At 37.7% G+C, this 72,089-nt stretch overlaps 1 long non-coding RNA gene and 1 pseudogene across 2 annotated transcripts; both read left to right on the top strand.

Moving 5' to 3' along the window:
• The first annotated feature begins 15,534 nt into the window (after window positions 1–15,534).
• Window positions 15,535–20,132, top strand: LOC111916717 (uncharacterized). 2 transcript variants are annotated; one of them, XR_006186662.1, is made up of 5 exons: window positions 15,535–16,324; window positions 18,531–18,592; window positions 18,701–18,985; window positions 19,076–19,231; window positions 19,319–20,132. It is a non-coding gene; the product is annotated as an uncharacterized LOC111916717 (long non-coding RNA). The 2 variants fall into 2 exon arrangements; XR_008228791.1 differs by having other exon boundaries at window positions 18,531–18,985.
• Window positions 20,133–39,216: 19,084 nt separating this feature from the next.
• Window positions 39,217–42,685, top strand: LOC111916693 (probable arabinosyltransferase ARAD1; annotated as a pseudogene).
• The last annotated feature ends 29,404 nt before the right edge of the window (window positions 42,686–72,089 follow it).

Below are 72,089 nucleotides of genomic sequence, written 5' to 3'. Positions count from 1 at the left end.
TTATTCTTTTTAATTAACCTCTTGTTTGATAGTCATCTTACAAGCTTGCACATGAATTTACTCAATTTTCTTATTAATTCTAGTTTCATATTCATTAATCCTAGACATATAGCATAGTGATCACATAGCATATGAGGTCAATAATCAATAGATGTTCATGCTAATCAATTATCTTCCTATTAACAGAAATTAATTATTATTCACACACAAGGTTCTTTAGCAAGCTAAAATAACAAAAATTCACCAACTTGGAATTAATCCTACCAATCAATCAAACCATATTGTCAACTTTGTATCCCCAAACAGAAGTCTAAAGGTTTTAGCTCATAATTAAAGTAAATAACAGCAAACAAACAAAGTCAAGTTGCTTAATCATAATGAATAAACAAAAGAATAAGTGGAATGATGAAATTTTGCCTTAATTACTCTCCGGAATTGAATTCTAGCTTCCTTCGTCGTCTTCTAGGGTTTTTCTGGCTTCTCAATCGTAGCAAAGCACTTCTGAATCGTCCCAGAACTCCTCTCAATCGATCTGTGGAATTATCTTTAAATATACGAATCGACTCGTCGAGTCAAGTGGTGACTCGTCGAGTCCCTCTCACATTCCCCGTATTGCGATAACTCTCTGGGATCCCGAGTCATCATCTTCTCGATTCTTCGATTGGACTCGCCGAGTAGTCGATTTGACTCGCCGAGTAGGTGCCTTTTTTAGTGTTTTTCTTCTTTATTTCATTCTCGATCTTCTAACTGTTTCTCCCGCTTCCTTTTGCTTCCGAGCTTCATCTTTGGACTGAAAAACATAATTTAACACTTTTAAGTACCTTTTGTCCATAATATGCGATAATTAAGCTAATAAATGAATAAAAATGTATACTTAATATGAACTAATTATGCACATATCACTCACCTTGTGAGTTTAGTCAAATTAGGGTTTCTGACAGCGACGTCTTCGGAAGGCCATGACTTGTGCATACGAACTCCGTTTTTGACGTTCTTTATATCCACGCTTAGATTTTTTAGGAGAACTACAACTCTCTTTCAGACTCAAATAGCTAATTCTAAGCGTATTTTAAATTCCTTATGTTATAGAGATTTTATAGTGTTCGGTTTATCATAACTTCTTCATGCAAAGTCAGATTTAGATGTTCTCTATATTTTTGGAATCGTATAGATGTACACTTTGATTTATGCCATAAAGGATGTATGAAAGTTCATATTTATATTAGAATTATCATGAAATACATAGTGAGTTTACTACATTACTAATATAACAAAATCACATTACATGATTGGTATAATCACATGTGATTGTTATTGACTTACTTTTGACTAGTGTTACAGAGGTGCAGTTTTTGGGGCATATCATTAACCAGGAGGGTATTTCGGGTCATCCAGCCAAGGTTGAGGCAGTGATATAATGGTAAGTACCAAAGAATGCATCTAAGATCCGTAGCTTGTTGGGTCTAGCGGGTTATTATCAGAGATTTATCCAGGATTTCTTCAAGATCATTGTTCCATTGACCCATGTGACCAAGAAGAATGTGACTTTCCAGTGGGGCCGGACCAGCAGTCAGCTTTCGAGACCTTGAGGCAGAGGGTATGCGAGGCCCCGATTCTAGTACTACCTGAGGGGCTGGATGATTTGGTAGTGTATTGAGATGCATCAATCTCAGGGTTAGGGGCGGTACTGATGCAGAAGGGGAATGTTATTGTGTACGCCTTGATGCAGTTGAAGCCTAATAAGGGTAATTACCCCACTCATGACTTGGAATTAGAGGCAGTGGTGTTTGCTCTCAAAATATGGAGGCATTACTTGTACGAAGTTCGGTGCACCATCTTTACTGACCATAAAAGCTTGAAGTATTTGATGGATCAGCAAAACCTCAACATGCGACATAGGAGGTGGTTGGATGTACTAAAATACTATGATTGTGAGATCTTATACCATCCAGGGAAGACCAACGTGGTGGTCGATGCTTTGAACCGCAAGACGGCGGGTTCCCCGATTGGGAACGCTTGTTTGAGGTTGATGAAGATCTCTCCATTGTTGGATATGATCAAGGAGGCTCAAGTCGAGGGTTTGAAGAGAGAAAATTGGAAGTTAGAGCAGATTCGGGGTCAAATTCGCTTGTTTGTTCGGGATGGTCCGGGTATTTTGACACAGTGTGGTTGGGTTTGGGTTCTGGAATCTGAAGGAGTGAGACAAAAGATATTGGAAGAGGCACACAAGTCTAAGTTCTCTATACATCCAGGGGCTACAAAAATGTATAGAGACCTGAGACTGAGTTACTGGTGGCCCTGCATGAAGTGCGAGATTGCCTGGTCCGTTTAGCGGTGCTTTAACTACAGGAATGTCACGGCCGAACATTAGTGGCCTCATGGAAAGGTTCAGCCATTACCCATTCCCATATGGAAATGGGAAGAGATCACCATAGACTTCATTACAAAGTTACCGAGGACAACGAGGGTTGTGGATGCCATATGGGTCATCGTGGACAGTTTGACGAAGAGCGTCTATTTTATTACGATCTCCGAGAGTATCTCTGCTGAAAAATTAGCAGACATTTATGTGCGGGAGGTGGTGGTCATGGGGTGCCGATATGAGTGGTCTCTGATCGGGATGTCTAGTTCAAGTGGGGGATATTTGTAATGCTCGTTTCAGGTATTTATCACTTTTCAGGATTTTTGGGTTTTAGAATGGAACTCGATGAGTTGGGAGCTCCAAATCGTCGAGTAGAGATCATTTTAGACGCTACATTTAGGATCTACTCGACGATTTGGAAGGCCCAACTCGATGAGTAGACACTGTAAAGCGAAACCCTAATTTTCAGGGGTTTGTACACTATTTACGGAAATTATGGCTCATTTGTGGCCTCTCACATTGTCCCTATTGTCCAGAGAGAAACCTTAACCGTGCCTTAGTGCTTCGTTGAGTGTGTGTGAGCTTTGGAGAGTGAATCTTGTGCTCTTTGGAAGGAAACTCGAAGTTTGAAGGGATTGAAGTGAGAAGAAGTCTATAGATTCGACATCTATCTTGTGTTAGCATCCATTTGGAGGTAAAAAGCCTCTACCTTGACCTCTTGTTTCTTGGATCTCCTACCATGGGAATTTAGTGCATTTTTAACCCATTTTAGGAGCCACTTTCAGAGTTGAGCATGATTTGAAGTTGTGACTTTAGATCTGGACACCTTAGGCCTTCTTGGGCCTAGAGATTCAAGCATTTTAAAGCTTTGGCTTTTCCTCATGCCATAAACCCCTTCATAAGCTTAGTTTTGAGTGTTTTAGCCTCTTAAGGCCTTACATGCACGTAAAGTTCACAACTTTACATGGTATATACACCCTAGGGGACTAGATTTGTAGTTTGGAGCTTTAGATTCAACAGGAAATGACTAAACATGAAGAAGGCTGAAGGAACTCAATGAGTTACATAGCCAACTTGACGAGTTGGGCTGGGTTTACCCGCCTTTGTAGATTCTGAGTGAACTCGATGAGTAGGTGAGACGACGATTTGATTGGAGTTTTTAGTCTCCTGTACACTAAAGAACTCGACGAGTTAATCGGGTAACTCGGCGAGTTGACTGGAGTTTTCAGTTTTTTGGACTCGGAAGGAACTCAACGATTTGCTAGATACACTTGACGAGTTGGGCTCAACATGGACTGTTGACCATGACTTTGACTATGGTTGACCAATTTTGACCTTAACGGCATTTCTGGTATTTCAATAGTTTGACAAAGTTGGTCACATGATGATTGTAGGCAGTTAAGTTGGAGCTGCAAGTTGGGATTGACTTTAACAGTTCAACATTTCTTGAGAGGTGAGTCTCCTCACTATACCAATGGGTCGAAGGCACCAAGGCCGACCCATTTAGTTAGTAGTAGTGTTTATTGTGGATTCACTACTGATATGTCTGGTATACATGTATACGAGAATGTGCTAGTACTTACTGATGTATACGAGAATGTGCTAGTACTTACTGACTGGATATGTGAAGACCACGGGGGGAGCCTGTAACGCCCGGATTTCAGGGCTAAGCATTTTTAGACAATGTAATAGTCTAGGTCAACTATTGTAACTCTTTTTAAGTAATAAAGATGAAATATTAGAATTATATGTGAATTATGTGTATTTTTGTGTTTATTACTTAATTATAAAGATATAATTAATAAAGGATAAAAATAAGTGTTAAAATTAAAGTGTGACATAAGCCCAATATCTTTACATAAAGTTGTAGTGGTTGAAACAAGGATTTCAGGGATATAAAGAACGCCGAAATCCGAGTTATAACGAAGAAGTTATGACCAGTCGATGTTTCGCGACGGAACCGGCACGATACCGGGAAGCGTAAATACTGAATTTATGATAGAGCGGGATTTAGCCTTATCAATCTAAACGAAAGTCATAGAATACGTTAAACCGAGAGCGTCCATAAAAAGAACGCCCAAATCTGAGTTCGTATGAGGAAGTTATGATTTTTCGAAGTTTCGGATTAGCAGTGTATAGCCCGAAATTCGAATAATAGATCGAGCGATTTTTAGCCAATGCGACCTAAATGAGAATCGAAGATCTCATTAAGAGTAGCGTAACAAGAAAAAGATGGGGGAAAACAGACGTCGGATGAAGAAGTTATGAATTTTTAACGGACCAATCCTATCCCGGCCTGTTAATAATATAACTTTTAAAATAAAGTCAAAGTTAGCCGACGGAGTCTAAACGAAAGTTGTAGAGTACGTTCCCAACTTCATGTGGATATAAAGAATGTCGAAAACAAAGCTCGCACGCAAAATTTACGAATTTTTAAAGTTTGTAGACGAATTTGCGAGACTTGATGCTAAAGTGCTGACGTGGCGCTTTCCCAGCCGTCTGATGATGATCGCTGAAGTCACACCGGATGAAGACATGTCACCTCGCCTTCGCTATTACGTCCAGCGTACCTTCGGTCCTATCCGTCTGAGTCCGAGTGTGAGACAGCTGGAGTCCACCTGTTGACCTTATCCGAAGCTACGTGGCGCGTAGCTGCTGACGCCCAGCGTAATAATAGTCAGACTATTAATTTGTGAGTTATATTAAGTGTTATTTAACACTTATATAATAGTAATAATAGTCAGACTATTAATTTGTCGAGGTTATCGTTAGACTAAACCCTAGTGGCATTGATACTAGGTTTTATCGAAGGAAAATTGTTTTGAGAGTATCGAAGCGCTGTCCGAGTACTGAGTCACCACCTTTCAGGTGAGTGCATAGTTACTTTCGGCTTACACATAGATATGAAGTATTTATATAAATTACATGCCGTGTGTGCATATTATCTGTATACTAGCTATCTATGTTAGATGAACGATTTTATACACATTTTAAATAATTTAAACTGTATATGTATTTTATATCTACAAAATGTGTTGGGTAGAACATGGGTAGATGTAATAGTTGTTGTGTGATAAAATAAAATAATGAGAGGCCTCGTTATAGATGCTATTGATGATCCATTCATCTAGCGGAGTATAGATGACGACCACGGACTATTCTAGACAGTCCAGTGGAACACTAGCAGGCTCACAACCTGTAGGTGTTTATTTGAATTGTATGCTCACCAGATGTACTCCATCCCCCACATGGTTGCCTTAAGTACATTTATTGCTGAGGAACCCCCTTAGCAGTAATGTCCATCCCGATGATAGTCCTTAGACTAGGTCCCTTGTGTTAGATGTTTTAGGGACGTAAAGTGAGGATAACGGGAACGGGTAATCGGGTTTGTTTGGTTTGATAAAGCTAATAAACTTATTTATTGTGGGTTGAAAACCCTATGTGCTCACCAGGCTCCCAAGCCTGACCCAATCAGTTTCTTGTATTACAGGTAGTGGCGTATGTGCATAGATGTGATGTCTTGGGATGAGAGATTAAAGGATTTTCGGCCTGTAAATACGGAATAATGTAGTAAGACCTATGATGTATTGTTTATGCTTATGATCTGTATCGAACATGACATCCCGAGTCTTTTTAATGAAATACATTTCTATGGAAATGTTTTTGATAAATCTTTATCATATTTTGTTTTGGGACAAACTCCACACATTTTTATTTAAAATGTTACTCTGATTTTTAAACAAAGCATAAACAAAATCGGTATTTTCTGGCCGTGAAAATGGGAATGTCACAGAGCCCATGGCAGTTGGATATAAGATCATGAGGGGGAGCCCATGACATTCCTAGGTAAAGACCATGCGGGGAGCCCATGACGAGTAGTTCAGACAGTGTGAAGGAGAAAATGACACATAGGAGTAAGACCCTGGAGGGAGTCCACGACATCCCTATATACTTGTGTAAGAGTTATGTAGTATGATAGATATTTTTTTATATATGATATGCTAAAGGATTATTATGTTATTTGCAGGGAAGACCCCGGGGGAGCCTGTGATAGTTGGACATACAACCATGACGGGGAGCCCATGGCATTTCTATGTAAAGACCAAGTGGGGGAGCCCATGACAAGTAGGTATAAGACCCTGGGAGGAGCCCACGACATCATTATATGTTTATATGCATGACTTATGTGGTTATGTAGCTTATAGAGCTAATATGGATTATGTGATTATGTGGATTGTGTGTGGGGTATGCTCTGGGGAACTCACTAAGCATTAGCTTATAGTTTGTTGATTATTTTAGGTACTTGAGAGCCTAAGGGCAGGGGCAAGGCTTGATGGCACGATGTGCACTCTCCGACATTTTGTATGGGGACACTCTGATATTTGAAATAAAATGTTGATGTTATGGATCTTGAAAACAGTTGTCATGGATACTTCATATTTATGGGAATGTTTTGTTTAATTAAAAATGAAAATTTATTTGGAAATTTGGGTCGTTACATTTTGTTTGAAACCTCTAATTTAACTTGACATCGTATCCATTTCCACCTTTGATTTATCTGATGGGTTTTGAGCATTGTAACATTCCTATGGTATGCATGCAACCCTAGAAACCTTGGATCTATGTTTTCTCTAATATACATGAAAATTTAATTTTCCAAGGTTTACATCCTAAATAACATGTTATGGGGAACTTGTAATACACAATCAATTAGAATAACATACCTTTTAGTAGCTTGGATTCCTTGATGACTTTGGGAGCCTAGCACCCCAAATGTGATGCCTCAAATGCTTCACACAACACACAACACTTGGAATAACTTGAGAGAAGTTCACTATGGCACAAAAGCGGCTTGCCCTCTTCTTCTTATTCTTACTTCTGATTTTGGAAGCGTATGGGGTCCTTTTATAGTCATGTCACAAGTAGGGTTACTACATGCAAACCCTAATTGACATGGCTTTTCATTTCCCATGATCCATGGGTTTATAACCCCCACGGACTATCCATGGAGCACCTTATGGTTTTTAGCCCAACTCCATAAACCATGGATCATTAGCCCACTACATAAGAATGGATGATTTACACAATCAACCCCATATATTTAATTAGTCTCCTTTTGATCACCAAATTAATTCTAAATTAATTCTTGACCAATACTAATTAAATAATATTATTAATACATTAGAACTTATAATATATTAATAAACCTTAAGTGTCCTTTATCTCATTTTGTCTATCCAAGTGTTGTAATGCCATGCAACCTAAATGGACCATGCCGGTCCGGTTAAGTATATACGAAATATAGTTATGGACTCAGACACTATATCCAACAGTCTCCCACTTGGACAAGTCTAATAACTATAGCTGCAAATATGACTTCAGGATCCGACTAGAAATCGTAGCTCTTTCAAAGTCTCTCGGAACTAAGATGATGATGATGATGATACACCATTTAAGATAAGTGATCATCTAATCCTCTGCTCTCAAGATATCAGCCGGAAAAATACATGGAACGTGGTCTTACTTATTGTCCAGCATTTGTTTCTCGATCTCTGATTTGTTTGACTTAGAAATAAATTGAACACATCAATAAGGTTCTGACCGGGCCCGGTTCATAGGTGAAAACAAAATCATCGAGGCGCCCAGATATCGCTTCTAATCCTAGAAGGAACAGATAAACTTCGACTCATATGCTTGTACTGACTACTTGTTGAATTATGCACAAAGCACGTTTTATAACATTGAGTTACCAATGCGTTTTCGTACAATCAATGTATAACCAACTCATAGTCAAGAACTCATATCTCTAGGTTTGAAGATTTATATGATATTACCGTCTCACGATCACACGAGATAAATTCCATGAAGTGATACAAGTGAGCGTGGGTTGAGTCCAATAATCAGACCTTATGAGCACTCATGAATGTTACAGCAACCATTGATATGTCTAATACACCTTAGACATGCAATCTACAAACCCAATTCATGATAGTCTTAATTCAATACCTACTTCCAAAGTATGACTGACTGATGAGAGTTTGAATTATATAATAAAACATGCAAAATTGAAACAATAGTAAACGATTAACATAAGATAGTAACACTTTACTCATAAATAAACAACTACTTTTATTTAATCATAAAATGTCAATTACATTTTATAAGTTTCAAAACATATCTAATTATTAAAACTAATATCATCCTTCAGCCCGATGCGCCTTGCATGCTGTAAATGCTTAACCCTACTCAGTCCCTTCGTGAGGGGAACTGCTGGGTTCTCATCTGATGATACCCTCTTTGCCACAAGGAGTCCTTCTTCTATTCGATGTCTAATGAAATGGTATTTTCTCAATGTGTCTGGATCTCCTATGATCCCTTGGTTCCTTAGCTAAAGCAACCGCACTTTCGCTATCATAGAAAATTTCCATTGGTTCTTTTATAGCTGGTACAACTCCAAGGTCTCCAATGAAGTTCTTTAGCCATATCGCCTCCTTTACTACCTCACTTGCTTCTATATACTCTGATTCGCAAGTTGAATCAGCTACCGTCTCCTGCTTGGAACTTTTCTAAGTAATTTCTCCTCCATTTAGGATAAAGACCCAGCCAGAATGAGAGTGGAAATTATCCCTATCATCCTAAGAGCTAGCATCGATATACCCTACCACTCTCAAGTCATCACTGCCACCAAGGGTAAGGACCTAGTCCTTAGTCCTTTGCAGATATTTGAGAATGTTCTTTACCGCAGTCTAGTGAGCCTTGACAGGGTTCCCTTGATATCTACTGACCATGCTCAAGGAAAAGGCCACATCAGGGCTAGTACAAGTCATAGCATACATGATTGAGCCCACAGCGGAAGCATATGGTACATGACTCATCTCAGCTATCTCAGCCTCTGTACTCAGACTCTAAGTCTTACGCAGTTTGGCGTTACTCTGGATCGGTAATTCCCCTTTCTTGGAATCCTTCATACTGAACCTTTTCAGCACCTTATCCAAGTAAATACTCTGACTAAGTCAAATTAGTCTCTTACTCCTATCTATCAATATCCTTATCCCTAGGATATAAGTAACTTCCCCAGGGTCCTTCATAGCGAAACACTTCCCAAGCCAGGACTTAACGTCCTGCAGGGTTGGAATGTCATTTCCTATGAGTAGTATGTCATCCACACACAACACTAAAAAGCTAACTATACTCCCACTAGACCTAACATATACACATGACTCATCCTCGCTCCTTGAAAAGCCAAACTCTTTGACTTTCTCATCGAAACAAATATTCCATCTGCGAGATGCTTGTTTCACCCCATAAATAGATTTCTCAAGCTTACACACCCTATTAGGGTACTTTGCATCGACAAAACCCTCTGGATGAGCCATGTAAACATCCTCAGCCAACTTTCCATTAAGGAAAGTGGTTTTGACATCCATTTGCCATATCTCATAATCATGAAATGTAGCTATGGCTAGCATAACCCTAATAGACTTAATCTTTGCTACGGGTGAGAAGGTCTCATCATAGTCAACTCCTGGAGTTTGAGTAAAGCCCTTCGCAACCATTTGCGCTTGGTATGTGTGTACCTTCCCATCTATGTCGGTCTTCTTCTTGAAGATCCATTTGCACCCAACTGTCTTACGACCCGATACATTTTCAACCAAGTTCCAAACTTGATTGTCATACATGGACTGAATCTCACTGTCCATAGCCTCCTCCCATTTGGCAGACTCAGGGGCCTGCCATGGCTTCCCTGTAATTATTAATGTTCATCCAAATTTATCAGTGTACTATCACCGATAAATGTATCACCTTCAGTAGTGATGTGATAACCATAATAAAAATCAGGTGTGTTCCTAACTCTAGCGTAACGCCCCAGAGGAACAGAATCATATATCGGCTCAATAGGAGTTTCCTCCTCAGGTTGGTCGCTAGTGTTTGAGGTTCCTTCACTACTTGAATGTTGAGGCTCTTCAAGGTCAATTTGCCTCCCACTGTTTCCTTGGCTTATGAACTCTCTCTCTCTCTCTCTCTCTCTCACACGAAAGACTCCTCTTCTAGCTACAAAGACCACATTCTCACTATGTCTGTAGAAGACGTAACCAAATGATCTTTGTGGGTTGCCGATGAAAATACACCTCTTACTTCGATGTTCAAGCTTATCATGAGACTCACGCCTCACAAAGGCCTCGCAACCCCAAATCTTGATGTGGTCCAAATTGGGAACTTTCCCAGTCCACATCTCATGAGGTGTTTTGGTAACCTTTTTAGTAGGGACTAGATTCAGGATATGGGCGACAGTCTCTAAGGCATACCCCCAGAATGATATTGGTAATGAAGCTCGACTCATCATGGAACAAACCATATCTAACAAGGTTCGATTCTGCCTCTCAGCCACACCATTAAGCTATGGTGTCCTGGGAGGTGTCAATTGTGAGACTATCCCACATTCCTTAAGATAGTCAAGGAACTTGATACTAAGATACTCTCCTCCCCGATCGGATCGGAGCATCTTGATGTTCCTACCCATTTGATTCTCCACTTCATGCTTAAACTCTTTGAACTTTTCAAAGCTTTATGACTTATGCTTGATTAAGTAGATATATCCATATCTACTATAATCATCAGTAAAAGTCACATAATAGCGATTAGCATCCTTTGTGGCAGTTTTGAAGGGTCCACACACATCAGTGTGTATGAGGTCCAACAAACCCTCACCCCTTTCACAAGTACCAGTGAATGGTGACTTTGTCATTTTTCCAAGTAAACAAGACTCGCAACTATCATCTGACTTTAGGTCAAATGATTCCAAAAATCCAGCCTTTTGGAGTTGGCCTATGCGCTTCTTGTTAACATGTCCAAGACGGCAATGCCATAAGTATGCTTTGTCTAAACTATTTGAAGAATCAATACACAACACATTATTTCCTAGATTATCTACAACGTTCACAGCTTCATATACGCCATTACAAGGTAATGATTTAAAGTAAAATACATTATTGTAATAAACATTAATATCACCATTATCATTATCAAATGAAAAAGTAAACCCTTGTTTGTACAATCCATGAAAGGAAATAATATTTCTTGCCATTTCCGACGAGTAACAACATTTATTCAAATCTAACATTAACCCATTATTAAGAAATAAAGAATAAACTCCTATCTTGGTAATAGGTGATGCTTTCCAAATCCCCATGATTAAGTTTATCTTCCCGTCCTCCACTTTCTCACTTATTCTTAGGCCCTACAAATAAGTACAAATGTGAATACCACAACATGTATCAAGCACTCAAGAGTTAGTATGCAATGAGTTATTAGACAATATACTATAAATACCTACATGGGTGGGTTTAACTTTCCCATCCTTTACATCCTGCAAGTATTTAGGGCAGCTTCGCTTCCAGTGCCCTTTTTCCTGGCAGTAGAAGCATTGTGCTTCCGTTGGGTTTGAAGAAGGAGGAATGGAACCTTTCTTGGTTCCACTTGAAGAGGAGCCATCAAGAGACTTTCCCTTGGTACCCTTCTAAGGGGTCTTCCTCTTCTTCCCCTTTCCTTGCCCAATTTCCAGAACAAGAGCAGTAGTAGGAGTAGGAGTAACAGTTGATTCACTTTTAAGGCCACTTTTAGCAGTCCTTAAAAGTTGTTGAAGCTTACTTAGTGTGACTTCCTCCATCTTCATATGATGAGTCATACAAAACTGATCATAACTTGGAGGTAAGGAATGAAGAATGATGTCAATCCCCATGTCCTCAAGGAAGTCCACATCAAGTTTCAATAATCGGTCCATGAACCTTTGCATTTTCTGCAAGTGACCGGTGAGGGACTCTCCCTCCTTCATCCTAGCTGTTATCATGGAGGAAATGATTTCATACATCTCCTGACGAGCACTCTAATGGTACCTATCCATCATATCCTGGTGCATCTCAAAAGGGTAGAAATCTTCATAGGATTTCTTGAGTTCTGTTGTCATTGTGGCCAACATGATGCAAGACACCTTAGTGGCATCTTTCTCATGGGTAGTGTACTCAGCAATGTCCTCAGGAGTAGCAATCGACTCATCGATAACCTTTAGCTCCTTATCGAGGACATACTCTTTGCCCTCAAAACGAGTAATCATTCTGATGTTCCTAATCCATTCATTAAAAATTGGAACCATCAAAAGTGACTTTCCTACACAAGTTCATTAGGGAAAAAGAGCCTGTAGGGTTTGAGCCAGTAGCAATGTTGGAAGACATCTGAAAGAAAGAAAGACAAGTTATATTAGATAAAGAGTCCTTAATAAGTCACCCAAATGAAATATTAAGGCTAGGACCCAACAAACTATTTATAGTTGGAAGAGGGATGCCGTAATCCAAGATATAAAATATTTGAAGGTAGGTAAATGACAATTTACCAATTTCCACCACAAAAATGAAATAGATTATTAAGTTTTATTGGATTTGAAATTCCTAGATCTTTTGAGATACATTGAACTTTTAATGGCATGTTTGAATCTCGATTGTGCCCTCTCAAGTTTGTGACTAGGATGCCGAGGATCACAAACAAGGTGTGAATATCCATGCAAATTGACTTGGTACCCTTAACTTTTATCACCTAATCGATGTGTCGGTTAACCACACGCGCTCCCCGGATCTATGATAAAATTAAGTTACCCTTTGCCACTCTTACTAGTCCTTGTTAGTGTGCCGGTTAACCACACGCGCTCCACTAATAACTTGGTAAGGTACAAAGTGTAATTTCATGGGTTAGCACCTATTTCACATTTTCCTAAAGTAACTAAGATTGGGTATTATTAAAGTATAGTTACTTTATAATTTCATTATACTTTTAATGAGCATTAAGGTCCTATCCTACCCATTTGGCTAACGACCCTCCACCAGTCAAGGAAGCGGTGGGTGAGAGTGGACACCCATTAAACTGCCATTTTATAGGTAGTAACCTTATACCCCCCTTATAGATCGACTTCGTGAATGAGGCCTACTAACGGTAAGACTGACTTATTCTTATACATATCTATATATTTAAACTTTTAATATAATAATAGTATAAGGGTTGAATTTTAAACTTTTATAATCCTAAGGTTCAATTTGGAATTAAAGTATTAGGTTGTAAGGCTTTACAAATTCCAAAACTTGAGGGCAAGTATTGAAACTATTCAAAACTTTTCATTTCATAACTTATGAGTTTAATGGTCCATTAAAATGAAGATTCTTCATTTTATATAACCTCTTATTCTTTAATAACACTTTTTAGAGAAGTGAATTTTGGTTATCCATAAATTGAGGACAAGTTATGGACTCCATCATTAGGCATTAAAATCAAGAATCATACTAACAAGCAAGTTACACATAATTCCTATGATCTTCTAAAACTCATAAGTATAAACATTCATATCAAACAATTTCAAGAATCATATTAACATATATAAAACTTGAAATTTGATAATAACCATTGAATATGGATTAGCATAATCATTACCACTTCAAAAAAAACAGATTTTATAAGTCCAAAACAGTTTAGGGTAATGATTCTAGTCCATTTCCAGCACCAAAACTCGAAAATCTGCTCACAGGGCCTTCTACCCATCGAGTGCATGATCCTACTCGACGAGTAGGATGAATTTACTCATGGACTCGTGAAGTCCCTCGATGGACTTGGCGAGTTCATACGAACAGTGAACAATTTTCGACTTTTTCAAGCAGTTTGCATCAAGTATACAGAAAACAAGCCTACGCTCTAATACCACTGATGGGTTTTGAGCATTCTAACACTCCTATGGTGTGCATGCAACCCTAGAAATCTTGGATCTATGTTTTCTCTAATATATATGAAAATTTTATTTTCCAAGGTTTACATCCTAAATAGCATGTTATGTGGAACTTGTAATACAAAATCAAGTAGAATAACATACCTTTTAGTAGCTTGGATTCCTTGATGACTTTGTGAGCCTAGCACCCCAAATGTGATGCCTCAAATGCTTCACACAACACCACAACACTTGGAATACCTTGAGAGAAATTCATTATGACACAAAATTGGCTTGCCTTCTTCTTCTTATTCTTAGTTCCGATTTTGGAAGCCTATGGGGTCCTATTATAGTCGTGTCACAAGTAGGGTTACCACATGCAAACCCTAATTGACATGGATTTTTATTTCCCATGATCCATGGGTTTATAACCCCCATGGACTATCCATGGAGCACCTTATGGTTTTTAGCCCAACTTCATAAACCATTGATCATTAACCCACTACATAAGAATGGATGCTTTACACAATCAACCCTATATATTTAATTAGTCTCCTTTTGATCACCAAATTAATTCTTGACCAATACTAATTAAAGAATATTATTAATACATTAGAACTTATAATATATTAATAAACCTTAAGTGTCCTTTTTCTCATTTTGTCTAATCTAAGTGTTGCAATGCCATGCAACCTAAATGTACCATGACGGGTCGGGTCAAGTACATACCAAATATAGTTATGGTCGGGTCAAGTACATACCAAATATAGTTATGAACTTATAATATATTAATAAACCTTAAGTGTCATTTTTCTCATTTTGTCTAATCCAAGTGTCCTTTTCTCATTTTGTCTAATGTCTATTCTTTTGATCTAACGAGTTAAAATAAAAATGTATTCTTTTGGAATTACATGAAAATAAATGATCTTAGTAGTAGATTTATATTGATATGTAATTATTAATATTACAAAGTAATAAATTCCATGTATTTTTGATCATATACAAGTGTTAAAAATAAAAAAAATACAATTATCAAGTTGTGAACTAAAAATGTTATGAAAAGATAAAAAACGATACAAAGTATGTTAAAATACCATTGAATTAAAAAATATATGAAAAGTAAAAAATTATTACTTTTAGAAAAACTATCAATATAACCGAAAGAAAGACTATTACATGTTATAATATTATTTTAAAAACAAAAGTTTGTTATCTTGATAATCTTTTCATAGTTTAATGACATTTTTAACACACTTTATATAGTTGGTTAATAATTATCAAATTATCATATTTTTTCAGAATAATTTTTAAATATCATATTTACTTTTATTTACCTTTCAAAATATCATATTTATCTAAACTCATTATAGAATATATTAATTCTAAAATCCCTTAGGGAACATTACTTTGTTCCTATTGGGCCAAACTTTTCTTTTTTCATTTTTTTCCTGTTTTTTTGTTATTTATCCATTTTTATTTTCTATAGTGGAGTACACGTTTCATCAATTGTGCCTCTTCCATCTACGTGTTCGTCTTTTCTGCTTCTTTTGTTCCACCACCGCCATTTTTCTAACATGATACAATACGTGTTTGTTTCTTCTGCATCTCCTTGCTTACTAACCCTTTAATCCTCCACCGCTGTTTCATTGATTTGTCTTCCCGATTATTCCACTTTTTCCAATTTCGTTTCTTCTGCTTCATCTCCCCTCCAGTGACCTTGCTTCTCTCTTCCACCACCATCGATGATCGGCCAACCCATGATCGGACCACCACATCGTCTACCTCCTGCAAAGGTTTGCAAGACAACTTCCAACAACTTGGTTCGTCTTCTCCTTCAATTTTGTAGATTAGGTTTAATTTTTGGCTGCTTTTATTGTGTTTTTGGTAAATGAAGTCGATTTATGGTCGGCAATTACGCTATTCTAAACCTCATATTCAGAAATATGACTCAACACTAAAAGGTAATTGACGATTTTAAGCCTTGAACCTCTCTCTTGATCTCTATTTTAAGCCCTAAATCCCAATCTTCCGTTTCTGTAATTATAGGAATTTGATTGGTATTGATTATTAATCTCATATAATATTATTTTGTTTTGATCATATGGATGGTAGGAGCTCTCACATCACCAAGTAAATCCTGATCCAGGTTTGTGTTCTTCGAAAATCGACATTGGTTTCCCCTGATACACTCGAGATTTGCAATCAGGCTGCTGGAATAGTTGGTCCGTGTTTCTCTATTCCTCTCCTTCTATGTGTGTTTTTTTAAAGAGTGTGTATGTGTGTTTGTTTGTAGGTGAAACCTGGTAATCAGGTGAATTGTAGCAATTATATACAAAATTATGTAGAAATAAGTTTGCAATGTGATTTGGTATTTGATTTTGCCTGTTTTAATCAGGTAAGTACGTTGATGCGTACAAATAGCTACACCTAATTTTAAATTTATAACCTAACTAACTTGACTAACTAAATTACACCTAGGCAATGTACCTAGTAAGATTGTAATGTAGTTTAAGTAAGTCGAGGTCGAACATAGGGACAATTTTAATTAATTAATCTAACTACTATTAAGTTAACCTAAGATTTTAGCAAAGTAATGGTTTTTATCTAATTTTACAAGTTCAGATGATCTTAATTTATCAACAACTATCAAATTAATAAAACACTTCTGTTAGTTTGAATGCATTTTTCCTCATGGTTTATATATTAATTATGACAATTCCTGTTGGTTACCAATTAAGATATTATTAGCAATTCAATTCTAAATTTACTAATATTCAATTAATTATGTAGAGCTATGTATGGTCACACATAATTTAACACAAAATCAATTTATTAAATAGAATTGGAGCTATGTAAGATTGAGTTGACAAATACAATTATGTTCATAATATGAGTTCTCTAGCACAACTAAATTCAATAATTCAATTACTTAACTACGATTGGTTCGATCTTAGCTCTAATAATCTAATGCTCACTAAATTACTAGGTATTCAAATTCATGCAAATTAATGGTTACTAAATACATAGAATAAGAAGTTTAAGCAATCTAGTTATGAAATCAAGCATGCTAAGTATAATCAAACAAACACAAGAGATTAATCAAAAAGAAAAGTCTAAATCTATTTAATCAAACCATGAGTTCCAGCTTCATCTAGCTAACATAAGCAACTAGATTTAGCTACTCATTCTAACAAATGAACAAAAATAAATTATAATCAAAAACATGTTTAAAATACCAAAGTAAAAATCGAATTATGAACTTCTTCTTCCTTGGTCTTCAAACCAATTCCCTAGCCTTCAAAAACTCCGATTTTCGACTTCTGGAACCTCTCTAAGTTAGCCAACCTCTAAAAACCGTAGGGATCAAGGTCTATTTATACTTTTTGAAATATCCGTACTCGCGTCGTTAGCAAAGATGTCTCACGTCGTGAGATCATTGTTATCAGTGTTTGACAAGGACACTTGATTCACGATGTTTATCTTCTGGAAAGTCCTAACTCACGTTGTGAGCCTTTAACACTCACGTTGTGAGAACGTGTTTTTCTGGAATTTTCATATTTCAAGCCTTTATCCTCCAAATCTCCATTCTTTAACGCTTTTAGTCAGTTTTCTTCAAAATGCCTTCTTTTTTGCTGCAAAATATACATTAACCTTATAAGTACCATTTATCTATGCAAATAGCCAAAATATTAATTAAAATGTAATCAAATATTGCCTAAAAGTATGTATAAATATGACAATATCATACTTGTACTACTTGTACTGTAAACTCCTTGAACTAGCTAATTGATTGGCAATATTTTCATAATCATGGAACACGACATGTTAGTATCATTCAATTCCTTATGTTCTCAAATCGGCTTGCTATCAAAAACCTCTAACTACAAGAATGAAAAGAATTTTGGAGAAATGGAAGAGTATTGTTTGGATCTGGGACCATGTGTGGGGTTTTTACGGTTGATCCATGTTGTATATGGCCAGAATTAGGGAGAAAGAACTCCTAATTTCATTAATCATTGTAAGACCTGTTAAAATTGGATTTACATTGCTAATTTCCATGAAGTAGAACCTCTGTTCGAGCCTTCGAACACGAAAACAAAAAGTACATGGTCGTAGATTTTAATGAATATCCATACTTATCTCTTAAAACTAAAAAGCAACACATCTTGCCTTTTCATTTGTTTATCATATAATCAACTGTTTAATTTTAATATTCCATTCACTTTACTCCAAATACCTTTTCTAATGTTCTAAATTCTCTTACAACTTTTGCATAAACCTCTCTCTTGATCTCTATTTTAAGCCCTAAATCCCAGTCGATATTCCATTTGACTTTAGGTAGACATGTTAAGAATCCTTTGGCCTATGGTACACACTAACTCTTTTAAGAAAATGAATTTGTTTTTTTTTTTTTTTTTTTTTTTGTAGGTCCTGTTATTACAACTTCAGATTCTCATGGTGTTGGTGAACAATTTTGTCTTACCACATTGGTCTGCTTTCTTTAATGTTGCCTTTCTTTAATTTATAATAAAATTCACTCATATCTCCATGTTTTTTTTTTTCATTTTTGGCCTTCATCTTTTATGTTGTGTTACTAGGTACAAATCTCAGAAAGAAGCATTTTCATTCTCAAACCAGTTTTATCCCCCCAAAAAATGGCTTTATCAATTGGAGTAATGTCCATTCGACCGTGGTTCAAAAAATGATAAGTTTATTCATCTTTTCATTTTTCGGAGCTTTAATTCCAGGTGATGCTCAATACAGTTGCTGCTGCAATACTAGTGCTTAAAATTTGTACAGGTGGTGATTGGCCCTCAACACTTAAAAGGTAACCATTTGATTCAACATGTGGATATTGTAAACGAAAATCAAATGTATAACAGGTTAGCAAATAATTTGTATTAACTTTTTATTCTAAACTTTTTGGATGCTTTTTGATATAATAACTTTCATTTTCGTCAACTTATTTTCAGAATGGTGAAGTTGTTGTACGACATCATGGATGCTCTAATTTTTACAAACACATATGAAGACAGTCGGATGGGATTCGATATGCTGAAGATGTTCAACATCACATTGATCATGGAACTTCCAAAAGAGTTGTTGGCTTTATAGCTGAAAGTGTTCAGGTTAGGATGAAAACTAAATATCACCAGTTTGTCTTTTATGTTATGTCAAATTTGATTACAACTATGGACTCGGAATATTGATCGAAGGGAGTTGGGAGAGCAGTGGAATCGGCCCCAGCTGGAGTTTATATTGCTGATGAAGTTTAAGTTAGATTTCGTAGAACTGGAAGCCATTGTTGGGGTTTCCAAACTCTATATATTAATCTTAATGTTTTTCTACAAATAACCATCAGACATGTCTTCAAATAGTATAAAAATATCATGCGGTTGTAAATAAATCAAAAAGACTATAGTTTAGCATCACTTCTAGACAGAAGGGCAAAATAGTCAACTTTTTCTTTTTATATAACACTTGCTTCAAAAAAATATCATATATCCATTCATAACTACTTAATAGAAAAAGTATTGGATTTTTACAAAGTTGCCTTCATGTGTGTGTAAATGAAAGCAAGATTGAATACTATAATTTCCAGATCATCTGGTCCATTACAATGAATTTTTTTATTTTTTTTTGCCTTTATTAAGTACTTAATTTCAATTTTTTTGATATTTTTTGTATGGACAAATGTTGGTGCAGAAAACCAGGTTTAATGTCACAGCTGTGTAAATTTCCTATTTTTTCCAATTGTTTGGTGTATCCAACCTGCAACGCTGGGTTATTCCCTAGTTATATTTAATTTTTAACAATTTTATATTTTCAAATCATTATAATTATAAAAAAATTACTTGACCATAATGCCCTTAGCTCTTATATGGATGGAATCTGAGTATCTCTATTCTTTCGTGCAAAATTCTGCACATCCATGGTTGCTTGTCTATAATCCTCACAGTACTCACTAAACATTCTTTATCTTCAACGCATACAAATTAGGTGCATCTCTTCATGATGGATCATGCATCCAAAGCAAAACTGTCATATGTGACATAATTTTTAAAAGTCAAACCTAATATAATCCAAATTCCAAATTCAGAATTCACTTTGATACTTTTGCCTTTTTATTTAGAATTTTCTAGCCTACAAGATTGAAGGGTAATGCATATCCATGTTTATAACTAGATTATTCTCATCAAGTTTGAAATTTAATAACTATCATATTTGAGAATTAAAAGTCAAATTTGACCTCTATATCTCTAAGGCTTTAATTTTCTATTAAGTTTATAAGACAAACGGTTAAAAATATCATCAGAATAGGTAAAGCAAAATTCATGTTGGATATGTGCTCTTTTGTGTCGCAACTCGACGAGCAAGAATGCTAATAATGACGCAATATCACATCCAAATACTTGTTAAGGTCAACAAAAGTAAAACTACAATAGAGGTTGCGCATCGAAATCATATTTTTTATCATGACATCATTCAATTTGAATCAATTCAACGATGCAAAGAAAATATGTGCAGTTGACTTGAGTCATTAAAGGATGTACCTTAAAAAGCTTTATATAAATGAATAGCATCATCGTGGGGAGTCAGCAGAAATTGGTGTCAGAGAAACTGTTAGAGTCGCCATAATCGATCAGAAAGAAACTGAGTTCGGAGAGATGGAAACGACAAAATTAAATAGAAAAATATAAGAGCAATATGCGGGTGTTTCGATACAACTACATAAGATCGCTCCAAAATGGTCAATATTAACCCCAACTACTTGTCATAACTGTCAACATTTGTACTTTGTTAGTTAAGTTAGAAAATGCTTGGTTTATAACAAAGCTCACTCAAATCATACAAAAAACTCACAAATAGTAAAGCCCAACATGAAAAATCTAAACACAAATTGATTTAATCATTTTTTATACATAACCACATTTATACATTAATAGCATTCCACATTAGAAACTATTTAGACAAACATGTTTTATACGAGTCTGAACTACATGAGAGCTTTGACCACTCATAATCCAAAAAAAAAACCATCAAAATCTCCCTAATATGAATCATTTATGGATTGTAAGTTGTATATAATGAAAAAAAGAAGTTTGTTTAGTGGGTAATGTGATGATTAAAGAGAAGTAGACATGGATTTGGCACAAAATAATGATATAGGAGGCAGGAGCATTATGGTCAAGTGTATTGGGTAAATATGATATTTTGAAATGTTAATAAGGATGAATATGATATTTAGAAATTAACCAGAAAAAATACGATATTTTAATATTTAATAAGGATATATACATAATTTTTCCTTTATTTTATATAATCTCACCATTATTAAATAATAAGCAATAAGAAAAAAAGTCATTTCTAAATTTGTTTTTGAGCGATTTTCTAGTGTCTTTCTAGTTTCTATGCACCTGATAAACATGATTTAACTACCCTTACTTTTTTATAGTAAATTACACTAAAATCTTCTAGATTATATTAATTCTTTAATCATATCCGTTTTTCATTATTGTAACTCATGAAACATTTTTAACATGTTTCATATAAATGAAAGTGCAGCAAAGAATGAAAATATTAAGAAAATAAACATAGAAAAATGATTTCATTGTTCGGGATAATTGATAAATCACCAGAAAAATGTTAATAACGATCATTTATCTTGTTTGGTTGTATTAAGGGGAAAATTCCAATAAAGTCCTAATTTTTTGGGGCAGTATACGGTTTAATCCGAACTTTAATATTTTGAATAGAAAAAGTCCTGATTATTTTATATTTTGCCAAAACTAACAATTTAATTCTTATTTTTTTTTTCAATAGAAAATGATAGATCATATAAAATTATACAATCGTGAGTTTTCTGTTTAAAAACTAAATGTTGGAATCCAACCGTAAACTGTCATAAAATATTGAGACTTTACCAGAGATTTCCCTTGTATTAAGTAATGAAATAGAAATTAATTTTTTTGCTTTATGTTTATTTCTTTTTGAAACAATATATATATATATATATATATATATATATATATATATATATATATATATATATATATATATATATATATATATATATATATATATATATATATATATATATATATATATATATATATATATAATGCCATTATGATAAATCTTAATTTGTCAAATTATGCATTTTTATGTTTATAATTTTTTCATATAACAATTAGTTTTTACCAAGTATTTTTTATAATTGTCAAACATTTCTTATACACATTTATTGCATTGAAAAATATAATCCTAATATAAAAGAGTAATTTACAAGTAGATCAATATATATATATATATATATATATATATATATATATATATATATATATATATATATATATATATATATATATATATATATATATCATACCACATACACATGCTTCCTTATTTTATAGTCTTTCTATATTTGCTTATCGTTTTGGTAAGTTTATCACAAAAGTTCTCCTAAGTCTCTTTCATCTCTTTTGTCGTTTCCTTATAATAGGTTTCCACATCACTAATTTTACTTCTTTTACATCCATTGCATTAGTTGCTCTTATGGTAGAAGTAATAACAACTTATCCATTTTAGACTATCCTTTAATATGAAGGTGATTGTGTGTCATCTATATATACACAAACAAAAAACATTTGGATATATGTTCCAAAGCTACGACAGTTGCATAATTATAAAAACAATGCCACGAATAATACAGACACCTAAGCGTAACTAATGGCTATCGATTTTCAATCTACTACCAATTTCGATGCAACACTTAAATTGTATACGTACATAAAATTCCACATTAAATTCCAAGCACTCATAGTAATGTTTATGGATTTCCAATCAACCACCAATTTCCATGCAATTTACAACCTCATAACATTGTTATATTCATAAAATAACAATGTACTTTACAATTCCAAGACCTGAATCCATATTCCAGGTCACTTTTATGTTTATAAAATATAACACAATTTCAATACTAATTCAAGCTCCAAAACAAATTTTCCTAATTTCTCAATAATCACCAAAAGTGAATATACTTCTTCTTATTTTGATCAAATACTCATAAAAATATCAATGAGTAAATAAAATTCTTGTTCTTATTTATATATACATAAAAGCTTAAAACCTTGGGCTATAGTACATTTTTTTTTTCAGTTTCATCTTTTGCCACTAAACTTCTTCTTCTCATTCAAACGCCACAATAAATCGCATTCATCTCTTCCTTCTTATCCCACTTCCCTTTCCGTTCTTTCTCGATTTCATTAGTTTATTCATTGTTTTCGACTACGTTTCCTCCTTACTCTATTGCTGATTGTCACGTTTCCCACCGCCCCTCTTCACCAATGGACTGGTCCACTGCCATCGGTTTTTATATGTTTCTCCAAACTTTGTTGCCTTCTTATTTTCCGTTCCCCACCCCTTCACAAATTGAGAGAGATTCACGGACTTCGACACATGGAGAAGAAAACCGCAAACCATTGTCGCCGCATCCGCCGGCGCTGGCCGATCTGGATTTATATCTCACCAGATGCGGCGACCGATGCTTCTCCATCCCGACCGTGCATCTTTATCTCGATTTCAATCGCTATCAGTTTCCATCTTTATACTTTTCAATTTTCTAAATTTTGCCTTCGATTTTGAAGGTAAACGAGAATGAAAAAAGGGGACACTGCCGTAATTTGCATCAACTTCATGAGTAAGTGTGTGGATTGGCTCGCTTTCTACAACTTCACTAAAATATATGACAACTTTCAGGTTCGTTGTATGAAATTATGAATTAGCAAGTAATTGGTTTTAATCTTGGAACAACCATACCTCCCTACCTTCATATCTGCACCGCTTACTTCCTCGTCCACTTTCTCTCTTCAATATTGACACCAGAGGAAAAACTCGCTTCAAAGCTTTGCCTTTTGGTTTCTCCGCTGCTCTATGCTTTGCAGACGCATCACCACCGACAATATCCTGTGTGTTCCCCACCATCTCCTATAGTCACTGCCAACTGCTGACTTCTCTGCTTGAGACTCTGACGACGTCGAAACACGTGGATATGATTCCCCAGAGAGTCGCACCTCAGGCCGAAAAAATATGGGGAAATTGGTTGTCAACGATCAGTTGAATACCTTTATAAATCCAGAAATTAGAAGTAAATTATCATTTCTTTCTACACTATTGCATCTTGTAGTCGTAGTTGAGAATTAGTTGTAAATCTATTTGAATGGTAATGATGCGAATTGAATTTAGTTTGACTGTTTTGGCGGCGAGGTTAAAGTTTATTGGTTTTGTGTAACTTAGGGCTCCTGCAATCAAGTTTGTTAGTGATAGAAGTTGAATCGTGTTTGGTGATTAGATGTGATCTGTTATCAGTTGATCATGTTGGTAGCATGATCTTTTATTATTTGTACTTGTAGTGGCCTAATTGGAAAGCTATTGATGCGTACTCATATTTATGTGAAACTCGATAAAAAATGCTTTCATAGAATTCAACTATTTTTTGTTAAAAGTTCACTTATTGTTAACGTTATTGATGTGAAATTCATGATAAAGCAATGCTTTCTTGTGGTTTTGTTTTAGAGAGAATAAATCATTGCTAATCAGTTCATGTTGCTTTACATTGAATTTAATTATTTAGAAGCCCTTGTCTTGTATCCTTAGGTTCTACCTATTTTCAATATGTTTTAGGGCTCATCAAGCGTGACCTGTACTGACAGTAGCAAGAGAAGCTCTTCTACTGATCCAGAAGATGCACAGATAGTTTACCTCAAGGATAATGTCACAGTTCATCAAACTCAATATGCCACAGAGAGGATCATTGGGCGTTTGAAGTTAATCAAACAAGGTTCTTCACTATATATGGTAATGTCCTACTCTTATTCCTCTAATGTACTATTTTAGTCTTTTATAATTCATGTTCTTTTAGATTATTTATTATAGTAGTAAGATATACTTCTTTTGACATAATAGACATAGATACCTTATAAAGGCCAAAGCTCAAATCCAAGGTTGTCTGAGAAAGGTTAGGCTCTCCTTTTGACCCTTTGTATGTACATGTATATGCAATTATGCATAGACATGTAATCTGTACTGGAACCATGGATGTGATTTTTATGTTGATTTTTGCAGACAAAAATTTTAGCGTTCTTTTGATTCTCATTTTAATTATAACTTCATTTACTAATTAATCTAAAAACCATTTATTGCAACAACACCAATTTTGTTCTTTATTTTTAGATTGTGAACAACATTGTTGATTATCTAGAAAACAAATGGTCCAGGTGGGTCTGTTGGATTTGATAGATGAAGATAGAAGGAAGACCTAACTTTAAAGACACACAACTACATCTTCCCATGCCTTTCTTTCTTGATATGTTATCAGTGATTTCAAGTAGAGGTATCTACTGATCTTTCTAGCAACAATAGTGTAAGGTTAGTCCTGCTTTCATTTTACATTGCAATACAAGTTGAAAAAAATTGAATAAATCTTGTAGAAAAAATCAGTATATATATTCATTATTTTTAAGTTCTAAAACACAATGACATTTTTAAAATTAAATTGATGCAATGTCTTATTAATATGAAAATTTTAAAATGTAATGTCGTTTTAGAAAGTTTGATGCTATAATACATAAGTAAGAGAAAGTACGCTGCTATATTTTGCATTTAGTTAGCCTATCTAAAATTCGTTAGATATGATTGATTCCTTAGTTTATATATACGATCAAACATCTATGAGCAATAGACACAAGAAATATTTCAGGATAATATATGAAAATATAGGTTTTAAAAGTTTTTAATGTCAGCAGTTTTAAGTAGGGGTGAGCATTTGGACTGGTGGACGGAACCGGACCGGACCTTTTTTTGGACCCCCGGGCCGGTTCTCGGTTCTAAGATTTCTCTCCGGTCCGGTCCGGTTTTTTCCCGGTTCGGTCTGGTTTTTACCGGGTTTAGAACCGGTTGGACATGATTAAGATTTTTGTGACATTTTTTAAACACATAACTCATTCGTTTTAAGTTGGATTGACCTGCGGTTTTTTCCAACATTTAGTTTACAGCTTGTAGATGAATTTAGACTATAATTTTGGTTATTTTGGTATTATATTCACCGTATTACAATCCTTCAAAGTAGATCTATCAAAGCTGAAAAATTCAGCTTTTCAGCAACATTTTGTAATCTGTGACGTTTTTTAAACACCCATAACTCATTCGTTTTAAGTAGGATTGACCTCCAATTTTTTCCAGCATTTAGTTTACAGTTTCTAGATGAGTTTAGACTATAATTTTGTTTATTTTGATATTATATTCACTGAGTTACAATCCTTCAAAGTAGAGCTATCAAAGCTGAAAAAATTCAGCTTTTCAGCAAGATTTTGTATCTGTGACGTTTTTTAAACACCCATAACTCATTCATTTTAAGTCGGATTGACCTACGGTTTTTTCCAACATTTAGTTTACAATTTGTAGATGAATTTAGACTATAATTTTGTTTATTTTGGTATTATATTCATTGATTTATAATCCTTCAAAGTAGAGCTATCAAAACTGAAATATTTCAGCTTTTTAGTATTATTTTATACTATATCTCCGAGTCCGCGTTTAGCACATGTGGTAGAGTTGTAAGTGAGTATCAAACTAGTTTATCGACATTGATAGTTGAAGCTTTGTTATGCACCCAAGATTGGGTGATAAAGTTTACAAATCCGATAGTTGACAACGATAATGGCATCTTGAACGATGATGATATAGCTTTGGGTAAAAAAAATTACAATCTTTATTCTTTTTTATACAATTATTACTTTTTATTAAATACTAACAACATTTTCATTTGTGTTTATGTAGAGATTGCACAAGCTTTAAATATGTTACATATGGATGACAATGATATGGGGAAGAGGCCAATGGAAGATTAGATTATGAGTTTATGAAATTTGTTAGTTTGATTGATTTTAAAGTTTAAACTATGATTTTTGTTGTTACGATAATACTTTTGTATGTTTGTCTTAAAATTGTTTAACTTTTGTTGGTGAACTTGATTTATATGTTAGTTGCTTTTATTTGGAAAATTAATTTTTGCAAATTGCAAGTTATAATATTATACATCAATGTAGATTAGTTAGGCATGAAACGGAAACATATTAATTTTGCAAGTTATAATATTATACATCGATGTAGATTACTTATTATACTTTATGCAATTAAAATTGTACCGGTCCAAAAAACCGGAAAACTCGGACCTGGACCCGGACACGAACATGGACACGGAAACGACTCATCCGGTCCGGTCCATGGTCCACAAAGTTCTCCATAACAGGTCTGGTCCAAGAGCCGGTTCGGGCCGGTCCAAATGCTCACCCCTAGTTTTAAGGACCACATCTCTTTGTTGTGGCATCATCATGATTCGGTAGATCAACAAACAAAACTTCATTATCATATATAAAAACACAATTACACAGTTTGGTTACTTTGACATATTCTTTAAAACCTATATAACCTTTGTGCATTGATTAAGGGTGCAATCTGTTTTGAATAAATTGTTGTGGTTTTAAAAATTGATTATGTTTCACATGGTACTTACAGATAAAAGTACTTTATCCATATGTAGCAACCTATTACCCACACTCTTGAAACCATTGGAACTTCCAAAATATAAATGACATCATATATATTTTTTAATACCAATCTTTATGCAGTCTCTTTTTGTTTTAAATAATGAAAGAAAACAAGGTACACAGTGCCAACGACACATCTAATTTCATCTAGTTTAGATCAAATACTAATCAAATTTTTTCCTAATTTCTTTATTCCTGAATTTTCCATAAAATACGTATTTGATACTTATGCAAGTGTAACGCATGGGAAAAAAATACTTCATGTTCTTATTTTGATTCCAGAATCAGACCAATATAAGCATTCAAAAGAAACGATGACATGTGAAAAATCGCAACAATACCCATAGCATTTAAAAGCAACGATAACAGGAAAAAATTGATTTTTGATTTTGTTTCACTTCCAAAATCGCTATAATAGATAAAAATTCAAGTGCAATCGATTCTGAAAAACAAATTACTTCCTGATCCTTATTTGGCTACCAAAATCGACGAGTAATGAAATACTAAATCTTAATCGACGAGTTTTACTAACCTTAATCAGATTGGTATGCCAAAATCGCCTGAACCAGAAATGTGCATCACATAATAATGAGATAATGACTTAAAAGGGTAATATATTTTTCGATTTGTACACATTTGGTCACTGAGTTGATTTTACATCCACATTTACCCCTTCAACTTGTTGAACTGTACACATTCAGTCCTTATGACCGGTTACTCCAAGTTAGCCGGGAAAAATGATTTAATAGGGTAATATATTTTTTAATTTTGTACACATTTAGTCCTTAATATTTTTGTACACATTTAGTGCTTAATATTTTTTTTGTTTCAAAATAAGTCATTTTTGTTTTTGTACACATTCAGTGTTTATGAATGTTTTCTTTCGGTTTTTCTCACGACATCGTACGTGGGACAATCATTGAGGAAGTGTGTGAGGTTGTTGATGTTTATGTGTAATGTCTCATTTTCACAAACAAAAAAATTCATTTTTAAATAAGGTAAAACTCCCTAATTATAAATCCATTATTAACAAAAAAAAAACGGTTATTCCAAAATACATTTATCGAAAATTAAAGTAATATAAGAAATGTGTAATCCTCAATAATGTTGATGAGTGTGTACATTCATGCATTCGCCTTCCCACAACCAACGATAGAACCTGAAAACATAAACAACTGGGTAAGCAAAAAGTTTAGTGAGTTTCTCCCAAAATACCCAATACAACAAACGTATTATCATGCATAACGGACCCACACTCATTAGATTGGTATACCTTGGCCCAATCAGTCATCGGACTGGAATGCCAACAAGCAATAGGTCCAATCAGTCATCGGATTGGAATACCCAGGGTTTGTTGGCATGACACTTTAATCCAACCGCTCTTCTTGAGTCTTCGTGCCTACAACTTATACCCGGCCTGCACCAGGTATCTTGGCCCACAATGTAACGCCCGTAGATCAGGGCTAGTCAATTTAGAGACGTTAAGCGTCAAAAATGACTTTTTGATGGAAGATTATTTTGAAAGAATAATGTTAACTAAGTTGTAGTATATGTTACAAGGATTCCGTACATATAAAGAACGTCCAAATCTGACTTCGTATGAGGAAGTTACGATTTTTCTAAGTTTCAACTTAGCGGTAGGCAGCCCGAAATACTCGATTTGAGATCGAGCGGTTTTTAGCCGAAGCAATCTAAACAAGAATCGAAGATCTCGTTGTTGGTATCGAAGCGATAAAAAGTTAGGCGAGAACGGACGTCAATCGAAGAAGTTATGAAATTATAACGAAATTTTCTGTCCCGGCCTATTAAAAATAAATAATAAAAATAAAGTCAAAATTAGCTAACGAAGTCTAAACGAAAGTTGTAGAGCGTAGTCTCACCTACGCGTGGATATAAAGAACGTAGAAAACAGAGTTCGTATGAAGGAGATATGGATTTTCGAAGTTTATTAAAGAATTAATAATTAAATTTAATTATTAAATCCGGCATTATCCGAAGAGGAGTCACCGGGCATATCCGAAGTACGCCCAGCGTACTGCTGTACGCCCCGCGTACAGCGAAGCATGACGACCTTCGCACTCGAGTTCTTCGGATGACGAACGCCATGACGATTTCGGACGAGTACGCCCCGCGTACTCCGAGGCTCCAGCCTCCTATAAATAGGATGTGAGGGTTCCGGGCTTATTTGCTCAGCGTGTAAACCCCCGAAGCCATCCCGACACCCCGGATCTCATATCCAAGTTAAGAAGGAAGTTTTACGCTCCCGAGATCCCGTGAAGTGCGATTCCCGAGCCGAAGCTCTGCCCGCAAGAAGTTCGATTTTTGTGGAGATCTTCCAGATCTACCGAAGAATACTACTTCTGTAAGTCGTAGTGCTGTCCGATCATCTTCTGATCAAGTGAGTGTGTGGTTACTTTCTTCTAACGCATAACTATGAAGTATTTTATACGAAATACGTGTTATGTGTATAATTTTGTTGTTATGTGTGTGAATGTATATTCACTTTCTTCTATCTCATAGATCGGATTTATTCTCTATGAAATACGTGTTATGTGGGTGTGCCTCATCTGTTATGTGGAATAGGTATTGAATGAGAATGTTACACAGGTTTTAAACTATGTATAAAAATATATATTTTTATCTACTAATTTGTTGGGTAGAACATGGGTAGATAGTTGATGTGTGAAAAACAGATGAGAGGCCCCGATGTTGTTGTTGTTGATCTAGTTATTCAGCGAGTATGGATTAGACCAAGAGGTTAATTTTAGATCCGGGAGTATGGATCAGGTAAAGAGATAAAAACTTGTTATTAGTCCGGGAGTATGGATTAAGACTAAGTTAATTGTCCTTAGTCTGGGAGTATGGATTGGGCACAGTTATTGATCCGGGAGTATGGATCAGATCAGGATTAGGGTATAGATAATTGTCCTTATTCCGGGAGTATGGATTGGGTACAATTATTGATCCGGGAGTATGGATCAGATCAGGAGGTCAGTTTTAGATCCGTGAGTATGGATCAGGTAGTTGTAGATCCGTGAGTATGGATCGGGTGAAGAGGATAGTTTTAGATCCATGAGTAGGGATCAGGTAAAGAGGAAAATATTAGATACGAGAGTTTAGATCGTGTCATTGTGAGGATCAATGGGGGTGGGATAAGAGTTGCCTTTATATGGTGAAATTGTGCAAGTTTGAATGTTCTATATTTATAAATATATGATATAACATTGTGGGATGAAAACCCTATATGCTCACCAGGCTCCCAAGCCTGACCCACTCAGTTTTCTTTGTATCACAGGTATTAATACGAAGACATATTTCACAGAGAGATTTAAAGGAGATATAAATCAATTGTGTAATTAAATGTAAATTATGTTTATGCTTATATGTCTGTATCGAAACATGACATCCCGAGCTTTTATTATTAAAATGAAAAAAATACATTCCCTTTGAGAAATGTTTTGATAAGTTATTATCATGTCTTGTTTTGGAAACAAATTCCGCAACCGTTATCTTTAAAAGATTTCTCTGATTTTATAAAACAAAGCATAAACAAAATCGGTCTTTTCTGGCCGTGAAAATAGGGATGTCACAGTTGGTATTAGAGCATTAGTTTAAGCGAACTAGGAATTTGTAGGAAGTTTCTAGACTTAAACTTAGAATGCTAAGTAATGATTGTGAGGAGTGTGTCTAAAATATGTTAGGTAGTACACCTAATTTGACATAAGCACTAGTTTATTTTAGGAATGATTCCTAAAATGCTTTTATGCGCTAAATGTTTGTGTGATTGCTATTTTGATGCTATTATTTGTTCGGATCTATGGTCTGTTGCCGACCAGATCTGGAAACCTTATGTGTATAGGATTCTAAGCGTACGTCTACGATATTAGAACTAGCATGTAAACGTTTCGGAGTGATAAGGATGATTTGAATATCTATCGTGAATAAGGATCTAATTTCACCTTATTGGGTGTGTAGATCAAAAATGGTGAGAACAAGAAGTGGAGTTGGAAATGCTGATGAAAACAGGAATCAACCACTAGTGATTGAGCAAATACTTGTCGTAGCAGCAGCACCTGAGCCGATAACAATGGCTGGTGTACAATTGATGATTCAAACGATGTTGGATCGTTAAATGGAGGAGACTAGGCAGTTGCTTCAACAGAATCGTGAAGAACTGTCAATTCAAGTGGAAGAGCCCGAATTAAATGAAGGGTACTCGGAAGGTGGAAACTTCAGTGGATCTGTTGGTCAAGCCAACCCACCGATAGTTAGGCAAAACAACCACGATGGAAGGAATGATGGAATGGGATGCAAGTACAAGGACTTTCTAACTTGCAAACCATCGACCTTCACTGGAAAGGAGGATCCGATCGGAGTGGTGGATTGGATCTCCGAAATGGAGTTAGCCTTCATGACTTGTGTCTGCAGAGGCCAGTTGTAGACTACCTATGCAGTGCGTCAGTTCCGAGGGGGAGCCGTTCGTTGGTGGAACACTCTAGGTAAGACTTTAAGCCCTAATGAGCCACTGCAATTGTCATGGGCAGAGTTCTTGGCGCAGTTCAAGCGCAAGTTCTGCTCGGCTCAAAATCTGTTGGAATTGGATAATAAGTTTCTGACATTGACGAAAGGCTGCATGTCAGTTGATGAATACACTAATAACTTTACAGACAAGATGGAGTTTGCTTTGTGCATCGTTCCAGATGAGCTGACAAAGGTTGACCGGTACGCAAAGGGACTCTCATGGGAGTATGCAGTGCCAGTTCGTCAGGCGCCTACTCTAGAGGCAGCTATCTGGGCTGCCAAGTCTGTTGAAGATATGATTAAGGGAAGAACCGCCAGCAAGGTTAAAGTTGGCGAGAAAAGAAAGATTGAAGGATCTTCAAGGTCCGATGAGAAGAGAAAATTTTCGAAGTCTGATTCGAAGAAGCTCGAAGAAGGAGCACAATGGTGTGAAAAGTGCAAAAGGAAGCACATTGGGGAATGATCTAAAGAAATGACCTGTTTCAAATGCGGGAAGACTGGTCATTACGCCAGCAAATGCCCAACCAAAAGAGAAGTCTGCTTTAAGTGTGGTGAAGAAGGGCACTTCAAGCAAAACTGCCTAAGAAGAGAAGAGGCTATAAGGCCAAATGCACCACCAAAGCCAAAAGCATTCCACATGATCCTTGATGAAGCAGATGGCAATGCAAGGAATCAGGAATGAGGATTTTATATCCAAAGATCAAGTTATAAAGTAACGATATGAAAAGTAACATGTGGTGTAGCCTACTAGAGGCGTAGTATAGGGTGAACTTGAACCTTTGTGTAATCATTTCAAGAAATAATATAAAACCTAGTTTTGCTATCTGATGTGTTAATTGATTATGTGATTTTCTTGTATGGTGACTTGGTCGACTGTGGGAGAATACTTGGGACGAGTATGAGTAGGTGTGAAAGGTGGTAGATGCATATACTACCGGAAGCACAGGACTCGCACTTGGATCAGGGAAAGTCACAAGGTTACCAAGAAGCTAGTGATTGATTCCATTTTATTCCGGTATGTCATTACCATTGTTTCGGTAATGACTAGTAAGATGGTTCTTGTTCTGACCCTAATGGTCATGTTTAAATTTGAGTTCGACTACGAGGAGTATGTTACGTGGTCTAGAGGACCAAGTTAGATGTAACATCTGACTTAAGTCAGAAGGTTGAAGTTAATGCGATTGATAGTGTCGCGCTCGTTGTTAAAAAAAGTTTGCAGGTAGAAGTGCTACATGCTGAAATGTGATTATATCACATTAGAAAATGAAGGAAGGTATATTCCATTCTGGAATTTAACTTTATTAAAGACCGAGTCTAAGCATCGTGTGATGAGAGGTCAATAGAACACGACCCATCGGTTTGTTACAATAGATAAAGGAAAGCATTTATCCTGAGAAGAAGAAGGAGTCCATAATAACGACTTATTTGGTAACTCTAGGGTTACGATTGAAAGTACAACATAGTACGATAAGCAGATGCAAGATTTGACATCTTCTGCGGTCAAGAAAGCCATAGAGTTAAATACTCTTTCGAGGAAACATAGAAGTTACGGTTATTACCTAGGATGAATAAATAACGTGTGGAATCATTATACAAGTTCTACTTTCGTTGATGATTCCGGGACGTAATCATCCTAAGCGGGAGATAATTGTAATGCCCATAGATCAGAGCTAGTCAATTTAGAGACGTTAAGCGTCAAAAATGACTTTTTGATGGAAGATTATTTTGAAAGAATAATATTAACTAAGTTTTAGTATATGTTACAAGGATTCCGTACATATAAAGAACGTCCAAATCTGACTTCGTATGAGGAAGTTATGATTTTTCTAAGTTTCAACTTAGCGGTAGGCAGCCCGAAATACTCGATTTGAGATCGAGCGGTTTTTAGCCGAAGCAATCTAAATGAGAATCGAAGATCTCATTGTTGGTATCGAAGCGATAAAAAGTTAGGCGAGAACGGACGTCAATCGAAGAAGTTATGAAATTATAACGAAATTTTCTGTCCCGGCCTATTAAAAATAAATAATAAAAATAAATCAAAATTAGCCGACGAAGTCTAAATGAAAGTTGTAGAGCGTAGTCTCACCTACGCGTGGATATAAAGAACGTCGAAAACGGAGTTCATATGAAGGAGATATGAATTTTCGAAGTTTATTAAAGAATTAATAATTAAATTTAATTATTAAATCCGGCATTATCCGAAGGGGAGTCACCGGGCATATCCGAAGTACGCCCAGCATACTGCTGTACGCCCCGTGTACAGCGAAGCATGACGACCTTCGCACTCGAGTTCTTCGGATGAAGAACGCGATGACGATTTCGGACGAGTACGCCCCGCGTACTCCGAGGCTCCAGCCTCCTATAAATAGGATGCGAGGGTTTCGGGCTTATTTGCTCATTTCTCCTTGTTTTTGTGCCGAAGCTCTGCGTGTAAACCCCCGAAGCCATCCCGACACCCCGGATCTCATATCCAAGTTAAGAAGGAAGTTTTACGCTCCCGAGATCCCATGAAGTGGGATTCCCGAGCCGAAGCTCTGCCCGTGAGAAGTTCGATTTTTGTGGAGATCTTCCAGATCTACCGAAGAATACTACTTCTGTAAGTCGTAGTGCTGTCCGATCATCTTCTGATCAAGTGAGTGTGTGGTTACTTTCTTCTAACGCATAACTATGAAGTATTTTATACGAAATACGTGTTATGTGTATAATTTTGTTGTTATGTGTGTGAATGTATATTCACTTTCTTCTATCTCATAGATCGGATTTATTCTCTATGAAATACGTGTTATGTGGGTGTGCCTCATCTGTTATGTGGAATAGGTATTGAATGAGAATGTTATACAGGTTTTAAACTATGTATAAAAATATATATTTTTATCTACTAATTTGTTGGGTAGAACATGGGTAGATAGTTGATGTGTGAAAAACAGATGAGAGGCCCCGATGTTGTTGTTGTTGATCTAGTTATTCAGCGAGTATGGATTAGACCAAGAGGTTAATTTTAGATCCGGGAGTATGGATCAGGTAAAGAGATAAAAACTTGTTATTAGTCTGGGAGTATGTATTAAGACTAAGTTAATTGTCCTTAGTCTTGGAGTATGGATTGGGCACAGTTATTGATCCGGGAGTATCGATCAGATCAGGATTAGGGTATAGATAATTGTCCTTATTCCGGGAGTATGGATTAGGTACAATTATTGATCCGGGAGTATGGATCAGATCAGGAGGTCAGTTTTAGATCCGTGAGTATGGATCAGGTAGTTGTAGATCCGTGAGTATGGATCGGGTGAAGAGGATAGTTTTAGATCCATGAGTAGGGATCAGGTAAAGAGGAAAATATTAGATACGAGAGTTTAGATCGTGTCATTGTGAGGATCGATGGGGTGGGATAAGAGTTGCCTTTATATGGTGAAATTGTGCAAGTTTGAATGTTTTATATTTATAAATATATGATATAACATTGTGGGATGAAAACCCTATATGCTCACCAGGCTCCCAAGCCTGACCCACTCAGTTTTCTTTGTATCACAGGTATTAATACGAAGACATATTTCACAGAGAGATTTAAAGGAGATATAAATCAATTGTGTAATTAAATGTAAGTTCTGTTTATGCTTATATGTCTGTATCGGAACATGACATCCCGAGCTTTTATTATTAAAATGAAAAAAATACATTCCCTTTGAGAAATGTTTTGATAAGTTATTATCATGTCTTGTTTTGGAAACAAATTCCGCAACCGTTATCTTTAAAAGATTTCTCTGATTTTATAAAACAAAGCATAAACAAAATCGCTCTTTTCTGGCCGTGAAAATGGAGATGTCACACACAACATATAGCAGGACCACCTGAAACTATCCTACCACCATATGGCTATCCCACATAAGATGTCGTAAGAAAAACCTAAAGAAATAATTCATAAGTACTAAATGAATAAAAAAATAAAAATGACTTATTTTGCAATAAAAAATATGAAGGACTAAATGTGTACAAAAATATTAATGACTAAATGTGTACAAAATGATAAATATATTACCTTATTAAGTCATTTTTACCGGCTAACCTGGGGTACCCGGTCATAAGGAATAAATGTGTACAGTTTAACAAGTTGAAGGGGTAAATTGTAACGCCTGTCTTTCCGGGCTTGCCATTTTTAGCAATGTAATAGTCTAGGTTAACCTTTGTAACCCGTTTTGAAATAATAAGATTGTATTATTTGAGTATTGTGTGTTTTGTGCTTAATTGCTTAATTACGTGGTTTGATTAATTAAGAATAAAAATAAGCGTCAAAATTTAAGTGTAATATAAACTTAATATCTTTGGTTAATGTTGTAGTAGTTGAAACGAGGTTTCCGAATCTATATAGAACGCCCAAATCTGACTTCGTATGAGGAAGTTATGATTTATCGAAGTTTCGGCTTAGCAGTATGCAGCCTGTTTTACTCGATTTGAGATTGAGGGGTTTTTAGCCTAAGCAATCTAAATGAGAATCGAAGATCTCATTGTTGGTATCGAAGCGATAAAAAGTTAGGCGAAAACGGACGTCAAACGAAGAAGTTATGAATTTATAACGAAAGTTTATGTCCCGGCCTATTAAAAATAAATTCAAAATTAGCCGACGAAGTCTAAACGAAAGTTGTAGAGCGTTGTCTCACCTTTCCGTGGATATAAAGAACGTCGAAAACGGAGTTTGTATGAAGAAGATATGAATTTCCGAAATTTATTAAATAAATTGTATTTATTTTTAATCATTAAATCCGGCATTAGCCGAAGGCGAGTCAGCAGTCCGATCCGAGTTACGCCCCACATACTCGAGTACGCCCCGCGTACTCCGAAGAGTGTTGACACTTCGGATGACGCATGCCATGACGACTTCAGAGCCCTGTACGCCCCGCGTACAGGCGTACACCCCGCGTACTCCGAGGCTCCAGCCTCCTATAAATAGGATGCGAGGGCAGCCGACCCAATAGCCAATTTTCTCTTTTCTCTCTCCCGTTTTGCATCGTTTTGCGTGCCAGAAATATCCCGAAGCCTCGGTATTGTTCCCGAGCCCCGAGGCAAGTCCCGAGATCCCGAAGATCCCGAGAAGTGCGGTTCCCGAGCCGAAGCTTTACCCGCGAGAAGTTCGATATTTGAAGAGATCTTCCAGATCTGCTGAGGATTACTACTTCTGCAAGCCGTAGTGCTGTCTGATCATCTTCTGATCAAGTGAGTGTTTAGTTACTTTCTTCTAACGCATAATTATGAAGTATTTTATACGGAATACGTATTATGTGTATAATTTTGTGGTTATGTGTGTGAATGTGTATTCACTTTCTTCTAACTCATAGATATGATTTATTCTCTATGAGATATGTGTTATGTGTGTGTGTGTGCCTCATCTGTTATGTGAAATATGTGTTGATTAAAGCATGCTATACAGGTTTTTAAACTATATATACAAATTGTATAATTTTTATCTACTAATATGTTGGGTAGAACATGGGTAGATAGTTGGTGTGTAATAAACAGATGAGAGGCCTCGTTGTTGTTTGATTTAGTCATCTAGCGGAGTTTAGATGACGACCACATACTTTTCTAGATAGTCTTGTGGAAACATTAGCAGGTTCGCCACCTGTAGGTGTTAATGAACTTGGGTGTTCATTCGTTGTACTCCATCCCCCTCATGGTTGCCTTATTTGACTTATATTGCTGAGGTACCCCCGAAGCATGTGTTGTCGCCCCGATGAAATATTCTTAGACTAGATCCCTTATGTTAGTTGTCTTAGGGACATTAAAGTGAGAATAACGGGAATGGGTAATTGGGTTATTGTTGGTTGGTGAAAATTAAATATGATTATTTATTGTGGGTTGAAAACCCTATATGCTCACCAGGCTCCCAAGCCTGACCCACTCAGTTTTAATTGTATTACAGGAAGTGACGCAAGGGCATGAGATGGATGAACCATCAGTTGTTTTGTTTACAAGTCTGTATATGTATATATTTGTTGAATGACTTGTAATGTTATCGTTTATGCTTATTGGTCTGTATTGGAACATGACACCCCGAGTTTTGATTATAATGAAAATACATTTCTTTTATGAAATGCTTTGGTAAACATTGTTTTATCATGTTTTGTTTTTGGGAACAAATTCCGCAACTCTTTCAAATCAAAAGGATTTACTCTGAAAATATTTTAAAAGCATAAATGAAAATCGGTCTTTTCTGGCCGAGATTTTGGGGATGTCACATAAATGTAGACAAAAAAAACTCAATGACTAAATGTGTACAAATTGAAAAATATATTAGCCTTTTAAGTCATTATCCCCGTAATAATCTCCAAACATCCAAATCAGTGGGGTATGCAGCAAAAATGTAGAGAGATTTCGAGGTGTGGGGAGCAAGTTTCGAACTTGGAACATTTGCACACGTTAAGGTGGAAAGGGAAACTGTTTTTCTCTTTAAAAAATACAATACAAACATTCCATTTCTCTTTCTCTGTACCAAACATGCGTTATCTTCCCCATTCCCTTTTTTTATTTATTAATTTTTTTTTCAGTTTTCAGTTATCAATACTCAATATAGGTTATCTTGAATTTTGTTCCAGTGAAGCCGAAACCTTTTAGTCTGTATGCGTTCGATCCTCGTTAGAGTAGTGAAATATTTAAGGCAAGAGATGCAAGCAAGTCGTTTCTACAATTCTAGTTGTTAATAATGGCTAGAAGAGGTAGAAAACATGTTATTTTGTTTCAAATCCTATATAGCTAGCTGTGTTTGAAGTAAAGTTTTAGCCGGAAAGGAAACTCCGACTTCGGCGCTACCTTACTTATTTGAATATGAATGCCCCTCTATTATTTGGGGTTCTTTCTCTGTTCTTGAATGATGGCATCAGAAGATCTCGTAACATGTTTCTGCTTCCAATTTTAAGAAATTAGGAAGTTGAAGTTGAAGTTGTTCTTGTCAATAAGTATTTTTTCACTAATTCCGACCCTTTATGTTTATGGCAATGACATCAATCCCTGAAAAGGGTGCGTTTATTTTCCGATCACTTACCGACGTAATTGCCATCTCAATGTTGCTCCTAATCCTTTCTTCATTGCTCCTACTCCAGTTTGGTGACAGTTCTTTAGCACCCAAATCAATTTACAAGCTAATTATTGTAAAACCTGTTGAAACAAGTGTACTAATTGAACTAAAATCTGTCCCCATTGTGGTGTCATCTTGTAACGAATCATGTCCTAAATCAAACCCCGATCAAACCGGGCATTTGTGATCAAACTCAAGCTCTACTCAAAGTCTTTATGTATGATTTACCTCCGCGGTTTCACTTTGGATTAATAGGTTGGAGAGGAGATCAAAATCAAATCTAGCCTAATGTGAGTAATTTAAGTCAAATCCCTTCATACCCAAGTGCGATAAACATACAACACAGCATGGAGTATTGGCTTAAACTTGATCTTCTCTCTTCGGTTTCCCCAAATGTCTTTAGACCTTGTACTACAATTCTAGTAAAAAACTGACCCAATCGGATGTAATTTTCGTTCCATTTTTCAGTTCTTGGAGTTATAATCGTTAGCCCAAGATTCATTGGGATAAAAGAAACAGCATGGACTATGTTTTGCAAGAGAGATTGGTGTAATTTTTGAAGAATAGGAAGGAATGGAGGAGATCAAGAGGGAAATTTGATCATGGCTCACCATCTGAATAGCTTGCTCTTTGCAAGAACAAAATTGAGTTCTGCTATGTTGCTTCTTGCGGATTTTGGAAGGTATCCAGCTCAGATTGCGAATATTGATAAAAATATTATTGCACCTTACAAACATGTGGTTAGACGACTTAATGGTAGCGATTCACCTTCTTTTGAAAAGCGACCTATATTGGTGTTTTTCCAAGGAGGAATTCATAGGAAAGATGTAAGCTTCTTTTTTCCATGTCGTTCACATAACAAGATGTGACATAACATGTTATCCTATGTTTGGTGTGTATTGGACTTTTATGGATACTCTCACACTAATGTCAATGAAACAAAAAGTACAACTTTTTATCCTACCCGAAAAAGATGGAACAATGTCTAACATAGACCAACTCTCGTTTGTGCAAAAGATATGAATGTCCTCCTATGTAACAAGCTAGGTCTTATTATTGTAATCTTGTTGTGTTTGCTAGTTTGTATTGATATGTTTTGAGTTTTACTCACATAGGGTGGAAGGATTCGTCAAATACTATACGACCTTTTGAAAGATGAAAAAGAGGTGCACTTCACATTCGGAAGGCCATCTCCAGATGAAATTCACATGGCGCCTATAGGGATGACTCATTCCAAATTCTACCTCAGTATTGCAGGAGACACCCCTTCATCTAACCGATTATTCGATGCCATTGTTAGTCATTATGTACCCGTTATAATCAGTGATGACATCGAGTTGCCTTTTGAAGATGTTCTTGATTATACAAAATTCGCCATATTTGTTCGTGCATCAGATGCTGCTAGAAAAGGATACCTTATGAAACTTCTTAGAAGAGTTCAAAGAGAAAAATGGACTCAAATGTGGGAAAGATTGAAGCAAATTGCACCACATTTTGAGTACCAGCATCCATCACAGCCTGGTGATGTTGTTGACATGATTTGGCAAGCAGTTCATCGAAAGGTGTCTTCTAGACATAGTAAAGTTCATAGACAAAATCGATATCAAATGTCACAAAAGTTCTTAAATCAATATAAAATGGAGCGAGTTTTCCCGTTCTCAAAGCTTGTTGCTTTATGGAGAATATTAGTTAGTCCTTTCTCATACCAATATCCATCACAAAGATAAGAACTAAGGAGAGAAGGGGCTCATGAATAGGACAACTGAATACAAACTGACCTATATTCTCAGAAAAAAATCTTGGCAATTTTCTTTCTTACATAGAACTTGTATTTCTATTTGATGTTTAAGATGATAAAAAAACTTGCATCTTGTAATAGAGTCTAATCTAGTTGAAATTCTCTTTTGGTTTATTGATTTGTATTCGGTTTGGATCTGTGCAGATTACCTGCAGCTTAATAAATAGCTTTAGTGACATATTTGTGTTGTGGATGTTCCTTCACCACTTAATTTGTAGTTGGCGATGTAAGTTTTTGGCGATAGAGTCAATCCGTTGTTAAATCCCTTGTTGCATATTTTTCTAGTAGTAAACAAAACATGATTATAGAATATGACAAGTTTTCCATTATTTTGGTTCTTTGGCTAATCTATATGTGACTACTTTATCATTATATTTCATTTAACCAAACGGTCTTTATGGTTTAATTTTCTTATATCAAATAGTTGTATATGGAAAAACAAGCGTAACAAAAAAAAAGATGCTTAATATCGTTATAAGCTCAAAATGTTATTGACAACAAAATCATGTTGATGTGTGTGCTAAGAAGTAATTCGATTTGTACACAATTTAGGTAAACTAAATTGTCTCTAGGTCTAAATTTATGGGACCTAATTCCCGTAAAAGAGAAACACAAGTTTTATTAGACAAAAAAATAGTTTTACACCGAATTTAAAGACAACAAATATTGTTCATGGAGCTCATCTTGTCCTGCAACTTAATAAAGAGAAATTAGTATTTAGTTACTCCGTGCATTGCAACAGGAAATTTCTTTGCAAAATGAAATACAATTATATATTTGTGAGACTCGCAAAAAAAATGATTGAAATGTATCATGTTTGGTATAATACCACAAATGACAATAAATTGAGAAATTATAATAATAATAAGTAATATTAAAAAAACAAAAATTATAAAAAGAAATTATGTAGAAGACCAAACATGTAACTTTAAAATATAATAAAGGACCAAAACCATAATTTATAAAATACCAATAATTTTACTTTAAAATTTAAAATTATGACATCAAAACTGTTACATAAAATTTTTTGAAAGGAAAAAATATAAATATGAAAATCTGTTATGACGGGAGGCAAAATTGTTATTTCCAAATAAATATTTATTTTATATCTTGTATTATATGTTTTAAAACATATGAAAATCTGTTATGACGGGAGGCAAAATTGTTATTTCCAAATAAATATTTATTTTATATCTTGTATTATATGTTTTAAAACTTGTGATATGATCTGAATTTAGCCTGAAAATGAACAAACTAAATGAAAGGTTTTTTACTTTCACATCACCCGACATTGCAATTTAACGTTTATATAACAATCATGCTTCATCAAATGCTTTTCCTAATATGTGTTTAATGTTTATTATATTATCTTTCAAACCTATAAAAGTTCTCCATCTTAGACAAATCTTTTCCTTTCATTAACAATCCATAAATGATCCATCTTTCAATCTAGGCGTGTCCCACATGTAGGTTTTTTTTTTTTTTTTTAGCATCTAGCTTTTAACATCTAAGAAAAAGCTCGAAAAAGGCTTTTTTTTTTTTTTTTTTTTTTTTTTTTTTTTTTGATTGGTAGGATCTTTTAGCCTTTTAGCTATAACAAAAAGCTCCAAATTTAAAAACTATTCCAAATAGCGTTAACAAAAAAACACTTTTTATAATTTTACAAATTGACTTTTTATAGAAGGGCATATATTTTATAAACCAAAACTAGAAAGACGTTAGAAAAAACCAAAAAAACAAATTACATGACAACAAGAGACAAATTTTTCAACCAACTCATATAAACGAACCTTTCCATCTACTATGACACCAAGAGTACGCCTGCATAAAGCGTAATGATACTATCAAAAACTAGCTTTTTTTTAAGAGGAACCTTTTCAAAAAAAACATTTTGTTCCTAAAATTCCAAATATGCCCAATAAGAAAAAAATGCCTCTAGAAAATCCTTAGCAATCTTGTTAAGTTGCAAACTCCCAAGCCAAGCAAACCGGTCGTCATGGGAGAAAATTGTGGGACAATTTAAACCCCACAAATACATCGTTTTTTTTTTCCAAAAGAGACAACACCATTGAATAAGAATAGAATAAGTGATTTGACCTATTCCACACCAGTATTATGTTAGCGGACTATATGTGTTGTATTATGTATATTGTATTGAGCCTATTATTAGTTAGTCTTGTATGTACTGGTCCCTTATGTATTCGACCCACTACACTCTTATACATATACGCTTTCAGTAATGCATTGCAATTCATGGGGAATACAAGAGTTTACATGGTGTCTTGGTAAAAAATTATCAAACTAATTTCGTAACCAAATTAATAAGTGTGGTGTGATGTTTGAAATAAGATGTAAAAGATGAAATGCTTAAGATCTTGAAATATGCTTAAGATCTTGGTCATGCCTAAGTTCATGGGAAGAAAATAATGATATTTAGAAAACCGTTAATTAAGAGTGTGTTATTTTGTTATGTAAATAAACATATTTTTATGTGTTTGGGACAAAATAGTGTTAAGATTATGTACTAACTAAATGTAGATAATAAATCTCAAGATACTCAGAAAGATGCCAAGATACCAGAAAATATCATGATAATGACAAATAAAATAGATTAAAGATCAAGTAAATATGTGGAAATGATATAATTAATCAAACAACAGAAATTAAATGAAAATAAATGCAAGAACTCAACAAATTATGAGGCAAGCCCTTAATCCTTTTGGATCTCCGATATAAAACTTCGGGAGGTGATGAAATCACCTACCTTAGAACTTATATTAAATCGAAATAAAATTATAAGTGCTAGTTGATCTAAGAGATGATGTAAAAGTGCTCAAGTGTCGAGAGAATAAGAGTGAAAGTGACAATGGGAATGTGTGTGTGTGTGATGATCAGTTAGGCTTTATATATATATATATATATATATATATATATATATATATATATATATATATATATATATATATATATATATATATACAAAAATAAAAAATATACCGACATTCTAGGGATCTTCCTTGATCCATGCTTAACCCAACTTTTATGATAGTCATCAACACTCACAAGGCAATGACCATGTATTATTGACATGGTCCACTTTTCTCTAGTCAAGCCTTTAGTTCCTGTATAAGATAATACAAGAAGCATAATGATAGTCCAAGATATTGATTAAATCCATGATCTTGGTCTTGCTCGGGATGTTAGCATAAGTTCAAGATATCAAGATAAATAGAGTAAGAAAATCTACCCATAACACATGGTATCAGGCTACACCCTAGTAGCCGATCCTACACCTCTTTTGTCAACCTTCTCTGTAACACCCGATTTCGTAGGGCATAACTCATTATTTTGGATGTAGGAGTTAATGTAGTATGTACGGTGTACCCATGTTATGCAAGGCGTAACTGCACAAGGCACAACCCTAATTTTGGGGTCTTGGACCCTATTTAAGGACCTTAATCTCTTTGATGCCCTTCTTACCACCAACCTCCACCCTCTCCATCAGTCCTATCGAAACCCTAGCCCCATTTGTGAGATTTTAAGTCCTTATTGTGATTTTTGTGTGTTTTGTGAATAAGGGAGTTCTTTAAAGAAGCATTGGAAGGCCTCAAGCTTGAAGATCCAGACTTTGTGCTTTATCATTCACCTCCAGGAGGTATACAACTTGAACCTTTATGTTTCATTATGTTAGATCTTTAGTTGGTTCATGTTTTGTTATGTTTTTGGTCCCAAGACTTTGGTTTTATGGAGTATGAGCTACTCCATACCTTGTGAGCACCATATTTTGTTGTATTTGAGTTTGGGGAATCATAAAAATAGGATCTTTGATACTCCCATCCATTCATGCAAAACATCTTAAGCTTTTAAGTGGTCTTTGGACTTAGGGTTAGGTTTTATAACCTTTTGTGTAACATCCCAAAAATCATGAAAAAAAAATTTCATTTTTAATTATTAAATAAAACCATGGTTATTAAAATCATCTCATCAAAACATAAGTTATAGTATCTCAAAACATCATGATTGGTATATCCATATCAAAACATTTGTCAAATATATCATAGTTAACATCTCATGCTAAAACATCATTGTGTGTGCAATACAATTATCCAGAGCTCTTGCCTTTGCTACTGGAAGTACCTGATACCAAAACTGAAAACTATAAGAATAAAGCTTAGTGAGTCTCCCCAAACTACCACATACCATACACATAATCACATAATCATATATAAACATATTGTGGACCCTGCCCCTTCATCGGGCCTCACCCGACATCGGACATTGTTCGGCATCGGACATTGTCTGGCATCGGGCCCTGCCCGACAACGGACAATGTCTGGCTTCGGGCCCGGTCCGGCATCAAAGAAAGCTCGGTATACATATAACATATCAACAAATACACATGAAATAATCACCTAACATAAACATATAAACATATAAACATTATAAACATATAAACATTCCTCGGGCCCCGACCGATATCGGACCGAAATCTGGAAGCATACAAACATTCCTCGAGCATTGTCCGACATCGGACCGTAATCCGGGAACATACAAATACAAACACATGCAAGAATCACGAAGACATCAAGCATACAAACATTCCTCGGGCATCGCCCTACATCAGACTGAAATCCGGAAATCATATAAGCATACATCGGGCCCCGCCCGACATTAGACCTTAGTCCAGAACATACTAACATAACTATACGGCCCGACATTGGTGCCTTCGACTTGTTCATACAGGAGGAAACTCACTTGGATGCTGAATCTCACGGTAAGAAATCTCTAACGGCTGCTCCGACGACTCCTCGGGCTATCATTACCAAAATAACACTTAATCAAAACCCTATAATCATTCTAAAAGTAAAATGACCATTTTACCCTGATCTAATTTGGGTCATGCCTAAATCCCAAAACCATAACATGAAAGGCCTAATTCTAGATAGCCTTCCCAAGCCTACTAATGGTCCTTCAATGGCCCAATTTTCTAAATTAGGCCCAACCCCTGTAATGGGTCTTACCTTAGATCCACAATAAGATATAGTCCAATAAAGCCCAAATGATGGTCCCCTAAGGCCCATGGTAATAAAGTCCAAGAAAATGGCCCAAGGAAGCCCACTTCCGGATCGAACGCAGGGTGTTCCCTTTGTGGAACGTTAGACTTTCCTCATAAATTTAGATCGCGGATTTTGGTCGGAACGCGGGGCATTCCTAGACCTTACGCAGCGCGTTCGCAGCCAGAGTTCAAAAACGTTATTAAGCACTTAATGCTTAAGTCATACCACATAAAACATAGATCCAAGCCATTTAGGACCTCTAGAACTATAAAGTCACTGACTTGGTGACTTTACATGCCCTTAAAAGTTCCAATCTCAAGAAATAGCAATAGACTTTCATGAAAATGACCTTAACTCATGCATGGGTGGATTTCATCCCCAAAAATGGCAACTTTCTAGTTCTATGTAGCACCTGGTTCTTGGTATGTATTTTGTTATTAAATCTTCATTTATTTTGCATTTTTGACCTTGGACTCCGCGAGTCGAAGGACGGACTCACCGAGTAGAAGCGGGATGAGGCGCGGAGTTTAAGCTACGGACTCGGCGAGTCGAGTCCCGGACTCGGCGAGTAGCCGCTGTTTGGACAAAAACCATAATCCAAGGATTTGCATCCTATTTAAACGACCTTATGCAGCCTCCTTTTCCCTTTATGCTCCCAAACACTCCTCATAGCAAACCCTAGCCGTTTTTGTGAAGATCTAAGGCTTTTTGAGTGATTCTTGTGAGTTTTGATCTCAAGGAAGAAGAAGAGCATAGAAGGATCAAGAGGGGACTGAAGGATTCGAGTTTGGTTCATCATTTGCAGTATTTGGAAGGTATAAAGTCTGAACCTTGCTCATTCATTTGTTAGATCCCTCTTTGGGGTGATTTAGGGCTTTTATAAGCCATTTTTGTTGGCTAACCATGTTTCCAAACATGGTTGGGGGTTTGGGCTTATGTATCATGTCATTTTATGAGCCACAAGTCAGATCTAGGTTGCTTTTTGCACCAAGGAAGGCCCCATGCAACAATAGAACCATTTTAGAGCCTTTTAAGCTCTAATGTCCCATGCATGCACGTAAAGTTTGTAACTTTACGTGGTAGATCGAGTTTAGGGGCCTGGATCTATCTTTTGGTTAAGTGTTGTACATCAGAAATTGAAGTTCTTAGTAAGGAATGTGATAGACTCGGCGAGTCCAAGGGTTTTGGTCCCATATCAGTGAGGGTCATAAGGACCAGTTGAGTGTGGAAGGGTTTTAGGGGTCCCGGGGAGTGACCCAACGTTCTGGACTAAGAAAAGTGTTCTGGGAATTCATGGTACTCGGCGAGTGCATGAACGGACTCGGCAAGTCCAAGACAATCTTCATGGAACTCGGCGAGTTGTTCATCAACTCGGCGAGTCGAGGACAGAACGTGTTCATAGGATGAAGAGTAACTCGACGAGTTGTTCATACAACTCGACGAGTCAAGTCAGGACATGAGTATCAGTTGATGATGAACTCGACGAGTTGTTCATACAACTCGTCGAGTCAGATGTGGATTCAGTCGGTGTTCATTTAGAAGGAAAACTCGTCGAGTCATCGCCTAACTCGATGAGTAGAGACGGTTATCAAGTCTGATGGCAGGATAAGGACTCGGCGGACTTCCGGAGCAGCAGCGGCAGCATTCAGAGGATTCCCGCATAGTTCAGCAGATACGAGGTGAGTTACCTTCCAATAGGGGTGGGTCTAAGGCCACAATGCCGACGCACCATTGAGGAGTATTTAGAAGATAATTGTCTTTGTGATAATTTATCTTGGTCTGGTCTACGTTTGGTTATGAGTTATATCTGTATGATATGTTACAAGATAGGGATATTTTCCCTGATAGTGGTCCTTAGGACCAAGGGGTAGGTCAGTACCTGGATATGTCTGAATGTGTGTTTATATCTTGCTATTGTATGCTAGTAGTAGGGGGTGGAATAGTCCCCAGTTACCGGTTGAAAGATATCGATGACGATTACCGGTTGAAAGATACCGATGAAGTTTACCGGTTGAAAGATATCGATGATGATTACCGGTTGAAAGATACCGATGGTATTGTATGGTATGTGGTATGATGGGGGAACTCACTAAGCTTTGTGCTTACGATTTAAATTTTTGGTTTCAGGTATCTCTTCGTCTAAGGGGAAGGAGCCGGCCCCGTAGCTTGGCATCACACACACATATGATTTTTCCGCATGGTGTTTTCTGGGATTGTACTCTGATATGACATTTGTTAATGGCTGTGGGTTTCAAGTATGATTCTTGGTTTTGAGATGTCGTGTTTATACAATACTTTCTAATGAATGTTTTATGAATTAATTAATCAAAAATGAAATTTTTGGGCTTGAATTTTGGGATGTTACAAGTTGGTATCAAAGCCCTGGTTTGAGGGATTCAGACACGCCCTCGGCGGTGTCTGGACTCAAACTAAGGGGCTAAAAGATTTTTACAATAAAATGGTTTTCTAAAAATCTAAGCGAAAGGATTTTACGAAAGACAAGGTGTGTGATGCATGCGACCGATCGGGCTCAAGTAAGTTTTCCCCAAGATACTCATACATGTTATGTTATGCTATATGGCTTGATTCAGAATTGCATGCTAGAATAGGACTAAGGATCTTGGAAGATGCCTTGTGTGCCTGATATATGATTCTAATAATCGCATGCTAGTTAGGGCTAAGGATCTAGGAGGATGCCTTATATGCCTATTGTAGGAGCTATATGCTAGGGCTGTTTAGTCAGCAGTAGGATGGCTTGTATAAGTTATGCCTGATTTGGTTACTCGATGCATGAATGTTGCTTGATTTGTGCTACGGGGGTTCTGGCTATTTCCAACTAACTAAGGAGCGGATATGTAACAGTACCTGCAAGTTAGTTAGGGGAAATGGTAGGGGCTCCTGTGCAGCTGAGGGAGGAGAGTAGGTCGGAGAGTGCCCTAGGGAAGCCTAGGATGAGGTTAGTGGAAAAGGGGTATCGGTAAATGGACCTGGTGAAGTCGAAGCAATCCTTGAGGAAAGCACGGGTAGATGTGGAAGGTAGTATGGGCACGTACTACTGAAAGCAGAGGACCCGTACTCGAATCAAGGAGGGCCTAGACGAAATCGGGAACCTTGGGAAGTGTGTTAGATCTCTCGAGTATATGTATGATCCTGAACTTTATGCATGTATTTTCAATATGGTGACCACACGAATTGGAGCAGGAGGTTCTGGATCAGGATTAGGATCGGGCTTGGGTTCGGGATCCGAGCAGGTTGATGACGGGCTACGCGAGTTCATCGCGTCTGAGATCACGAGAGGCACCCTTGAGTCGACCCCTATCATCTTCAGGTCTATCAAGGAGGGGATTGTTGAGCTGATGGAGGATCATCTCCGATCATTCAGGAGTGATATGGCATCTAGCCAGATGGGTGCGCGCACACTGTCCTTTAAGGACTTTCGGGGAAGTGGTGCGCCGGATATCCATGGGGAGAAAGACCCCATTGCTGTTAGGAGATGGATCGCAGACATTGAGTCTGCGCAGCTGACGAGCTTTTGCTTAGAGGGATCGAAGGTGCGGTATGCAGTAGGATGCTTGCAAGACAGGGCTAGGGATTGGTGGGAGTCTGTTGGTGACTCATTGGGAGCCTTGGCTATTGAGGCTATGACTTGGTCGGACTTTGTGACCAGATTCAGGGAGGAGTTTGCGCCAGCTGTGGAGCTTCAATGGCTGGCCAGGGAGTTTTTGGATATGAGGCAGACTACAGAGACTGTGGCGGAGATCACTGCCAAGTTCTAGGAGAGGGCATTGCTGGTGCCTGAATATGCGGGTGATGAGGATATGAGGAGGACCCGCTACCACGACATGCTACGAGCTGACATTCGAGAGCATGTTAGTTTTTCGGCTTGCCCTACCTTGGATTCCATGATTGTCAGGGCTAGGGAGAGGGAGATTGATCTGGAGCATGTCCAGAAGAGGAAGGAAGTGGAGGGGATGACGACTGGGGCTTCGGGGAAGAAGCCCAAGGGATCTGATGGTAGGCCGAGAGGCCAGGCAGGACAGGACTGCTGTGGGAAATGCGGTCGGTCACACGAAGGAGCTTGTCGCACTGGGCCGGGTTCGGGCTGCTATAAGTGTGGCAAGGTGGGGCATTTTGGCAGGGATTGTACTGCCCCCGCCCCTACGGTACAAATGACATAACTGATTTGCTTCCATTGCAATAAGAGGGGACACAAAAGGGCCAATTGCCCGAGATTGACAGCAGCGTCAGCAACACTGCCAGCGGCAGCGCCGGTCTCAACGACGGCGCGGGTTACAGATGGCTGGAAGGTCAAGACAGAGGTTCCAGTGGTGCGGAGCCGAGCATTTCAGTTGACAGTCGAGGAGGCACGCGCTGCACCCGATGTGGTGACGGGTATGATTCTTTCCCTCTGATCTTCTTTTTGTTGTGATTGTGTTATCGATATGTACTCTGTTTAGGATCGTTCCATGTGAATGGCATCCTGGTTCTGGTATTGTTTGACTCGGGTGCTACCCGGTCATTTGTGTCTCTTGCGCTTAGCAAGAGATTTTCCGAGTCTTCGGGCGTGTTGGATTGCCCTATAGAGGTAGAGATTGCAGACGACCAATCGGTGCGGGCATCGATGGTTTTTCGAGATTGTGTGCTGAGGTTATTTGAGGAGCGCTACCTGGTAGACTTGGTTACCATTCCATTGCGTGGGAACAAGGTGATTTTAGGCATGGATTAGCTCAGCCCTAATGGGGCAGTGATCGACTGCGCGCAGCAGTTGGTGCGGGTCAGGACCCCAAGCGGGGGAGAGCTGGTGATCCAGGGCGAGAGGCCACAGCAGGGACCAGCTTTATGTTCAGCAGCGAGAGCTAGGCGTTACCTTCAGCAGGGTTGCGCAGGTTATGTCGCGTATGTTATGGATACCCAGGAGATGGGTACGGCGACGGTGGACGATGTACCTGTGGTATGGGAGTTTGCGGACGTATTCCCCAAGGAGTTGTTTGGGATACCTCCGGAACAACAGGTGGAATTCAGGATCGACCTAGTTCCTGGTGCGGCTCCGATAGCCAAGGCACCATATCAGTTGGCTCCTCCTGAGATGCAGGAGTTGTCTACACAGCTGCAGGAGCTGTTAGACAAGGGTTTCATTAGACCGAGTAGTTCACCCTGGGGAGCCTCGATTCTGTTTATGAGGAAGAAGGACGGGTCGCATCGGATGTGTATAGATTATCGGGAGCTGAACAAGGTAACGGTGAAGAACCGCTACCAACTCCCGAGGATTGATGACCTCTTTGACTAGCTTCAGGGAGCATCTTGGTTCTCCAAGATTGATTTGCATTCAGGGTATCATCAGATGAGTCTCAGAGAGGAGGATGTGCAGAAGACTGCGTTTCGGACGCGTTATGGCCACTATGAGTTTGTGGTGATGCCTTTCGGGCTCACCAATGCTCCTGTCGCATTCATGGATCTCATGAACCGCGTAGTTCACCCTGGGGAGCCTCGATTCTGTTTATGAGGAAGAAGGACGGGTCGCATCGGATGTGTATAGATTATCGGGAGCTGAACAAGGTAACGGTGAAGAACCGCTACCAACTCCCGAGGATTGATGACCTCTTTGACCAGCTTCAGGGAGCATCTTGGTTCTCCAAGATTGATTTGCGTTCAGGGTATCATCAGATGAGTCTCAGAGAGGAGGATGTGCAGAAGACTGCGTTTCGGACGCGTTATGGCCACTATGAGTTTGTGGTGATGCCTTTCGGGCTCACCAATGCTCCTGTCGCATTCATGGATCTCATGAACCGCGTGTGTAGACCGATGTTAGATCGGTATGTGATAGTATTTATTGATGACATCTTGGTTTATTCCAAGATGCAGGAGCAGCATGAGGATCATCTGCGAGAGGTTCTGGAGACTTTGAGGAGGGAGAACTTGTATGATAAGTTCTCCAAGTGTGAGTTCTGGTTGCGCGAGGTGCAGTTTCTTAGGCACCTTGTCAACCAGAACGGGATTTCGGTAGATCCGGCCAAGGTAGAGGTCGTGATGAATTGGGAGGTTCCGAGGTCTCCATCTGAGATTCGGAGCTTTCTAGGTTTGGCAGGCTACTATCGGAGATTCATTCAGGACTTCTCCAAGAGAGCAGTTCCGCTCACTTGACTGACTAAGAAGTCGGTGGTGTATCGCTGGGGGCCTGAATAACAGGCCGCATTTGAGATGCTGAGACAGAGATTGTGCGAGGCACCAATTTTATCTCTGCCAGAGGGCATGGAGGATTTTGTTGTGTACTGCAATGCATCCATCGCAGGGTTGGGCGCAGTATTGATGTAGAGAGGGCATGTCATCGCCTACGCGTCAAGGCAGCTGAAGCCTCAGGAGGCGAACTACCCGACGCATGATTTGGAGTTGGGGGCTGTTGTGTTCGCCCTCAATATTTGGCGTCATTACCTCTATGGGGTTCGTTGTACGATTTACACGGACCACAAGAGTTTGAGGTATCTCATGGACCAACCAAATCTGAATATGAGGCAACGTCGGTGGCTTGATGTGGTGAAGAATTATGATTGTGAGATCCTCTACCATCCAGGGAAGGCCAATGTCGTGGCCAATGCTCTTAGCCGCAAGGCAGCGCCGATCGGGGATATATGTCTAAGGATGACAGTGGTGACTCCGCTTCTAGAGCGGATCTGGGAGGCTCAGCAGGAGGCTATGAAGGAGGAACATCGGAAGAGTGAGCGGATTGTGGGGGCATGTTTCCTCTTTCGACTATGATAGCCGAGGGTTATTGACTCTTCACCTTAGGGTGTGGGTCCCTTATCATGGAGGAGTACGCCAGGTCCTGATAGAGGAGGCGCACAAATCCCGATTCTACATTCATCCCGAGGCAACAAAGATGTATATGGATCTTCTTCTGGACTATTGGTGGCCCTGCATGCAGCGAGATGTGGCATGGTACGTGGAGCGGTGCTTGACCTGCAGGAAGGTCAAGACCGATCATCAGAGACTTCACGGCAAGATGCAGCCGTTGGATATCCCGCTATGGAAATGGGAGGATATTACGATGGATTTTATCACGAAGCTTCCCAGGACCGCGCGGGGGATGGATTCGATATGGGTCATCATGGATCGATTGACCAAGAGCACCCACTTTATTCCAATCCAGGAGAGCATCTCTGCCAATAAATTGGCCGATATCTATATCAGGGAGGTGGTGGCACAGCACGGAGTGCCAGTTTCGGTGATTTCAGACAGAGACGTGCGGTTTACTTCCAGGTTTTGGAAGAGGTTTCATGATGAGCTGGGTACTCATCTGCATTTTAGCACCGCTTTTCACTCGCAGATGGATGGCCAGAGCGAGCGGACCATCCAGACTCTGGAGGATATGTTGTGGGCATGTGTTTTAGATTTCGGAGGTGGCTGGGATACCTACCTCCCGTTGGTGGAATTCTTGTATAATAACAGCTATCATGCGAGTATCGACCGTCCTCTATTTGAGATGTTGTATGGGAGGAGGTGCAGGACCCCGATATGTTGGGGTGAGGTTGGCCAAAGAGTCATGGGGAGCACTGAAGTAGTGCTCGCGATGACAGAGAAGATTCAGCAGGTCCAGAGCAGGCTTCAGGCTGCTCAGAGTCGGCAGAAAAGTTATGTTGATAAGCATCGATCAGACCTGGAATTCTAGGTCGGGGATATGGTTCTCCTAAAGGTGTCGCCATGGAAGGGCGTCATCCGATTTAGGAAGCGGGGCAAGTTGGGCCCAAGGTATATCGGACCGTTCAGAGTTGTAGCCCGGGTAGGCAAGGTGGCGTATCGGCTGGATCTGCCAGCCGAACTCAGTCAGATCCACAACACTTTCCACGTCTCTCAGCTGCGGAAGTGCCTAGTGGACGACACGACGGTGGTACCCTTGGAGGACATTCAGGTTGATGGCAGCCTGAATTACATCGAGCGGCCTGTGGCGATCCTTGACTGGAAGTCGAAGGATCTGAGGAACAAAAGATTAGAACTCATGAAGGTGCAGTAGCAGCACCGGAAGGGGTCGGAGTGCACTTGGGAGCCGGTGAGTGAGATGATGGAGCACTACCCCGAGCTGTTTCAGGATCGAGCGGCAGACTTCGAGGACGAAGTCTAAAATAAGTGTGGGAGATTTGTAGCACCTGGTTCTTGGTATGTATTCTGTTATTACATCTTCATTTATTCTGCATTTTTAACCTTGGACTCGGCGAGTCGAAGGACGGACTCGCCGAGTAGAAGCAGGATGAGGCGCAGAGTTTAAGCTGCGGACTCGGCGAGTCGAGTCCCGGACTCGGCGAGTAGCCGCTGTTTGGACAAAACCATAATCCAGGGGTTTGCATCCTATTTAAACGACCTTATGCGGCCTCCTCTTCCCTTTATGCTCCCAAACACTCCTCATAGCCAACCCTAGCCGTTTTTGTGAAGATCTAAGGCTTTTTGAGTGATTCTTGTGAGTTTTGATCTCAAGGAAGAAGGAAGAGCATAAAAGGATCAAGAGGGGACTGAAGGATTCAAGTTTGGTTCATCATTTGCAGTCATTGGAAAGTATAAAGTCTGAACCATGCTCATTCTTTTGTTAGATCCCTCTTTGGGGGTGATTTAGGGCTTTTATTAGCCATTTTTGGTGGCCAACCATGTTTGCAAACATGGTTGGGGGTTTGGGCTTCTATATCATGTCATTTTATGAGCCACAAGTCAGATCTAGGTTGCTTTTTGCACCAAGGAAGGCCCCATGCAACAAAAGAACCATTGTAGAGCCTTTTAAGCTCTAATGTCCCATGTATGCACGTAAAGTTTGTAACTTTACGTGCTAGATCGAGTTTAGGGGCCTGGATCTATCTATTAGTTAAGTTTTGTACATCAGAAATCGAAGTTCTTAGTAAGGAATGTGATAGACCCGGTGAGTCCATTCCTGGACTCGGCGAGTCCAAGGGTTTTGGTCCCATATCAGTGAGGGTCATAAGGACCAGTTGAGTGTGGAAGGGTTTTAGGAGTCTCGGGGAGTGACCCAACGTTCTGGACTAAGCAAAGTGTTCTAGGAATTCATGGTACTCGGCGAGTGCATGAACGGACTCGACGACTCCAAGACAATCTTCATGGAACTCGACGAGTTGTTCATCAACTCGGCGAGTCGAGGACAGAACGTGTTCATAGGATGAAGAGTAACTCGACGAGTTGTTCATACAACTCGATAATTCAAGTCAGGACATGAGTATCAGTTGATGATGAACTCGACGAGTTGTTCATACAACACGGCAAGTCAGATGTGGATTCCGTCGGTTTTCATTTAGAAGGAAAACTCGTCGAGTCATCGCCTAACTCGACGAGTAGAGACGGGTATGACGTCTGATGGAAGGATAAGGACTCAACGAGTTGACGAGTCAACTCGGCGAGTCAGGTCAACTGGAAGTTGAATTTGACTTTGACTTAGTCAAGGGGTAAAATGGTCATTTTATCCTAAGGGTATTTGTCAGTTTCTGACTAAGTGTTTTGTGGGAATTTTAGCCAGAGGACTTCCGGAGCAGCAGCGACAGCAGTCAGAGGATTCCCGCACAGTTCAGCAGATACGAGGTGAGTTACCTTCCAGTATGGGTGGGTCTAAGGCCACAATTCCGGCCCACCATTGAGGAGTATTTAGAAGACAATTGTCTTTGTGATAATTTATCTTGGTTTGGTCTGTGTTTGGTTATGAGTTATATCTGTATGATATGTTACATGATAGGGATAGTTTCCCTGATAGTGGTCCTTAGGACCAAGGGGTAGGTCAGTACCCAGATATGTCTGAATGTGTGCTTATATCTTGCTATTGTATGCTAGTAGTAGGGGGTGGAATAGTCCCCACTTACCGGTTGAAAGATACCGATGACGATTACTGGTTGAAAGATACCGATGATGTTTATCGGTTGAAAGATACCGATGATGATTACCGGTTGAAAGATACCGATGGTATTGTATGGTATGTGATATGATGGGGGAACTCACTAAGCTTTGTGCTTACGGTTTCAGTTTTTGGTTTCAGGTACCTCTTCGTCTAAGGGGAGGGAGCCGGCGGCATAGCATGGCATCACACACACATATGATTTTTCCGCATGGTGTTTTCTGGGATTGTACTCTGATATGACATTTGTTCATGGCTGTGGGTTTCAAATATGATTCTTGGTTTTGAGATGTCGTGTTTATACAATACTTTCTAATGAATGTTTTATGAATTAATTAATCAAAAATGAAATTTTTGGGCTTGAATTTTGGGATGTTACATTCTAGGTCCCAAGTAGCACTATGAGTACCAACTCTAAGTTCCAAAAATGACAGGGACTCAAGGAACACCACCATTAGGACCAAAAAGGTCCATAAACCCATACTTCAATAGATCTAAGCAAATAAACACCAAGTTCAAAGCTTTATACCTTATATGAAGGCCAAATGTTCACAAGGTTCTAAATCTATAAGCCTTTGCTCCTTTGATGATGCTTCAACAATGGCCACCTTTCTTCAAAATACCAAAATGCACTCCAAAAAGGTCTTCTAAGCTCAAAACACACAAACAAGGGTTTAGGGTTTCGTGGGATCTGCTTAAGGGTGAGAGGGTGGCTGGAATTTAAGGCATAATGTTCTTTATATAGGGGTTAACCCCAAAATTTATGGTTTTGGGGACTGCATGTTTACGTTGCGCGTTCCCTTTAGAACGCAACACATATGTGCATGACATTCGCATCCATAACTCGTGATTACGTTGCGCGTACTTAGAGTGGTACGCCCTGCGTACGCACTCTTAGCCCAAACATAAGGGCCAAATAGATCCAATCCTAAACCAATTTAATTAATTAACCCAACATATATATAAATAATACCTTGGGGAATTACGAATCGTTACATATTGAGCCATGGAAAGGCATAAAGTTTGTGTCTTTATCAGTTAAGACGTCTATTAGGTCCATATATGAGAATTGGACGTCTGGTGTTTAGATATTAAGACCTTAAAGTGGAAGTTAGCAAACACCCTGGTTACACATGGCGTAATCTGGGTTATGAACACGTAGTTTTTTTTGCCACTTGTTTTCTGGAGATGGACTTTACGCCCAACGTAGAGGTTAAGTACGTAGCGTGTAGGTCAAAAAGGTTGACCATTGACTTTTTGAATAGTTAACTTTTGGTCAACTGTGACGGTTTAGGACTTGGAAGGGCAAAATGGTCTTTTGCCCAAATAAAGATTTGTCATGCTATTATGGACTTGCTATGTTGGTCTAATTACCTTAATTAGTAATTAGGGTTTGGCTTTGATATGTGTAGTGTGAGGAGATTCTTGTACCGGAAGCTTGGGTGCGAGATTTCCCTATTATCAATTGAGGTGAGTCTTCTCTTTATACTATAGGACATTAGGTGGTGTATGTGCATGTTGTCTAAGTGAATCTTGTTATATGCATGTATGCTTGTATGTTATATGTATGTAGGGTGAAATAGACCCGTATGGTTGAATAATACTGACAAAGTCAATAGGGACTCGGGGGTGAAATAGACATGTTCAGTTGAAAAAAACCGATTGAGTTGAAATAGACTCGAGGGCGAAATAGACTCGTTATAGCTTGAGGTTGATGTGTTGTATTTTGGGGAAACTTACTAAGCTTTGTGCTTATGATTTATGTTTAAAATGTTTTTCAGGTACTTTCGATTCCAAAGGGAAGAGCTCAATGTGATTGCATCGCATCTACTAATGTTCTGCAGTTTATGATACGATTTGTACTCTGATCAATCGTGTCCCTTCTTTAGTAATGTATTGGTCGCTCTGAATGCATGATCCACACCATTAATAATATGATGCAGACTCTTCTCTTTTACTCTCACCTTCCACCCACCTTTTGAATTGAATCCCTTCACACGAAAGCTCATCTTCTTCACGTACTTCCTCCCATCTCCATCTCTAATGACACTCCCTATTACCACCTTTTTCATTGCCATCCGACTTAGGACCACATTCGTGTGTTTGGCTACCTTTGTTTTCCCTACCTTCACACAACTCATAAGTCTTGCTCCACCCTGTGTATCTTTCTCGGGTATCATAACTACCACCGAGGTTTCTGTTTCTCCAATCTCTCCACTCGAAAGATCATTATCTCTCAACATGTCACGATTGACGACTCGGTCTTCCCTTACAGCTTGGTTACCCCCACCGATCCCTCATCTTATGATTTTTTTATCTAACTCTTCCATTTTTCCTAATCTTTGACATATACTTCACCCTTATACTCATGTTTTCGAATCTCCACCTCCTCATCATGGTGTGATCGATCTTCCAACCTCGCTCCTTCCTCTCCTTACGAAGACATACATTCCTCACCGCCACCATATTTTCCTCCTACGGTCTCTCTTACTCGTGAGGGTTCTCCCTCTTATGCATGATCTCCTCCGCACGAGGGTTCCCCTCATCCAACTCATATTTACCACATATACACTCACTCTAAAAGTGGTATCATAAAACCCATAGATTATCTCAATCTCCATTCCTCTTCCATTTCCTCAATCTCGAGGTCACACTTACAAGCTTTGAAAGATCCAAATTGGAATAAAGCCACGAACAAGGAATATATTTTTGCTTATTACAAACGATACTTGGGTTCACGTGTTGTGACCACTGGGTGTGAATGTGGTCCACTCCATGTGGCTCTTTAAACAAAAGTTTAATGTTGGCTAGTCTCTCTCCCAATATAAAGCTCTTTAATGGTGAACGGCTGCAGTTAACAACCAGGGATCGATTGCGATGAAACTTTTAGTCCGTTGTTAAACTAACTACCATATGCATTGTGCTTAGTCTGCCGATATCCAGACGCTGGACTATTCATTAGCTTGAGGTGAAGAATGTCTTTCTTCATGGTTACCTTCATGAGATAGTTTACATGCACCAAACCCCAGGGTTTAGGGACCCAAAACATCAAGATCATATTTTCTATCTCAACAATCATTATATGGTCTCAAATAGGTCCCCAAGGGCTTGTACTAGTAGTTTGCTCAACAAGCTCTTCTCTTGAGGTTGCATTATAGTCTAATCGACTCGTCCCTCTTTATTTTCCATCATGGATCAATACTCCCTATTTACTACTATATGTTGATGACATTGTGTTGAGTGCATCTTTTACAGCTCTCCTTCAGCCCTTTATTGGTCAACTTAGTCAAGAGTTCTCCATGGCAGATCTTGGAGCTCTCAACTATTTTCTTGGGATTTTCGCAACTCACTCTCCTCAAGGTCTTGTTGGATTAGGTGTCTAAGCAATAAATAAATTGGTATATACTTGAATTAAAAATCAGAGTCCTTTTGGGTTTCCCTCAAACCTAGTAATTAACATAATGACTTTTTGGAAAGAGAGTGGTTGATTTATTGGTTTATTATTAGATTAGTAAATAGAAATTGTTTGGTGGTCAAACCAACAAATGAAGGGATAAAAATAATAACAATAAAATACAAATCACAACTACTACATATACTAAAGATAGTATAGAGTAAGCAGGGTCGGTCCACAGGAATACATGACTTCTTATTCAGTCATGTTCTCACACATCATACAATCAATGTTAAAGTGGGGGGTTATGTATGACTTCAATTTAAACTTCATAAACAAACAAAATTAATACTAAAATTCAAAAAGTGAAAGACATTTCCGATTCTGATTCCTATACATGTGTTATGTTGTAAAATGTAATGTGACTATAATTCATGTTCAATCTTGGTTGGTAATTTAGATATTAATAATCTCTAATATCTAAGCTATCAAAAGTGTTTCATTCAAAATATGTTCTTCAAATAAAACTTCATTTGGTTGATTCAATTCAAACAAGCTCTTGCATCAAATCACAAAATGACATTAAGTTCTTGTAACAATTACCAACAATGTCCAACATTCCTCATAAGTTTGGGAATATGAACATCTAATCTTTGATTACACTAATTTTGATCTATTTACAACCAATCTAGTGCTTGTTACCAACATCAAATCATAAAACATACGAATTTCACAATTTGACTAACTAGATTGATAAGAACCGTCATTCCGTCGAGCAAGTGAAAAGAGTACTAATCAAACACATATTTAAGACCAAATCAAATATTACTAGATGATAAACCTGAAATCAAGTGCAAATTACAATCTAACAACAACCACTTAAGAATCTAGAATGAGAAATGATAGAGAAGTTAGCCACACATGGCTAAGTAGTGGTATGATCTCCCAAAATCAACTTACAAATTGCAAATTAAAGTGTTTCTAAAGTGCTAAGTAGTGGTATGATCTCCCAAAATCACCTTTTTGAAGTCTTAAGTCAATGTTTTCTCTAAATGTGTTAGAAAACCAAGATAAATCGGAAGCTACGAACTCAAAAACCACTTAGATCACGTTAGACGGCCTGTGTAACATATGCCTTGTCATTACACGACCGTTTAATGATCATGACGTGTTGATATACTTCCAAAGCACAGCCACGTAACACATGCATTTCCAAAGTGCGGGCCGCGTAATGAACTGCAAAATAGCCAATTTCCAGTTTTTTTCAATTTCTTCAATTTAGCTCCAAAAATTGTAAAACATCACCGAGAGCTTCCCTCGAAAATCCTAAGCATGCTCCATTCTTCAAATCACCTTGAAACATCCACAAAATTTGGTGAAATGTAGATAGATCCTCGATAATGTCCCTAAATGCAAAACACATGAAAACTACACTTAAAATGCAATGTAATGCTATAAATAAACATAACATTGACCTATGAAAATGTGCAATTTATGCACCTAACAAATCTCCCCAAGCTTGAACCCTTTCTTGTCCTCAAGAAAAAAAACCAAGAATCAACCTTGGAAAATATGAATGCAAATGTAGAAATAAAAAGAAAGAATGTCGTAAGTTATTTATCCCGACAACATAGTCATGATTAAAGAGTTGTCAATCTATACCCCATACACATATGAATGTACTGCATTCCAAATCAGGACAATAGAAGGCATGGAACATAAAGATTTTCCAATCACTCGGATTAGATGCATATAACCATAATATAAGGCATCTCTTAGTAACTTTTACTAACAAGGCAGGTGCATCTCAATCTATAGGACATACTCACTGAAGCACTCAACTCGTGTATGCACTCATTTCACAAGATGTATGAACACACTCTTATCCAAGAAACTACACTCATTATTTAAGGTGGACGGCACTCAGATGTTGGTAAGGCATATCACATTCTTCTTAGTCTTCTCTCCATGCTCTTCAACAGCTTGCGGTTGCACAATCTTCATATCTTCTTCCAAAACCCGTGTCAAATCTCGAAAATTCATAATAGGAGATAAATCCATGACCATAACAAGAGCGCAAAAGAAATATATACAACAACAAATATACAAAAAAAAAAAGCAAAATAGAACTGTATAACACGGTTGTTGGCCTCAAAATAAACTATCAATGCTAAAAAAATCTAGCAAAATTAAATAGAAATGAATTTCCTGTGAAAATATCATCATGACAAATCTGGAAAGGGTAATTAATAATTAATCAGAAATTAATTGGAATTAATTTTGGGATTAATTGGATTAATTAAAGTATAGGGATTAAAGGTGAAAATGTTCAAAAGTTGAGCATTGAAGAATTCAAGAACCTTACCATAAGCGGGATGGTTTTGGAGGAGGTTCCTGGGGCTTCTTGGAAGCCTTAGGGAGCAAGAAAAAGGATAATGGTTATCAAAGGAAACCTGCCTTATCCTAGACTCCTTACTCACATATATAAACTCATCATGGGGTTCATAATTTCGATACTCTTTCTCGAAGAGCCTTAGAGCCAAAATTCCTTCACTCTCCTCTCTCCTCTAAAGTCTTCTATTGTTAGGGTTTGGTACAAACCATTAGATGCACAAGATTTTTGATGCTTGCTTTCTAAAGCTTGATTAAGAATGAATTGTTGATTATTTACTACAATAATCAAAATGTATGTAAACCCTAACACCCTTTATGAATTTCGAAAATAGTAGAGTACTCCTAGGGCTCTTGATGTTCAATTGTTTATTGCAAATCAATAGAAACAATTTAGATCCAATAGGTTGCATGTGAACTTAGGGTTAAGTTTTTCCGCCATATTTTTTTGTAACGTATAAAACCTATCTGTGGTATTAAAGCCATTGTTTTCAATTGATCTTGCACAAAGTTGAATAGATCAAAATTAGGATTTATAGAAATTAAACCCTAAGGAGGCATTTTTTCAGAAAATTGCCAGGGTTCTTGAAACCATATCCTCTTCCCTTATGTTTTCGAAATTTCATAGGGTTCTTAAAACCCTAACCTCCTTAGCCATTTTCGAAAACTAGGGAAACCCTTTTAGGGTTTATCTAGTTTCCTTAATTGTTATATTAAAATCCTTAAATTTTTAAAAGCTAATAAACCTAAGCCGTAATTTCGAAAATTAGGGAGTTTTGGATTAAGATTAAATTTAAATTATTTAATTAATTACTTAATTATAAGTAATTATTTAATCTATAATGATTTAATTAATAGTTTAATTAAAAGATAAATATAAATCATAACTGGTTTAATATTAATTAATTAAAAGATTTAATTTAAATAATTAATATTTAAACCTCGTATTTTGAAAAGTTTTAAAATATACCTTATATATTATTAAAAGTTAATTACTATATTTATATGACAAGTCAGTTAAATCGCTAGTATGTCTCATTCACGAAACCATAGTATAAAGAGGGTATAAGGAAACAACTAATAAAATGATCGTTGAATGGGTGTCCACTCTCATCCACCAGTCTCCTGTGTAGTGGAGGGTCGTTAGCCGAATGGATTTGATATGGCATAATCTCAATAAAAAGTATAATGATATAAAAGTACTAGAACCTTCTTTGAATAAAAAAAATCCCACTCTAGTTACTTCTGGAAAAATATGAAAATTATGCTAATCCATGAAAACACACATCATACTTTAATATGTCATTAGTGGAACATATGTAAGTAACCAACACACTAATAGAGACTTTAAAGAGAAATGACGGGCACCTTGAAAATTATCATTATCGATGGAGCATGTGTGGTTAGTTGGCACATCAATGTGAGATGATAAATGACATTGAGGTTATCAAGCGAGTTTACATGGTTATTCACATTTCGTTTGTGATCCTCGACATCCCAGTCACAAAAGTGAGAGCATAATATGATATTAAACATGTCATTGATAAGATACAATGAATCTCAAAAGATATAGAAGTTTCATAAGATTGGAATTGGTAAAACTCTTACCTACCTAAAATTGATTCGAATTTGATTATGACATTCCTCTTTAAAGTTTGATTCAAAAATATGGATCCTAGCCTTAATTTAAAATTTGGGTTAATAACAAGGATTAAAAACAACTAACTTGAACTCTCTCTTCTCCTAACTTTAGATGTCTTCTGAAGATAGAAGTGGGCTTACTCATTTATATGGAAATGGTTTTCCTCAGTCCACTAGAGGTGGTCTTCCAATTTCAAGACAATGGGACTTTTTGGTCTCTCCCATTTCATCACCGCTTCAATCTTTGCTGGATCAACCGTTATTCCTTCCTAGTTAACCACATGACCCAAGAATTGGACTTCTCGAATCCAAAAATCACATTTGGAAAAATTTTCTTACAACTTCTCCTTCTTCAAAACTTCTAATACTTCTAGCAAGTGCTTGCCATGCTCCTGTTGGCTCTTTGAGTAAATCAGAATGTCATATATGAACACTATTACGGGTTTATTGAGGAATGGTTTACAACCCATATTCATCAAATCCATAAATGTTGTTGGAGCATCCGTTAGTCCGAATGACATAACCAAAAACTCATAGTGTCCGTATCTCATTCTGAATGCGGTCTTCTTGATGTCTTGCTCTCCCACCTTCAGCTGATGATATCCTGACCTAAGATCGACCTTTGAGAAAAAGTTTAAACCTTGCACCTGATTGAACGGGTCAACAATCCTTGGCAATAGATGCGTGTTCTCTAATGTTTCCTTGTTCAATTCTCTATAGTCTATGCACATCCTCATGCTCCCATCATACTTCTTCACGAATAACACCGGAGCTCCCCAAGGTGAAGAAATAGGTCTAATGAAACCGTTGTCCAACAACTCCTGAAGTTGCATTATAAGCTCCTTCATCTCTGTCGGTGCTAATCGGTATGGTGCTTTCGCTATTGGAATTAATCCTAGCAACAAATCTATTTGAAAATCTACTTGTCTATCAGGGGGCAATCAGGGAAGATCTTCGGGAAAGACTTCCGGATAGTGACACACCACTGGTGTTCTTTGTATATATTTCTTCTCCTTATTTACATCAATCACAAATTCCAAGTATGATGTATATCCTTTGGACAAACACTTTTTGGCTTTCATTAGGGTAATGATTCCAGAATTTACTCTATGTTTGTCCCCGTACACCATAAAGAAATCTTCTCAAGATGGGTTTACTCTCACCATCTTCATCCTACATAGTATCTCGACATCATTCACACTAAGCCAATCCATTCCTAGTACTATGTCGAATCCGTTCAACTCAATGGGTAATAATTCCTAGTGGAATTTATTTCCGTTTAAATCGATGATGATGTTTTTAATGCAATTGCTAACAGGTATGAATTTACCACCAACAACTTCTACAACTAGAGCATTATCAAGTTAATTTATAGGCAATGCTAGTCTTCTACCAAATTTATGCGATATAAAGGAGTAAATAGCTCCAAAATCAAACACTATATTGGCAGACAATCCATTTACAAGAAAGGTACCTAAAGTGACATCTGCTTCATCCCTTGCTGCTTTCAGGGTCATCTGGAATGATTTTGCCTTTGGCTTTGGCTGCACATTAGGCATTGCGGCCTCTTTCTTCTTCGGGCAGTCCCTAGAAATATGCCCTTCTTCATTACATTCGTAACACACCCTCTTATTGGATGTACAATCATTGGCGTAATGCCCGATTTTCTAGCACTTGAAACAAGTCACCTCCTCGCTACATTTTCCAGAGTGCTTCTTTTTTCACTTCTCACACAATTTTGCTTCACCTCCTCCTCCTCTAAACTTCTTCGAACTAGAATTTGAGAACCTGATTTTCTTTTTGGATCTTGAATATCCCTCAAACTCCCTCTTCTCTCTTACCTCAGATCTCTCCAGACCCTTCTCCTTTAACTGGTCTCCACATTCTTGGCTGCTCTAACAATAGTCTTCAAAGTAGTTGCGATTTTGACTGTTGGGCCAAAGTCTGCTAGCAATCTGTTAACAAACTTCTCTATCTTGGAGAGTTCAGTAGGCACCAAGTAGACGTTCGAGACGAGAATATTAAGATAGGGAAAGCTTTATTAATGATAGACGCATAAGCCTCCTTATCACTCCGAAAAGTAACATGTCAATTCTAATATCGTAATTAAACATTTATAAATCTGAACACATAAATTTCTTGATTCGGTCGACAATAGACCATAGATCCGATCAAAGAGATTTAGGCAGTTTATAGCTATACATAAATCATTTAGCACATAAAAGCGATTTAGGCATCTTTCCTAAAATAAGCTAGTGCTTGTGTATATTCGGGTATATTTCCTAGATATAGCAGACACTCATCTCAGATTCATCGCTTAGTATTTTAAGCATAAGTATAGAAATCCTACAAATGCCTAGTTCGCTTAAATTAATTCTCTAATACCAACTGTGACATCCCCAATTTCATGGCCAGAAAAGACCTATTTGTTTATGCTTTATTTAAAAATCAAAGTATCCTTTTGAAGAATAATATTGTGGAATTGGTTCCCAAAAATATGATAAAGATATTATTAAAGCATTTCCGAAAAATGTATTTTAATTATATTAAAAATGTTGGTATGTCATCGTCAATACAATACACAAGCATAAATAGAAATACTACAGGCCTTACAAATATGTATTATTCTACTAGCCTACAATCCATAAACCTCTCATCTACTATAACGTCCCAAAAATTATACCATAAAATTTTCATTTTAGATTAATAAAAACATCAAACCATATCATTATCATAAAACCAAGGTTATCAAAATGTATCGATACATCATCAATATCAAAGTAAATCATAAAATGCGGAATTGATTGGTATGTGCTCTGCAATCATCCTGGGCTCTTCCCTTTGGAACCAGAAGTACCTGAAACATAAACTGAAAACCGTAAGCACAAAGCCTACTGAGTTCCACAAATACCACATAACATACGTATATAAATAAACACATAACGGGCCCCGCCAGGCATCCCCCCCCTGGCATTGAGCCTCGCTCGGTATACAGATCAGGCCCCGCCTGACATACATATAGACATATAACATATAAACGCATAAACATGAAGTAATCAAAAAGATACATAGCATACAAAATAGTCATCGGGCCCCACCCAGTAAGCATACGAGTACATTAACACATGCAAGAGTCACACATACATCTATCATCCTAACATAACAAAATCATGGGCCGACATTGGTGCCTTTGACCCGCTAAACATGGTGAGGAAACTCGCCTCAAATTGCTGAATCTCATGAATAAATCTTTGGCTGCTAGCCCACTAAAAATCACCACGCTATAATCACAAAACATCATCCTATTAATAATTGGATCCTGACTCACCCTAAGATTCCACACTAGGGTAAAATACCTTTTTACCCTTCCTTATATTCCGCCAATGCCCAAGCGCAATTCAAATTATCCAAAGGCCCAAAATTCTAAGATAATCACCCAAGGCCCACTATGGCCCAATTTTCCAAATGGAGCCCAAACCCCTTCATGGGCCTTAAACAAAGGTCCAAAAATATTCTTAGCCCCAAAATAATATTATGATGGCCCAAAATAAAGCCCTAGACTCCTAAAGTCAAAAATGAAGCCTAACACCGAAAAGCCCAACTTCTGCAGCCCACTGTTGAGTCGGTGACGCGTACTTAGCTTGTATGCTAAGCGTACTCGATTTAGGGCTTGTACGCAGCACGTACGAGCTTGTATCCCCAGCGTACACCCCTGTTTGGCCAACTTTCCATTTCCAGCTCTCTTAACCTATTAAGACCTCTACCCAAACTCATATCTGACTTCCTTAAGATGGTTTATCATGTAAAGTTGCCAACTTTATGTGCATGCATGGCTTAATGAGACTCTAGAGCTCAAAAGAGCTTAATAAATGACTTAATACGTGTATGAAACCAGAAACACCATAAAGTTTGCACCTTTAAGCTTGAGGAACTCTCTAAACATCCAGATCTACAAGATTTAACTTCTAAAACGGCCTTAACCCATCAAGACCAACCAAAAAGGGACAAAGAAGCATAAAACCATAAGATGAAGAGATCTAAGAAAAGATTAGATAAGGTATGAACTTTATACCTTAAATTCACCAAAAGATGGAGCTAAATCTGGATTTCTAGGCTTCTTTCCAATGAATGAGTCTTCCAATTTCTTCTTCTAACACTTCAAGGAGTAAAAACTACCAAAAATCAAGACTTAGGCTAAAAAATACTCAAAGATGCTATTAGGGTTCGAGATTAGGATTTTAGGATAATGGAGGCTGATAACGAGACCAACCCTAAGGACTTAAGGAGCTTATATAGGGTGCAACACCCTAAAATATGGGTTTCATTAAACCCCTCGTATGCCCAACTTATGAGGCTTTGGTCCCGCAATCAAATCTCCCACTTAATATGCTAAGTTTACCATGTGGTACGCTCCGCGTGCTAGCTTCTCATCAAGTACGCTAAGCGTACCCAATGGTACGCCCCACGTATTAACCCCAAGGACCAAATGAAATAAATAAATATGAAGGGATAAAAAAGGAACATACCAAATTCAAGTGTTACAAGTCTCCCCCACTTGAAATAGATTTAATCCTCGAAGGTCATTTCCCCGAATAACTCCGGATAGTGCTCCCTCATCTCATCTTCCGGCTTCCAAGGCCACTCCAAACCCTTGTGGTGCTGCCATTGCTCCTTCACCAACTCAACAACCTTTTTCCTCAAGGTTTTCATTCTTCGGTCTAGGATCGCCATTGGCTTTTCAATATAGTTCAGGCAGTCATCTACCTGAATATCCTCCAACGGTACCACTGTGAAATCATCCATTAAGCACTTCCACAGCTGAGAGACATGGAACGTGTTGTGAATCTGATTGATCTCATTTGGAAGATCCAAGCGATAATGAAACATCCCAAAATATGGTCCCAAAAATTTCATTTGTAATAATAAAGAAAATATTACTTTCCGATAGCATCCAAACATTTCAAATAAAAAACAATGTATCAATTGCCACAAAATCAGAGTAAAACATCATATGCGGATTCCCAATGGTGTGTCTGATGCAGTCAACCCAAGCTCTTCTCTTTGCAACCGGAAGTACCTGAAACATAAACTGAAAACAGTAAGCACAAAGCTTAGTGAGTTCCCCAAACTACCACATACCATACATATCATGCAATAATGAGATAAGGGTCACGCCCACACTCAGATAACAGTGAGATACGGCCCCCGCCCATACTCAGATAATAATGAGATACGGGCCCATCCCACACTCGAATAACAGGCCCGCCCAATGAGATACGGGCCTCGCCCACACTCGGATAATAATGAGATATGGGCCCCACCCACACTCGGATAATAAGGAGATACGTGCCCCGCCCACACCCGGATAATAATGAGATACAGGCCCCGCCCAATAGACATACATATACAAGAACATACATGTATTGCACAAACAACAAGTATATTAACCTAACTAGACAAGGGTCGGGCTTGGTGCCTTAGACCCGCTAAACCAGAGAGGAAACTCACCTCGCACTGCTGAAGTCCCGCAGATAAATATCTGGCTATTGGATGACGAATCCCCAAACTGTTAACATCACAACAACACCCAATTAACAATTGGGTTCCAATGCATAACCATAAATCAATACTTGGGGTAAAAAGACAATTTTACCCCTAACCTAGCTTGATCCAAGACCAAGGCCCAAACTCACACTCTAAAGGCCTAAAAGCCAAATAATCGACCAAGGCCCAATTATGGACCAATTTTCCAAATTTGGCCCAAACTCCTTATATGGGCCTTACCCTAAGGCCCATCCAAATATCTTATTCCATACACTTGCTCTCGGATGGCCCAACAAAAATCCAAACACCTAAGCCCAACTCAAAGCCCAAACACAAATAGGGTTTCCACATAAAATGACGATTAAGGTTAAGGAAAAAAACACTTAACCCATTAAGGGCTTAATCCATTAAGCCCATCACTCTAGTAGGTCAATCATACAATCTGGTTGACCATAATTCATAATTCCAATCCAATAGCCCAAAATACGGGTCCTGAGAAGTCCCAAACAAAAGCTTCCAAGAATAGGGTTTTGTAAACCCTAACTAGGGTTTCGAACCTAAACACATGCCAACTAGGTCCAAGGTTGAGTTTTAGGTTGATTAGGGTTTCACTAGGTCGGGCACCACCCACTGCCACCTCGAGCGGTGGTGGTCGACGGCGACTCATGGTGGTAGCCACCACCTCACGATGGTGGTGGTTATGATTCTAGGCCAAAACAATGACAAAAGAATTCCAAACATCAGTCCAATAACACACATAAACACATAGCCACCAGAGACGGTGGCTAGTGGCGGCAAAATGGTGGTGGTAGGGGATGGGGGGTTTCCTTGATTTTTCCATCCAAAGATTGCTCCTATAACATCACGTCATAATACACATGCATATTTACACCATAAATGTAACGTCCGTAGATCCAGGCTAGTCAACTAGAGGCAATAGGAGTCGAAAACAACTTTTCAACAAAAGATTATTTAGAATAAATAATCTTAACCAAGTTGTATATCATGTCACCAAGTTTCCATACATATAAAGAACGCCGAAATCCGAGTTATAACGAAGAAGTTATGACTCGTCGAAGTTTCGTGACGGAATCGGCACGGCACCGGGAAGCGTAAATAGTGAATTTATGATAGAGCGAGATTTAGCCTTAGCGATCTAATCAAAAGTCGTAGAATATGTTAAACTAAGAACATCGATAAAAAGAATGCCCAAATCTGACTTCGTATGAAGAAGTTATGATTTTTCGAAGTTTCAGACTAGCAGTGTACAGCCCGAAATTCAAATATTAGATAGAGCGGTTTTTAGCCGACATGACCTGAATGAGAATCGAAGATCTCGTTAAAAGTAGCGTAACGAGAAAAAGATGGGTGAAAACGGACTTCGAATGAAGAAGTTATGAGGATTTGACGGACCAATCCTGTCCCGGCCAGTTAATAATATAAAATTTAAAATCGAGCCAAAATTAGCCGACGGATTCTAAACGAAAGTTGTAGAGTATGTTCCCAACTTCGTGTGGATGTAAAGAACGTCGAAAACGGAGCTCGTATGCGAAAGTTACGAATTTTTAAAGTTTATGATCAAATTTGCGAAGGCTGATAAGGACTTGATGACGTGGCATGATCTAGGCCGTTTGCTTCGGATGGATGACAGCTGGCTCACTACGCAGCGCGTACAAGAAGAGAACGCCCCGCGTTCGGAATCGCTTGGCTTCGGAAGATCCACGTCGCCTCGCTTCGCCCTACGCCCCGCGTCCGAGTTCGGTACGCCCAGCGTAATGACCGAAGCCTGACCCTATAAATTGATGTGCGAGGCTGCCATTGTTCTTCACTCCAAATACACTTCTTTCTCTCACTAGTTTCTCTCTCTAGCTCATCTAAACCCCCCTGAACCCTAGAAAAACCCCCTAGCACCCTAGGGAAGCCCCGAGGCTCCCGGAGTCTCGAGAAAAAGGAGTTTTTCGGTTTCGAAACGTTGCTCCAATTAAGTCCCACTTTTCGATAAAATTCGTTGTAAGTGTGCTACGCTTACACAATTTTTAATATAGCTTTCAAATAATTATAGGAATGTTATTAGGTCCTTAAAATAATTATTTAGGATATTATTATGAGTTATATTAAGTGTTATTAACGCATAATAATAGTCATACTAATTAATTTGTCGCGGTTATCGTTAGACTAAACCCTAGTGGTATTGGTACTAGGTCTTATCGAAGGAATATCGCTTTGAGAGTATCGAAGCACTGTCCGAGTGCTGAGTCACCACCTAATCAAGTGAGTGCATAGTTACTTTCAGCTTACACATAGATATGAAGTATTTTATATAAATTACGTGCTATGTGTGCATATTATCTGAATACTTGCTATCTATGCTGGATGAACATTTTATACATGTTTTCAATGATTTAAACTGTATATGTATTTTATATCTACAAAATGTGTTGGGTAAAACATGGGTAGATGTAATAGTTGCTGTGTGACAAAATAAAATAATGAGAGGCCTCGTTATAGCTGTTCTTGATGATCTAGTCATCTAGCGGAGTATAGATGACGACCACAGACTATTCTAGACAGTCCAGTGGAACACTAGCAGACTCGCAACCTGTAGGTGTTTATTCGAACTGTGTGTTTATTTGAATTGTGTGTTTATTCGAACTGTGTGTTCATTCGAACTGTGTGAACTGTGTGCTCACCAGGTACACTCCATCCCAATAATAGTCCTTTGACTAAGTCCCTTGGTTTAGATGTTTTAGGGACGTAATGTGAGGATAACGGGAATGGGTAATTGGTTTGATTGTTTGATGTTTAAAAATAATAATTATATTATTATGGGTTGAAAACCCTATGTGCTCACCAGGTTTCCCAACCTGACCCACTCAGTTTATTTATATCACAGGTGTTGATATGAAGTGACATTACACTAAGAGATTTAAAGAGATGTAGATCACTAGTGTAAATAATTGTAAGTTCTGTTTATGCTTATGTTTTTGTATTAACGATGACATCCCAAACGTTTTAAAATGAAATAAATACGTTTCTTCGAAAATGTTTTAATAACGTATTTACCATGTTTTTCTGGGAACAAATTCCACAACAT

The sequence above is a fragment of the Lactuca sativa genome, chromosome 1, assembly GCF_002870075.4.
Source record: "Lactuca sativa cultivar Salinas chromosome 1, Lsat_Salinas_v11, whole genome shotgun sequence".
In the NCBI taxonomy this organism is placed as follows: domain Eukaryota; kingdom Viridiplantae; phylum Streptophyta; class Magnoliopsida; order Asterales; family Asteraceae; genus Lactuca; species Lactuca sativa.
Note: the sequence above shows the minus strand (reverse complement) of the source record. Positions and strands in the feature narration are given on the sequence as shown.